The sequence below is a fragment of the Gossypium raimondii genome, chromosome 4 (assembly GCF_025698545.1).
Source record: "Gossypium raimondii isolate GPD5lz chromosome 4, ASM2569854v1, whole genome shotgun sequence".
NCBI lineage: Eukaryota > Viridiplantae > Streptophyta > Magnoliopsida > Malvales > Malvaceae > Gossypium > Gossypium raimondii.
Genome location: NC_068568.1, coordinates 6686120 through 6758208, shown reverse-complemented (window position 1 = coordinate 6758208; position 72089 = coordinate 6686120). Strand labels below are relative to the sequence as shown.

The following is a 72089-nucleotide window of genomic DNA, read 5'->3' as shown; positions in this document are numbered from 1 at the left end:
AGAGAATTTTGTGTTTATGTTTTGAGGGTTCTTTGTTTTCGGGTTTTTCGGGGTTTAGTTTTTTATCTCCATCTTTTGTACTCTTCATTCTTTTGTCATTATTGTAAAATTATTTTTCCCGTGGTTTTTTATCCTCTTTGGAGGGGTTTTTCCAGGTTAAATTTGTGTGTTAAATTTCTCAATTTATTCCGTTATTTTTTGTTACTTGTTGCTTAATCGGGTCGATCTTAAAAAGTGGCATCAGAGCTAGTTTAATTTTCATAGATCAGTCTGTTTAGAGATGGCAGTAACAAGGTTTAAAATTGAGAAGTTCGATGGTGAGACAAATTTCAATCTGCAACAAGTTCAGATGATGACAATTCTAGTTCAAACCGGCTTGAAAAAGGTTGTTATCGGGAAAAAGCCTGAGAATCTAAATCAAACAGAATTGGAAGAGCTTGATGAAAATGCCTTGTCTGCAATCTAGTTGTGCCTCGTGAATACGGTATTGCAGGAGGTATTGATGGAGAAGACCTCATCTGCCTTATGGAAAATGTTAGAAACTCTGTATGCGACTAAGTCTTTGGCTAACCGTTTAGTATTGAAACAACGTCTATTTACGTTTCGCATGAACGAAGGTGAGCTTCCTAGATATCACATCAGTCAATTCATTACTCTTTTAAATGATTTAAAGAACGTTAAGGTTCATATTGACGATGAAGATCAGACTATGCTATTATTGTGCTCTTTACTCCATTCATACAAGTCTCTCAACGAGACCCTGATTTATAGCAGAGACAAACTCTTGTTCGAAGATGTGAATGGTCATTTGTTGAGTAGAGACAAACTCGACAATGAGTTTGGTTTGGATAGCAAGACAGATAGGCAAGCTTCCGTTTTGGTAGCATCAAAGAAACGAGACAAAATGTGTCGCTATTGTAAAAAGTTAGGTTACGTCAAAGCAGATTGCTATAAACTGCGAAATAAAAGAGCTACTGAGAGTAACGAGGAAGATGTAGCTGGTGCTAATTTGGCCGATGAAAGCGGTGATGATTTCTTATTAGTGTCAACGAGCGATAACTCCAAGCTCACATCCGAGTGGTTCCTGGATTCAGGATGTACTTTCCATATGTGTCCCAATAGAGAATGGTTATGCACATACAATTCGGTTGACAATGGAGTTGTGTGTAACACCCCTACCCGAGACCATTGCCGAAGTCGAGCACGAGGCGTTACCTAACTTAACTTACTAGTTCGGAGCATAAAAAAATTGCTTTTAAAATTAATTCACTCACATTCAATCAATATGTCCCTAAAAGAACTCTCAAGACCCTAAAACATGCAACGGAAATGGTTCGGGTCCCAACCGGGAACATTAAAATTTTTTTGATTACTTAAACAAATAAAAATAATTTATTTCACTATTCACAATAAAACTGTCCACCTGCACAGTAGTCACTAAATTAATTATAAATCAAGCTAAGAAACTCGAAATTTATATCTGTAAATTTTCCCTGAAACTAGACTCATATATCTTTTTACCATAAATTTTTCATAATTTTGGTTCTGCCAATTAGTACAGTTTATTAGTTAAAATCTCCCCTATTTCACTGTACAACAGTCCTGACCTCTCATAACTAAAAATTAATTATCTCATTTTATAGACTTCATATGGTGCTACCACTTGTTTCTACTGAAAATAGACTCAATAAGGAATAAAATCATATAAATTATAACTTCTAATTCTTTCTGTATAATTTTTAATGACTTTCCAAATTTAGAATAAGGGATTCCGAAAACCACTTTTGACCTTGTCTAACTAAAATGCAAATATCTCGAATACATAATTCCTTTGTCTACACTATTATTTTCCATGAAAATATATTCAATAAGATTTAATTATATGTCTCACTCCCCTCTAATTCATTTTCTACTATCCTTGGTGATTTTTCAAATTCACGTCACTATTGTTGTCTCAAAACTGATTCACTGCCAATTTTTACTTTTTCATGATTTCTATACATAATTTATCACCTAGACTTTTATAACAACAAACACCTTCATACTTAGCCATTTTAATAACTATTCATCATCAAATATTTACATATCATCTTTTGGTCATAATTTAAGAATATACAATTGAAATGACTAAGTCCCTATACATGCCATAGCTCGAAACATTTATCGTCTTAGAATACCGAGTTGTGGTAGCTGATAGTGTGAACGCTCTCCGATGTCTTGAAAGATCCCTACTATGCTTGATAATACTATATGAAAGAAAAAGAAATAAAAGAAGTAAGCATAAAGCTTAGTAAGTTTACAAGTAAATAAATAACAACATTTAACACAAATAATGATATGCAAGTATCATGTTCTTAAGTTTCCTCTTTACTTACTCTCATTTACTTGTTTATTTACTTACCTATTTAGATAACTTAAGATTACAACTTACTCTTCTCTTGCTGAAATATTGGTTCTCACTGATATCATAACATATTCTTGACTCTTATAACTCACCTGAAGTTGCTAATTATACTTTTACTTGAACTTCCATAGAACATAATCTGTTTTCTAGCCCGTTGAGCCACATTGGAATAATAAGGATACTTGGGTCTCATATCTGATAATAACATGCCAAAGCCATGTCCCAGACATGGTCTTACATGGGATGTTTCATGTACTGCCAATGCCATATCTCAGATATGGTCTTACATGAGAGTTTTCATATCGGTGCCCATGCCATGTCCCAGACATGGTCTTACGGGGGACCTCTCATCTCGGTGCCAACGACATGTCCCAGACATGGTCTTACATGGGGGCTCTCATAATCTCAATGATGCCAATGCCATGTTCCAAACATGGTCTTACATGGGATCTCATCACCCAAATGTCATGACATTTGTATCCGATACATTACAAAAGTTTCAACGGGACTTTTTAATACTAATTCTCTATCGTCTCATACTTGAGTCAACATCAAATAAATTCATGAAATAAATATATAATTGCTGGAAAATAACATCATTAATAATAATTATTGAAATATTGCATTTATTTACCGTAAACTTACCTCGGTACAAAATTTGACCAAATCCACCCACTTAGTCTTCAACCTTATTCTTTCCTTTGTCTAACCTCAGATTCCATTCTTCTTGATCTATAATAGCAAATTTAGTTTATTTAATACTCACATTTACCAAAACAGCCCTTGACTCTAACTTTGGTAAAATTACAATTTTACCCCTAAACTTTTACATAATTACACTTTTGCCCCAAAGCTCGAAAATTAAACTTCATCTCTTATTCTTATGTTTTATAACATGCTGATCATTTTTACCTTCTATGACAACATCAAATTCTTACTTTAACACTTACTTATGAACATTAGGTATTTTACCGATTTTGTCAATTTACTAGTTTTCACTTAAAATCGACTAGCAAAAGTTGTTTAACATAATTTCTAGCTTCATATTCTATCATAAAACATCAAAATAAACATATTTCACCTATGGGTATTTTTCCAAATATAAACCCTAGGTTAAATTATTGCTAAAATAAGCTAAATCAAGTTACTAGGACTCCGAAAACGTAAATAACATTAAAAACGGGGCTTGGAATCACTTACTATGGAGCTTGGAAGCTTGAAAAACCTAAGTATGGCTTTCCCCTTGCTATTTTCGTTCACCATGGAGAAGATGAGCACATTTTGTCATCTTTTTCCCTTTTTAATTCTTTTTATTACCAAATTGTCCCTAACTTAAAAATTTTCTATTTCACTTATCTCATGTCCATTTTTGTCTACCAACTTAACCAATGGTCTAATTTCCATATAAGGACCTCCAATTTAAAGTTTCATAACAATTGGACACATCTAACATGTAGAACTCAACTTTTGTACTTTTTACAATTTAGTCCTTTTGACTAAATTGAGTGCCCAAACGTCGAAATTTTCGAACGAAATTTTCAAAAAATCATTCCATGAAATCGTATACAATAAAAATATAAGAAAAAATAAATTTTTCCTCATCAGATTTGTGGTCCCGAAACCACTGTTTCGACTAAGCCCAAAATCGGGATGTTACATTGTGCGAATGAGAAATGATTCATATAGTAAGGTAATTGTTATTGGTACTATTAAAATTAGGATACACAATGAGACAATTAGGGCACTCTTAGATGTCAGGTATGTACCTGATTTACGAAAGAATCTCATCTCCTTGAGTATTTTAAACTTGAAAGGATGCAGAATCAACATCGAGTCGAGCGACATTAAAGTATCTCGTGGAGCTTTCATTTTGTTAAAAGGTAAAAAAACCAACAGTCTTTATATTCTGGAAGGTTCTAAAGTGACCGGTGAAATCGAATGTCCCTTGTCCGTTACGGAGTCGAAGTCAACTCGTTTGGAGCATATACAACTTGGTCATAGGAGGGAAAAAGGTATGACCATTTCGTTGAAGAGAGGTTCTCTTTTGGATGCAGGTTTTGAAAAGTTAGGGCACTGTGTTCGTGAAAATCAGACCCGGGTTGTTTTGATTTGGCAGTGCACAAGTCAAAGGCTAGAAGTCTTCTAGCTTCTAAGCATAGATTCGACTCAGTTAATTCCCTACATAGTTCAAGATAGGCCCGTGGCGGGCTTTGGCAAAGATTGCCTTGTAAGAATTCGTGTCAATGTGGAGATTGTTAGAGTTGTGTGACCCAAATTCTAAGAGATGTTTTGCAAGTCAAGTTAAACAAAATATATTTTCTTTCTAGAAGATTTAGCATTTATTAGTATAATATATTTAGCATTTATTAGCATAGTTTGTTTGACCTACTAATTTAGCCTATAAATAGGTTCTTTTACAACCTTAAAAAAAACACCCATTAGAGATTAGAACTCATAACACATTTAGAGAATTTTGTGTTTACGTTTTGAGGGTTCTTTATTTTCGAGTTTTTTGGGGTTTAGTTTTTTATCTCCATCTTTTGTACTCTTCGTTCTTTTGTCATTATAGTAAAATTATCTTTGTTCGTGGTTTTTTATCCTCTTTGGAGGGGTTTTTTCACGTTAAATTTGTGTGTTCAATTTCTAAATTTATTTCACTTTTTTTGTTACTTGTTGCTTAATCGGGTCGATCCTAACATAACTAAACAACTTGGAATGTATTATAATGTTGTTCGAATTTGCATGATTAAATCATTGATAAAAATGTATATTATATGGATACTCGAAATTGCATGGTTAGAAAAATCTGATTTAGTGCGTTAAAATGTTGATTGGATTGCATGCTTGGTTGCTGCTGATTTCGTGTTTAATGGATGGTCGAATGTGCATTATTTAAATACCTATATTGTTGATGTAATATTGATGTATTGCTGGTTAAATAATTTGTTTTAAATGTTGAATGATGAGGTATAGATGGATGCAAATTCATGCTACTCGAAATCAGCTAGCTGACATGTTTATATGGTAAAATTAATGAGGTTTGTAGGCTAAAATATTTAAGGGGTTGAAAGTTGCAATTACTAAGGTTTGAAGACTAAATTTTTAATGTGTCCAATGTTTTTAAACTAATTCGATTTGGAGTTTACATGTTAGAAAACTAAAATGAATATGTGACAACAAGTCAATATGACTACAAATGCAATATAAAAGGACTATGTTCTTATAATATAATTTAACATATTAAACTGTTTATGAACCTTTGATTTTAATTTATGTCCTCACATAATTTATATTATGTTCTAATATTAGTTATAGAAATGCCACTGAGTTAATTACTCAGCGTTCAATTTTTTTTCCGTGCGCATGTTAGATTCAATCGTGTGTACTAGTTGATATCAGCATCTAGCAGAAAATCCCGCACTCATCGAGTTGGTGAAACTTTTTCTATTTTGGTTGGCATGTACCTATAGGATTTTATGTTATATTAAGCTTAGTTGGAGAATTATTTCATACTTTGAGATGTTATATAAATAGACATATATGATAGTTGGTAATGGGTTGTACTATCTATATGTATGGTGTTGATTTTGCCATACAAGTATTTAGATGAGGTTATAATGCTTTGGATGTGAGTTGGTATATATATAGATGGAATAGAGAAAGCATGAAATGCATTGAATAAATAGGTTAATATTTAAGATATTGGTATATTAATCATGACATGGTTATGTGTCTAAATGTATGATTTGAATTTTTTTTATGGAACGAATGATGTTAGTTGCTCTATCTTTATGCTTATATGAACTTGAGTATCAAATTAGTATTTATTGAATTTAATTAATAGTGTTATTATATATTCATAAGTAAGTTATTTGAATTATGATGTGTATTTGTATCTAAATTAATTGTAGTTGCCCTAACAACGAATGTGACATACTGTAGCTCGAATCCGGTGATTAGGTCGAGCATTGGGTGTTACAATAAGGAATCCCCGAAATCGCGACGTCAACCTGTGATTTTGAAAACATTACAAATTAGTTTTAATTCGACCTCATGTAACATCTTGATTTTGGGCCTAGTCGGAACAGTGGTTTCGGGACCATAAATTCGACAAGGAAAAAATTTATTTTATTATATTTTTATGGTCTACGGTTTCATGGAATGATCTTGTGAAAATTTAGTTCGAAAATTTCAACGTTTGGGCACTCAATTTAGTAAAAAGGACTAAATTGTAAAAAGTACAAAAGTTGAGTTATACATGTTAAAAGTGTCCAATTGTTATGAAATTTTAAATTATAGATCCTTAAATGGAAATTAGACCATTGGTTAACTTGTTGGACAAAAATGGACATGAGATAAGTGAAATAGGATATTTTTAAGTTGGGGGCATTTTGGTCATTTAGTAATTAAAAGAATTAGAAAAAGCCCAAAATAGCCAAAAATTTGTCCATCTTCAAGACTTGACCGAATTTTACAAGGGGGGGAGCCATAGTTAGGGTTTTCAAGCTTCCAAGCTCCATAATAAGTGATTCCAAGCCCCGTTTTTAATGTTCTTTACGTTTTTGGAATCCAGGTAACTTGATTTAGCTTATTCTAGCAATAATTTAACCTAGAGTTTATATTTGGAAAAATACCCATATGTGAAATGTTTATTTTGATGTTTTATGGTAGAATATGAAGCTAGAAATTATGTTAAACAACTTTTGCTAAGCGATTTTAAGTGAAAAGGAGTAAAACGACATAATCGGTAAAAATACCTAATGTTCATAAGTGTTAGAGTGGGAATTCGATGTTTCCATAGAAGGGAAAAATGTTTAGCATGTCATAATACATAAGAATAAGAGATGAAATTTAATTTACGAGCTTTGGGGCAAAAGGGGAGCAAAATTGTAATTTTGCCAAAGTTTGAGTCAATGACTGTTTTGATAAATGTGAGTATTAAATAAGTCAAATATGTTATTATAGATCAAGAAAGAAGTGGAATCGACCTTGATCGGAGAAAAGAAAAGATTAAAGACTAAATTGCTAAATTTTTATATTGTTGCACCAAAGTAAGTTACGTGTAAATAATAGAAATATATTTTTATAAATTGTGAATTATTTTTGATATGTGAATTATATTTGAATGTGGAAGAAAAATTGTTCATGAATTATTCAAGTGATAAAGTGTTTAAAATAAAGTGTTAAGTGTAAATTCCTGGTTGAACTTAGGAATAGAAGTGGATACAAGTGACATGTCACTAAAGACCAGTGTTACAGTGTTACAGTGAGTCCCGAGTGCTGGGTGATCTAGCATGCGTTGCAAATACCTGACAGCTTGTATGAGCAGGCCCCTGGACATTTCTAGTGTTATTGATCAGTGGTAGCTTCGGCTACATTTCAGTGGTAGCTACAGCTACGTATCAGTGGTAGCTTTGGCTACATATCAGTGTGGCACTTATGTGCTAATTCTCTACGTATCCGTGTATATTCCGAGTGTTCAACGGGAAATTGACTAAGTGAAAATACATGAGATCATGTAACGATTAAGTGTAATTGAATGATGAATATATGTGTGGAATTGAATTGAATAGTGATCGAAAGTGAAAAAGTGAAATTATGAAATAGTAGAATTAGCAACAAAATAGTTTTGGACAGAAATAGTTGTGTGAATTTGAAAAATCACCAAAAATGGTGGAAATCGAATTAGAGAGTGAATAAGATATTAAATGAAAGCTTAATGAGTCTATTTTTACATAAAAGAAACAGCGCAAGCAAAAGACTTATATATTTCGAGATACTTTAAGTTTAGTGAGACAGGGTCAGAATGAGTTTGGAATCCCTTGTTCTGACTTTGGAAAATTGTTAAAAATTGTAAAAAAAAATAATTACAGGCTAAACTTTATATGTTTAGAACCCTGAATGAGTCTATTTTCAAGTGAAATAAACGTAAGTACCATCCGAATTCTGTAAGTGAGATAATTAATTTTTAGTGAAGAGAGGTCAGAACTGTCAAGCACTGAAACAGGGGAATTTAAAGAATAAACTGTACTTATTGGCTAAGCCAAAAATTTTGAAAATTTTATGGTAAGAATATATGTGAATCTAGTTTCAGGGAAATTAACGGATCTTAATTTGGAGCTCTGTAGCTCTGGATAAAAATAATTTAGTGACTCTGACTCGGATAGACAGCTTTGAATTTACATGTGAGTGAATAGTAAAATTATAGAAAATGTTATTTATAAGAGTGTTATGTACATTAAGGATGTGGAATGGAGAGGAGGAGGAGGAAAAACAAAATATATGAATGATTTGTATATAAATTGGTCATATGCCGATTATATTTGATAAATGTTGAATTAGAAATGACATAATGTTTCATTTCAATTAGTTATTATGGATTGAATTGTAAATTCATATGGATGAAACCAAACATTTATTTGTTAGTATTATGCATGACATAGTGTATTATTCTATATATATATATTCATGGTTGAATTATGATTGTTGAGAAAAATAGATAAATTAGAAAGAAAGTTCAAATTGAGTAGAACACAGGGTTGAGTACTTTCGTTCAGTGATAAAGACGAATTGACGGAAAATACCATGGATGGACCATGGCAATAAGTGATATGTAATTCCGTGTAAGACCATAGCTGGGCTATGGCATCGGTATATGTTATGTGATTATGTGTAAGACCATAGTTGGACTATGGCATCGAGAAAATAAAGTACTCAATTCCATAAGACGTTCACTAATTTGACAAAGTTGGTAAGTGTTACATGGACTCACACTCAAGTGATAGATTTACTGTGATTATTGAAGTTGAATCCAATTAATCCAATTAAGTGATTTCACCAATTGGATATTGTATATGGCAAGATGTGTTAGAGAGTTACATATCTATGAAATGATATTTGAAGTTCAAGAAGTGATATATGAAATTAATATGAAAAGATTTATGATTGTTATTAGTATTGTTTCGACATAATGTGGATTCTTCAATGCTGAAATGATTTAACGGATTTATTGAGTATATGAATGAGTATGAGACTCATACGAGTTAGTATAGATATGCACATGTGTCTTATAAGCTTTGAAATGATAAGACTTGTGAATTGTGATAATCTGTGTGAAAGTATATGGGATAGATTAGCCAATCTTTACAAGATATTGAATATTTAATATATTACCATGGTTTAATAGGAAAAATATGACGATACGAGAATATGAAATGATACAGATCAATTCAAGTACTCGCGAGAAGCAAGTAATAATTGATAAATCCATATGACGAGAAGGATTATAAGTTCATATATAGATATGAAATGAACAAATGGTGATAGCTATAAGGCTTGGATCGAATGAGTATATATATATTGGGCCTTGTAAGCCCTAATTAGCGATTCGAAGATAATAATTTGAAAGTTTTAATCTGTATGAAATTTTATAACTCGGTTTAATACGTTTATAAATGTATGTGTTTTGGTAATGCCTCGTACCTTATTCCGGCGTCGAATACGGGTAAGGGGTGTTACAATGTGACATCGCCGGATTCGACTATAACGTTTAGGCCTGGTTTGGGGTGTTACACCTCAGGTTAGCAATATAGCTTTTGTAAGCTCGTGTAAGACCCGAGAATAATTGTACATTGTATTATATACTTATATTACTCGTAATTAAATGTTTAATGGTATAAATTGAATGTAATTGATCGTAATTGTTTCGACAAAAAATATGACATTCTATAGCTCGAACTTGACGGTCGAGTCGAGTATAGAATCTTACACGATATTTTTTGTTTATATATTTCCTGGTATGAAAACACAATTGTAGGTAGGTAGTATTTTAATCCAAGCGGCAATGCGTTATTGAAAAATAAACGAATACATGTCTATAAACGAAGCCGTTTTTTCGAAAGTAGTTAGTTGTAAAAATCTACCCAATTTTCTTATTAAACTATCCTACTTGAGTCTCACGTAATATATTTATAATAATGGTTTCATGCAGATAAATCCATTTAATATACACATCGTTGAAAAGTAATTAATATTTATAAAAATATGTTATAAAGTTTATAAAATTATTAATATTTGTATACTATTCTTATTATTATATAGCTGTGAATCTATGTTAAGGAGCGAAATGAGAAAAATTTTAGGAGAGCGAAATGAAATTTTAATTTTTAACAGTCTATATATTTATAAATTTTAAAATATTAAATTAAATTTTCATAATTTTAGAGGACCAAAGTGAAATTTTACTTTTATTAATTTAAAATTTTAAAATTTTCTAAAAGGCCAAAACAATAATTTTTTATTTTAAGGAGGGTCGGCACTGCCAATCCCCTAGATTCGCCTTTGCCTATGTTTATTCTTATTGTAGAGGTGAACCTAATAAGATATAGGTTAGGTTGGACGTGGACATATTTTATAAACTATATTCTTATACATTTTAATAGTATTAAAATTTAAAAAAATTATTACTGGAAGGTTGAGTATTTTTTATTGATAAGATATTTATAGGTTGACCGTAAATATTTATTGTATTAATGTATATCAAATTCTAAATGATATATTAAAATTATTAACTAAAGTTTTTAATTAATTTTAAATGAATAAAAGTAAATATTATACTTAAATTTTAAAAATTTTTAAATGGATGGATGATTATTTAAATGCTTTTTAGTATATTAAAATAATGGATATATCTTTCGCTCAGCTCAATTTTTATTAATTCTTATTATTAGGTTCACCCGTGCAACTAATAAAAATATATTATAAAGTTTATAAAATTATTTATATTTATTATAAAAATTGATGCAAGTCGTTTGCTTAATATTTATATTAAAATTTTAAAAATTTCAACCATAATATATAGTGCGGTGGTTGCTAATCTTATCCCTTAATTATGAGGTTAAGAGTTTGATCTTTACCTATGAGAGTAGAATACATTTCATGATCAACCGTTTGCTTTTTTTCATCCCTTATCTATGAGGTCAGGGATTCGATTTTAAAAATTGGCATAATAGTAACTTTAACTCTTAACATTTATACATTGTGCCAATTAGTCTTGATTTTAAAATTTTAACCCTCAACATTTACTTATTGTGTAATTTGATTTTTCTTTTGTAGTTTTACTTTTCTTTGTGACGTTGAGGATTAATTTTAAAAGAGGAGAAAACAAAAAATTATTATTTTAGATTAATTTTAAAAGAGTGAGAAAACAAAAAATTATTATTTTAGATTTTTAGTGTTTCCATTGTTGGTAATTTTCGATAAATTTAGTTGATAAATTTGTTTATGTAGCTTTTAGGTGAAAGGACCGCAAAAAATAATTGTAAAAAATAAAATTACACAATGTGTAAGTGTTGAAGGTTATATTTTTTAGAATCAAAACTAAATTGACACAATGTATAAATGTTGAGGGTTAAAGTTACTATTATACCAATCTTAAAAGCAACCATTTCATCTTCTTGTTAGCCATAATGACGAGTGACCAAAAAAGACAAATTAAATAGTTGAGTAATCATTTTGTAATTTTTCTTAGTTGGGTGACCAAAAAAGTTTTTTACCAATAATTGGGTGACTACCAATGTAGTTTACCATTGTTAATGCTTATTGCTATGTTGATAATATTCTCCACTCAAGCTTTGCTTGGGCCAAAGTTTTTGCTTCAGTATTTTCAGGGAATCGAAGTTGCGATTTCAATATGGGGTCTGCTCTTTGTAAGTCACTGGATCTTGGATGGATTAAGCTAAATTGCGATGGTTTGGTACAAAGACCATTATGGGAAGCAGTTGGCGGTGGCTTGTTGCGGAATGATGAAGGTGACAGGATTAATAGTTCGGAAATATTAAACCAAGAATTAAGTACACATAATTTAGAACAAGATTCAAGTATTTATTGCATAAAATAGAAATCAAAAGATAGAATTTATCATAGGGTTTATCTCTCTTAAGTATTTAGAAAATTAGTTCATAATCACAAATAAAAACATCTCAAAGACAATATAACCACCAGAAATAAATAAACTCATAATAAATTTTAAAGAAATCAAAGGAGATCTTCAATCTTAATGGAGATCTGCTTCAGAGTCAGCTTCAATGGTGTTTTTCGAGTCGTTTTCTTGAGTATTCTATGATGGTTTACTCCCATCTTCTTAGATCTGGTATATAAAGGTATTAGAATGCTTGAAAAACCTAAAAAAATATGTTTTTTGCGTGTTTTGAGTGCAATTCGCGATTTCCCCACAGTCTAGCACATGGTCGTGTGGAAGCCCGTGTGGAATGACCCAGCTCATGTGGCTCTTGAAACTCGCTTCGATTTTCTTATTTTTCTATTTTCGCTCATTTTCCACTCCTTCCGCTCACAAATGCTCTCTTAAGTATAGAAACATGAATTTAAAGGATTAGCAACATAAAATTCACCATTTTAAATCGAATAATCATCCAAAAACGAAATGAGGCTAAAACATGTTACTTTTGGCACTTATCAATATTTGAGTTCATTTTAAGTTAAAATGGTGAAGTTTTTGAAAGAAAATTTAGATAAAAATCAATATCAAATTTTTACAATCAGGGTTTCATGTGAAGGAAACTTGATTTCAAATGGGAAGTTCTTAGGAAAAGGCCACTTTAGTATTTACTTTTTTTTGGTGAATTACAATAACAGGGTAAAGCCCGAACAATCAACACGACTAGCGTGACTTGAACCCAGGCCACACTTAGGGCGATGAACACCCTTGACCATCAGGCCATCACATAAGGTTCTCAACTTTAGTATTTACTTTAACAGAGGAGATGACATTTTTTCTTATGTAAGTTTAATACTTACTTCTTTTTTATTAACCATATGTGGTTAGTTATTATTTTTATCTTATTGTTTTATTTAAATTTCCATATAGTGTTATATTATCTGTAGAATTGATGATTTGAAAAAAAAGTTCTTAAATAAATTTTCATTGGTTGGTTTAATATTCACTAACAGCTTTTAACTTTAGGTATTATAATTGATAGTTTAGGCATCACATTGGACATTTTAAAATATAAGTACTACATTGGACATTTTATAAAAGTAGAGATATCAAATGTAACGTTGTCTCAATTTAGAAATATATCATTTCATTCGTTGTTAGTTTATATGTAATACCCAATTTTTGCCCGGCCCATATACCTTACAAAAACCAAATAAATAAATAAAACAAATAGAAAAAATGTCTCAGTCCAATAAAATAGTCCATTTACAGATAAAATAAAAGCCTAATTTGGTCCAAATTACGTGGCCTAATTACAAATAATAGCCCAAGTCTAGCCTAACCCTAAGCCTATTACACCAAAATATAGAGCCAAACCCTATACAAAATATGTGAAAAATCGTGAGTACCCAGATCGGGCAACGGAGAATGATAAGAGAACATTGAGAAGAATAGCCATTGACTATATCCTAGGTGGGGAGATCCTATACAAAAAAAAGGGAAGGATTAGGTACTGTTAAGATGTGTGGACGCAGTGGAGGCTAGAAAAATTCTAGAGGAAGTCCATGAGGGTATCTGCGGAACGCATGCAAATGGTTTCACAATGGCCAGGCAAATCATGAGATTTGGGTACTATTGGTCCACTATGGAAGGAGATTGCATCAATTATGCTAAGAAGTGCCATAAATTCCAAATTTATGGTGATAAAAATGCATGCACCTCCTTCACTTCTTCATGTTATGACTTCTCCATGGCCTTTCTCCATGTGGGGTATGGATGTCATTGGGCCAATACCACCGAAGGCTTCTAATGGGTATTGTTTCATCTTTGTGGTTATTGACTACTTTACCAAGTAGGTGGAAGCCGCTTCATATGCAAATGTCACGAAGTCAACTGTTAGCAAATTCTTAAAAAAAGAGATCATATGTCGATATGGAATGCCTGAGAGGATCATATCCGATAATGCGCTGAATTTGAACAATAGCACAATAGCGGAGGTCTGCAGCCAATTGAAGATCAGACATCATAACTCGTCGCCATATCGCCCAAAGATGAATGGTGTGGTAGAAGCAGCTAATAAAAATATCAAGAAAATTGTGGGAAAAATGACTCAGACTTACAAAGACTGGCATGAAAAATTATTATTCTCCCTCTTTGCTTATAGAACGTCTATCAGGACTTCGAACGGGGCAACACCTTTCGCTCTGGTTTATGGGATGGAAGTAGTTTTACTCATTGAGGTTGAAATCCCTTCTCTCCGGGTCTTGGCTGAGTTGAAATTGGATGAAACAGAATGAGTCCAATCTCATTGCGATTAGTTGAACCTAATAGAAGGAAAAAGACTAAAAGCTATTCAACACGATCAGATGTATCAAAGGCGAATGATGCGAGCCTACAACAAAAATGTTCGACTAGAGAATTCCACGATGGGGACCTAGTGTTGAAAAAGATCCTTCCTATACAAAAGGATTTTAGAAGGAAGTGGGTGTCAAATTGGAAAGGTTCATATGTTGTAAAGAAGACCTTTTCCGGAGGAGCTTTGATCTTCAGCAAAATGGATGGTAAAAATTTACCAAACCCTGTAAACTCAGATTCAGTTAAAAAGTACTTTTCCTAAAAAAAAGGAGAGGCCAATGTGAAAACCCGCAAAGTGGGCCTTGAGACCAAAGGGGATTTGAGTTGAAAATCTAAAAAAGAGTAGCTCAAATGTTGATCAAAATGGGGTATGCGGTGATCTTGCTATACTTGAATCAGTAGGAAAGGGTACGCGACATTTTGGGGCATCGACAGAGTATTGTAGATCTTCTAAGCACCTGTCAAACTCAGAATGGTCTTCAGAAAGTTTGCATAGAGAAGTTCAAGCTGCGATATCTCGGTCGCCTGGCCTTTATATTATTTATATTAAATTTTTTGTTCTTGGAATACTTCATTCTTTTTCAAGATACATGTTTTTAATTAATTCCTCTTTTATTCTTACTACCCGCGATAATTTATTTTCGAGCTATGCTTTTAAATCAATTCTATTTTTTCCATCGTTATGTTCTTTTTGTAAGCGTGTTGCATTAGAATAATGATTAATGGACTAATAAAACTTTCACAAAGGAAGGTTTCGCATATTACTCTAGAGGTTTCTAAATAATACAGGAATCTGAAACAGGACTATTGTTTAGAACGCACTAAGTTTAAAGATTAGAAATCTGAAAAGGAAGAGTCCAAATTAAGACTATCTCTTTGGATTTATGTTATCAAAAACATTGATTGAACAAAACGACATGATGGTGTGTCGATGATAAGGCTTCAATGATCGCCAAACAATAAAAAGAGGTTTTCTCATAGAAGAAACTTTTTCACTTGTGCATGAGCATTTGGTATGACACCCTGGGAATGGTGTAAAAGACCAAAGAGCTTCATATTCTGTATCCTTGATTTACGATAGGAGAGGATTAAGGAAAAGCCAGATTGTTCTATCCTGGGGTTACAGCGGGTAAATGATGGTGCAAATTTTGGTGTCCCAATGGATTTTGACGTTTAAATAGGGGCAATCTGACTAAGTGTTTCTTTGGAGATACTAGCCGAACAAGAACACGTCAATGATTGAGCCTTAATAAACAACAAGCAATGATAACTCAAACATTAAAAGATCATTTTCATGACATTTCTGCATTCATGCAAATATCATTCATACACATCTAGTTAGGAGCATTTGATTCATTCTAATCATGACATCCTAATCACTAGGCATAATCAGGTTCATAAGATGGATTCTACAGATCATGTTCCCCAGAGAACGAATTAGTGAAACCACAAATCCTATCTCCTTGAAGTTGTAGTGGAATGGATTGAAGATGGCGAATCTTATCTCCCTGAAGTTGTAGTGGAGCAGATTGAAGCCAATAATCCTATCTCCCTGAAGTTACAGTGGAGCAGATTAAAACCACATATCTTATCTCTCTGAAGTTGTAGAGAGCAGATCGCATCCAGTCTTATCTCCTTGAAGTTGCAGTGGGCAGACTGAAGATGGCGAATCTTATTTCCCTAAAGTTGCAGAGGAGCAGATTAAAGCCAATAATCCTATCTCCCTGAAGTTGCAACGGAGCGGGTTAAAATAATAGATCTTATCTCTCTGAAGTTGCAGAGAGCAGATCGCATCTAGTCTTATCTCCCTGAAGTTGCAGCGGAGCAAACTAAGAAAGCAAGTCTTATCCCCCTGAAGTTGTAGTGGGGCAGACTGAAGATGGCGAATCTTATTTCCCTAAAGTTACAGTGGAGCAAACTGAATAAATCAATCTTATCTCTCTGAAGTTGCATTGGGGCAGATTGAAATTACAAATCTTATTTCCTTGGCGTTGCAGTGGAATGGATTAAAGCTTAAGTGGAGTGCATCGACATGTCGATTCCTATACCTCTGAAGATGCAGAGAATGAGGCTACTTGAAGAAGAAGCGCACCAAAGTCCAGCACGATCGGGCAAAATTGGTCATCTTTAAAGTCTTTGCTCTGTCCTCGTTACACGATAAACGAGCAAAAAGGGGCAGCTGTAATACCCAAATTTTTCCCGGCCCATATACCTTACAAAAACCAAATAAATAAAAAACAAATAGAAAAAATGTCCTAGTCCAATAAAACAGTCCATTTACAGATAAAATAAAAGCCTAATTTGGTCCAAATTACGTGGCCCAATTACAAATAACAGCCCAAGTCTAGCCTAACCTTAAGCCTATTACACCAAAAAAATAGAGTCAAACCCTAACAGCATTCAGCCCCAGCCAACGCCACAACCACCAGGCCTTTCCGCGTGTGTGTACCAGCGGTTATCGCCCTCCACGCACACTGCGTACGTCTTCCTTCCAATATGTATCTGCAACAAACCACAAACCGCAAGAGAAGGCACTAGAATAACAGAGAAAATAGCAAAAATATAAAAGAAAAATAAATAATTTCTGTAATATTCGGCTATATAAAGCCGATTGTAGCATTTGTAATGGGTTTTTTTTTTCACGAATCAAATAGAAAAATAGAAAAATATTTGAAGCAGAGATTTCAGAATACAAAAAAAGATAGATTGAAGGTAGATTTTCGTTTTTCTTTTTCTCTTTGTTTCGATTCAAAAAAACAGTAAATAAAGGGGTAAAAAAGAAGGCTTACCTTGTGATGCCTTGAAGATCCGCACGAGAGGGAGCCAAAAAGCCTTTTGTGGTGCGGCTTCGACCACCGTTCACGGTGGAATCGTGATGGAGGCGCGGCAGCAGAGGTTGGGTTCAAAACCCTAGCAGAGAAAAAGAAGCAGCAATTCTTTTGTTTTGGGGGCATATGCTACTTATGTTTTTTAAAAGAAATTTTTGCTTAAATAATAACACAATACGACGTCGTTTTGTGACAAAGGTACCAGCGCTTTTATAGCGTATCCAAATCAATACTTTTATTTCTTTTAATTTTTTCCTGACATTTTATTTTTGCTTCATTTTGGTTCGTGCAAAAGCGCAGCATTTTGAGGGAAGGGAATATTTCCCATTTGACCCTCATGTTATTCGCGCGTTATGCTCTGGCCCTTCATTTTGTTTTATTTTTGTTTTTTTCTCTTAAATTTTGTTTTGAGTTCAATTTAATCCCTGCTAATTTGATGTATTTGATTTTATTACTCTATTATTTAAAAAAAAAGTATAAATCTAGTATTATTTTATATTATGATTGTAAGTTTTATATGTATCATTATTTTAAATCTATCATGCATTATTGTTTTAATTTCATCATGTATTATGTTACATTTTCTACGTGAATACAATAAATTGTGTACGTTTTATGGTTTTACTTTATAATACCCTTTTTAATTTCCCTTTTATATATATTTTTAGGTTTTATAAATTTATAAGATAATATTTTTATTATGCTATTTTGTTTATATATAATTTATGTTTAATTATTTTTATTTCGCATATATACCTATATAATATACTAAGGATTTCAAATTTTATATTTTTACTTATTTGTACATATATACCTTATTACTTTTATGTATTTTGTTTTGCTTAACTTAACTTTTTGCATATATATCACTATTTATGTTGAGTTTTCTTTTCATCTAATATGTATTATTCTTCTAAGTTCACATATATTGTTTGATATATTGTATCTTTTTTATTTACACGCATATATGTATAGGTTATTTATTTTAAATTTATTTTAACGTGAGAATAGGATTTATTATTATTATTATTATTCTACACGCAGATTTAACAAATTATCATATATTTTTTAATATTTCATTAATATTGATTGTGAAGTTTAAAAATTCTAGTCTAATCTAAAATAATGTACCAAATATTTTCTCTTTAAAAATTAAAATTAAATAAATAAAATACATAGGAAAAATATAAAGATGCCAAACTATTATAAATAAAAATAATAGATAAGAATATGAGAATTTTTATTGTATTTTATATTTACAAGTAGTAAACTTTTGGGTTTTGAAGGAAGAAGAAAAGTTGAATGTTAAAGAAGATGAAAGATGAAATTGAACATCCACACACAAAATTGATAATTTTTCAATTACCAAAAATTGATTTACTAATCTAGCCACCGCCATTTCTCTTTCAAGTTTTTCTCTTCCTGCTTTTGTGCAAGAATAAAACCAAAAGCGTAGCGTGAGACAGAACAGAAGAGTATATTGAATAGAATAGAATAGAATCGAGTAGAATGTGTACGCTCCATTGCCCAGTCCAAATGCAATCCGATATCCGCACCGCCCTTCACGTAGCTTTCTCCAGCATCGGCTCTCTCAGTCCGTTTCGCAGGTCAACTCTCACCCTCCCACCTCGCTGTCTCCGCCCCGCTGCCTCATTGGGTCTGCTTTCAAGACCTTTCTCTACCGCCGCCAGCCTTCCCGACAAGCCTTCCATTTGTACCGCCGACGAGCTCCACTATGTCTCCCTTCCCAATTCTTATTGGCGCCTTGCCCTCTGGCGTTATCACCCTCCTCCTCAGGTTTTTCGTTTTCTTTGATTTTTCAAATTCGGCTATCGCTATCGCCATTTTTTTCTCCCTTTTTCTTATAGATGGATGAGATGAAATCATTATAACCATCACTACGTTGTAACAGGCGACCCCGAGAAATCACCCCCTTTTATTATTATCTGGGGTGGGGACTAATGCCATAGGGTACGATCTTTCTCCCGAGGTAAATTTTGTGGTTTTTGTTTTGAGATAGTTGAATATGGATTTTTTGGTTTCCCCAATAGTATGGAGAGAAAAAGTTGGGTTAAACTAACTTCGATTGGAGTTGGTGTTGACATTGTATATTAAAACGAGAATTCAGAAGTTCGGTCCAATTTGTTTAAGCCTTACCGTCCTGTAACTGTTAAGCATAAAATTGAAGTCTAATACGGTAGGTATATACATAAGCAAGAATTCCCAAGAATTTGCTTCTTTCTTTTTTCAAAGAGATGTAAATTGTTTCGGTATGCTCTTTTTGGCTTAAAATGCTGAATTATTCGCTTATAGGTTTTTATGCTGCATTATGGAGTAGCAGGGACTACTGAACATTTGATTTGGCCTTTAGCACATGATTACAACAACCAGAACTTGTTCAATTTGGGTTTCTTTTAATTTTTTTTTTAATAATCGGCTGGATGCTTCTCAGAAACCAGACTTTGATGAGCCTAAGAAGATGGTTTTGCACTATGTTGTAGATTATCAGCAGCCAGTATTATAACCACTTAGTATATCAGAGCTTTTGTTTATCCTGGTGATAGCCTCCGGGTTTGTTTCAAAATTTCTTAAAACCAAGGCTGATAGCCCTCAGGCAAATATTGTGAACCATGCTCATAAATGATAGTTCAATCCATATGGACCCTTTATGGCATCAAAAGTCACCACCTGTCAACTTCTATTAGAAAATGTTTGATGTATGTTGCCTTGGTTAGTCATGACTATCTCACGGTTAAAAGTGCCATTCATGTACCTTTTCTGCACACTTACATGAATACCTACAGTCGAGTTGAAGCAAATAATGATGTCTTTCAACTTTTACGTATAACTTTAAGATGCTGAATATTATTTCCTTCTCTTTTTTCTTATAAATATGATCCTTTTCCTGATAAATGTGATATGGATATGCAGTCTTCATTTGCAAGATACATGTCTGGCCAAGGATTTGACACATGGATTCTTGAAGTTCGTGGTGCTGGGCTAAGTGTGCAGGGATCAAATTTCAAAGAAATTAAGGAAAGTGCTAATGCAGTATCTGAGCAGATGGAAGCTGTTGCTAAGGGTGTTACAAATGGAGTGTCTCCTGTGCAGCAGCCAAATAATGTTTCTGATACTTTATCTGATTCTGAGATCTCTCATTTCGGACAAGATTCGACAGGGATTGCAACAGCATGGGATAAGTCAAAATTGGTGTCGAAGTTGACAGAAATCTTGATGCGTTTGTCTGAGAGACTTTCTGGCTTTCTCAGTGATGGCCAATCAATGCTTATCTCTGCTAAATTGTTTGATCAAATATCAAACCTTTTGGAAGGTTCTCAGTTATCTGATCGCTTTGAGGAGGTAAGGGCAAACCTTTCCAACTTATTGGAAAAACAACAAAACTCTGGTGTAACTAGCCAAATTAGAGATCTGAGTCAAAGACTTGTAAATATTATTGAAGAAGGCCAACGATCTGTTTCACCTCAGTTCATTGATATGCAAGAGCGGCTTTCGTCAACAATAGAAGATTTTCAGAAACAACTTGACTTGATTGTGAAGTATGATTGGGATTTTGATCACTATCTGGAGGAGGATGTTCCTGCTGCGGTGAGGTGACATTTTGCTATGCTGGAAGGCTATGCAAATGCTGAATTATTTTTAGTTTACTTTCTTATTTAGAATGTTATGAATTCCATTTGTTATTTTGCATTTTGTATGCTATCAATGTCTACTGTCTTTAGGCTGAATTGACGATTCGCATTTTCATTCATATAGATGGAGTACATAAGGGCACAGACAAAGCCAAAGGATGGAAAATTGCTTGCAGTTGGTCACTCAATGGGAGGCATATTGCTTTATGCTAAGCTGGCACGGTGTGGTAAGATACCATCATTTGCAATTTGTCACATGCTGATGATTTTCACTTTTCAATACTAATGCATAGGAGACAAAGTAAGATTCATCCCTCAATTAGTGGAACTACACTTTGAAAACCTTAAAATGAGCTCATATTTTGGGTGACCTCGTCTTATTCTAAGCTTTAAAATGAGCTCATATTGTGGGTGACCTCGTCTTAGATTTGCAATAATTAGTGGAGGAAACAAATTATATTTATTTAAGGTGTACACAAGCTTTATGCCCGTAGAGTAGCCACTTTAGGTCAAGTAGACTCAACTTTTAAAGTTGAATGTTATATATACATATACAAATATATATATATATATAGACGAGGGATCTATTTAGACCAGTGTAACACTTTCATGACTTTTTGCGTCATTAATATTTCAACAATTCAAACGACATATTCCATGTTCTATTCATATATAGATCATGCATGTCAAGTTTAGAGTAAATTACCTTAGTTTTATACTAGTGTAAGTGGATCCTCCCAATATATAATTAGTGTAAAAATTTGGCGTTTTCCTATATAACTAGTATATTGACACTAGTAAAATTTGTTCAACTTGTTAAGTGAAAAATTGTCTTTAATTTTATGTTCATTCACAAGTTTGGAAAAAATAATTTGCATGTGTTTCTTGTCGTCTTCTATTAATCACATGTTGAGCCTTGTTACACTTTTGTTTTGTTACTTGCTTCTTTTTTAAACTCTCTTTTTCACTTTGTTGTCATCTCATTTTCCAGCTATAATTTTCACCTTAATTAACTCTACGATGAATATTATATATGATTTTAATCCAATCTTTAATTGGTTGGTTTGTTGTACATGATGTAATAAATTGTAAAAAATTATTTGTTCACTTGAAGTTATTATATTTTGGGATATTTTATCCAATGTTTAATTTTGTCAATGTTGTACACTAAGCAAAAATCATTATATATAAAAAGATAAATATTATTATAATAACCCTACTGACTTAAGTTCTTGTTATGCCATTGCTTTATGTGTCATCACCTATTTAATAACAATTGAAAAAAGAGCTATTGAACTATCACAGAGTGCATATTGAGCAGCCAATGCTATAAAAAGAAGATTATTCTTAATGAGATCGCACTGTGGTTTCATTTAGCTGAGCCCTTTACTGTTATGTCCGATGTTTTTCTTCTCCTTATTGTTTGAATGAATGAGCCCTATCTATGTTCTTCTTCTTTTCTTCACCCCCCAACCTTTTGGTCCTAAGATATTTATATATATATCCTGCCCAAACTGGTGTTGCTGTTAGGATCAAGCATATTTATTATGGATACCTATCCATAACATTACCCAGTGGAGTGTAAAAACTCCACAAGCAAGGTTAGTGGGGTGACACCTGTCCATTTATTTATTTTATTTATTTTTAAGTATACTATAAGGGGCATGTGTTACCCCATTAACCTTGCTTGTGGAGTTTTTAAACTCCAGTGGCAGTGTATGAAATAATAAGCCTATTATTATTTGAAGAGTAGCGCTCCCCGCCCTAAGGGAGCCAATGGGTCAAATATATTTTTAGTATCATAGAATGTTGCTATTGTTAAATTTAACTTAGGGGGCATTTATTTAAAATTTGATTCTATTTGAATCAAAAGCATTTTCTAGTATTAGTTTTTAATGTGCTTCTCTTTATATTGTACTTTCTTTTTCCCGTTTTGATAAAAATAACCATTGGTTTTGTGTGTTATATATCTTCTTGGAAGGTTTTGAAGGAAGGGAACCTGAACTCAAGGCTGTTGTTACATTGGCGTCATCACTTGATTACACATCTTCAAATTCGACACTCAAATTACTCTTACCTCTTGTAAGTTGGTGAACCAGTGTTAATTGCCATTTAAGATGATGTGATTTTGTAACTACCTACTTAAAAGCTTGATACAAATTGGTTTGAGAAACTAATATCATGGCACTTGTTATGCAGGCAGATCCTGCACAGGCTCTTAATGTACCTGTTGTTCCATTAGGGGCAATGTTGGCAGCTGCATATCCTCTATCTTCTCGGCCTCCTTACATCTTGGCTCGGCTTAATAATCTAATATCAGCAGAGGACATGATGCATCCAGAGTTGCTTAAAAAGCTTGTCTTAAACAACTTCTGTAAGTATGGGTATATTTTCTTCACATGATGCGAAATGCCACAGCTTTTCTTATTTGAATCTAAAGCTTCCCTGTTTCTATGTAAATGACATCCGGGTATCCTATTATGAATTACACACAAAGTCAATAAGTGGATCCTTATACACAAAACCGGTTTTCTGATTTTATAGCTTGATATCTGTTACCGGTTTTCTGGCTTGGTGGGGTTGTCTATGATGTGATCCCTACTGCTCTACTCTGGGTTTATCAAGCTTTTTTCCTTATATGATTCTCAGGTACTATACCAGCTAAACTTCTTCTGCAGCTCACATCAGCTTTTCGAGAACGGGGATTATGTGATAGGAGTGGTAAATTTTTCTTCAAGGATCATCTACATAAAAGCAATGTACCTGTCCTGGCTATTGCAGGAGATCAAGATCTAATTTGCCCACCTGAAGCTGTAGAAGGTAAATAATGCACATAATTCTCTCATATTATATGGTTTTCCTACATATTTACATTTTTACTTGTTATCCTTTGGATCAGAAACCGTGAAGCTTCTTCCGCAGAACTTGGTCACCTATAAAATATTCGGAGAACATCAGGGTCCACATTATGCTCATTACGATCTTGTGGGAGGACGACTGGTAAGCATTGCTAACAGAAAAATGTACACTGAAACGCCCTTTGATCGCCATTCGTCTTCTGTTTCTAAAATTGTTCAAATACAGGCTGTGGAGCAAGTTTACCCATGTATAATCCAGTTTCTTAGTCAACATGACGATTGAACATCATGATATCTGGGCCAATAAACATCGCTACAAAAAGATATAGTAAAGAAACACAAGTTCATTTAGCCGAGAGGCAACCTAATGTATCCATTTGTTGGTAATGGTGGCAGCATGGAGTATGCTTATATTATTGCCATGCCCGACACAGGTAATCTGACTCATCACTTTTGGTGGAGATGCATTCAGAGTTGAAACAAAGGAAGTAGGAAGGACCTTCAAGTTTGGATGAATCGACATTTTCCTCTTTTCTTATTCTTTTTTTTTTTAAGGTACGAATTATAAATATTTTCCAAGATTTACTAGATAAATTACATAATATATAAATACAAAAGAAATATAGTGTAATATAAAATTAAAAAATGGGTCGGGTTGGATTCTGATCTTATTTTTATATATTGAATTTCAAGGGTTATGAGTTCATTATTTTGCTCAGAGTCATTTTCATGATTAAAACTATTATTCAAAATATTTTCATACATCTAGCTAACATTTAGACATATAATTTATATGTATAAAATTGTACACATGTATACTTAATCACAATCTAAAATGATAATTATGGTTTATTGTTTACAAGTTGGAAAGAATTATAAGTTGTGAAAGTTGAAATTTATAAATTTTAGTTCTGTTAAAAGTCACGGTTTTATCAAATTAATTTTTTTAAATTATGCAGCAACAGTAAAACTAGACTATGGTAAAAAAAAATGTAATAAATTTATAAAATCCAAAATGTAACTATAATTGAAATGGTAAAATTTAGGTAAGGAGTAGATCTTATCATAGATTGAGCTACCCGTTTCGTTTGAAAAGTGGAAGGATTTGAGAAAAAGTATAGGCTCGAAAAGTAAATTTGAAAAAAAAAAGTCTCGTTTTATAAATGAAGTAAGCTTCGGGTAAGATTTTTTTGTCTTGGCCAAACCTGATCTGAATTTGTTTATTTTTTTTCCTGCTGCTGTTTGGTGTTGTTTTTTTTTCTTTTGTCATTTTATTGTTATTATTTGAATATTGTATAGCTTTTGTTTTTATTGTTAATTGTGTTACTATTTTAGAGATATTTGCTTGTTAAGTTGTAACTATCTTATTCAAATATAAAGATTTTTTTTAATGAATTTTCAATTTGTTGGAAAATATTTATTAAAATATTGAGTGTATTTTATGTATTATAATTTTTAAATTTATTTTTATATAAAATATAAATATTAGAAAAAATTAATACGGGTGAGTGGGGTCGAGCTTGGGATTAATATTTTTTATCTGGATCAAGGTTAAGCAAAATTTTACACCCATTTTTAGGCCGGGCCTGAAAAATAACCCTAAAATTTTGCATTAACCCGACTCATGATAAATCTAGTAAAAAATTAGATGATTGTGGTTAATATTTACTTTGCTTTGTATTTTTTTTTTCAATTCGGGTTTGTATTTATGCTATGAGTTGAATGACAAGAACTAAACTCATGAAAATACTTAAAAACTTGAAGATTAAGATAAGGGTAATCATATGATATGCTGTGAAGTTTACAAAAAGATATTACTTCTGGAAAGAAAATATTCATTTTCTTAAATACCATTCGAAAAATATTAATTAAATTAACTATTCAAATTTAAAATTAAACTAATTATGTTGACTATACCAAATCAAGTTAAAATACAAAATTATATATAAAATATTATTTTTCATTCACGTTAATAAAACAAAGTGAAAGCAACATGAAACAATTTCGATTATAATTGAATAATTATAAGTATATTTTATATTTTTTTATATAGAGCAGAGGGGGACAATTTTCATTCCTTCCACTCAATTGCCATTTAAAATTGAAATTACCCTTGATCTGGTCCTTTGTCTCAAAGGACAAAGCACGCTAGGCTACTCTCCTTCTGAGTCACACTGACTGCATACTGCACTTCGGTAATGCTGCTGCCATATAGCAGCCTGCCAAAACCCCATCAACTGTCCCATTATCTGAACATTCTGATTTCCAAAATACCATCCAAAATTTCACAAAAAAGGACCATCCCAACTCTTCTCTTGGTGCTAAATTTTAATACATCAAAGAAAGGTCAGACTGAACCCCCCCCCAACACACACAAATTATGTCCGAGTCTTGAGTTGAGTTGATTGTAGGACTACGTGTATATAAGGCATAACATAAGTTCCCTCCACATTTCTATGTTGCTTTCACAATGGACCCTCAAACGTCTGTCTCTGAATTCATTTCCAATATTTCAGGCCACAAAGACGTGGGAGAGTCGTCTCAGAATCATGGGGATGAGGTGCTTCCTCATTCTTTAACCATTGCTGCGTTGGTAGGACAAGATGATTACTTTCAAAATGCTTTTGTAATGTCTTCGAGTTTCCAGACTCACACAATAAACCAGAACCCGCAAGGCATTGAATTCCCCGAGGAGATTTCACTTGAACCTGATTCAGGACAGTCCAACCAGAGGAAAAGAAAACTCTTTGAATTAGAAAACTCAAAATGTCTCCAACAAGTACGTTCATTTAAAGCTACTTTAACTGTTATATGTATAAATGTAGAGACTCATTTGTTTAAATTTGGTTTTAGGAGATTGCAGGGGTGTCTCAAGGACTTGAGGGGAACCAAAATGAGCAGCAGCAGCAGCAGCAGCCTAAACAAAAACGTCGTGGTAAATTGCATACAATTTCAGAGAGGGTGAGTTCAGTTCATACAAATAGTAGTATAATCTTAATTTACTTGTCTTGAAATGGGATTTTCCGTTGTCATGTCCGTCATTTCTTATTCTTATCTCTGAACAGCGGCGCAGGGAGCGTATTAGAGGAAAGATTCAAGCTTTGCAAGAATTGATGCCCAACTGTAACAAGGTCTTATTTTTTTCTTCTTTATTTTTCCTTATAATCTATCAATCTCTGACACTATATTAATCAAGTATAATACTTGTTAATGACATGAGTTTAACCCTGACTTGTAATTAACATAGAGTACGGTCCCAACACTGGAGTTCTTGAAATCCCTTCTTTCTTTGTTGCTGTATTCCTGCACCTTCTTTCTAATTCAGAAATTTTTTTGGTGTAGAGTCTTAAAATTTATTTTTAAAGATGATTACATGAACCGAATTTGAAATTGCTTAATTCGGAATTTAGATATGCATGCTCTATAGTCATAATAGAATCCATGGCAGTCAGGGATGCAATATGTTTTTAGCCGTTTTATAGCAAAATTTGTGTTTCCTATGTTGTGGATATTTCACATGGAAGTTCAGAACTCATGACAGTAGTCATTCACATGTGTGGCAGAAAAACGTACAAAAACTAGATTTTGTCATGGAATTGATAAAGCCAATGTGATGGCTTTGTAATTTAGTGCTGCCACTTGCATCATGGTTTTTTTTTTAAATGTCGAGGAAATGAAGTTAACTGTCAGAACAATCCCCCCACCCTACTTGTTTTACAGTACATAAAAGAAATTTCTAACCAATCTAACATTTTCCTTTGATTTATTTTTTAAAATCATCATCATCACCTCTGTTTTTTTGTGTATGCCAAATTTCAGTGGGACAAAGCTTCGATTCTGGATGATGCAATTAACTGTATTAAATCACTAAAAGTTCAAGTTGAAGTAATCTCTCTCCTCTTTCCCTTTCTACTTCAATTTTTTTGCCAATATTTATTTCTTACTGCATTGTGTTGATCTGTTTTCAGATGATGTCAATGGCAAGAGGAGCATTTTATCGAGTTCCATACATGTCACAAGCACTAATGCACATGAAAGCAGGGATGGTTGGCATGTGTTTTTCATCTCGTCTTCCTACAATGCCACCATTTTCAGAACCAGCAGGGCTGCCACTAATGCCTGGAACTGGAACCAGAAATCTTGGCCTCCCACTTCTTCAAATGCCATTTTTTCATTCACAGCTACCACTACCACCAGCTGCCACTCCAACAATGTTACCAAATTATCTTACACCTGCAGCATTATTCTACTATTCAAGCCAGGGCGAAGCTGTTGATACTCAAAACATTGTATCCACCACTTCCATTGATTGCCAACAAATCCCAATTACCATTCAGGTTTGTTTTACTTCAATACCCTGATAGTCATTTTACTAAGAACCAGATTGCATTTTATCTCATTTACTAAAAAATTAGGTAAATTAGTCTTTATACATTAGATCAAAGAATAAATTGGTCCATTTTGTAAATATTTCATCCATTTGTACTACTAAAATTAGTGTGGCCAATAGAATAACAAAATAGTTACACATGATGTGTCACATGTGCCTTATTTTTACGTATAGAGACCTATCTTTAATTATAGAAAAGGATGGAATTTTTAACAGATGGGCTAGTTTGCTCTTTGATTTAATGTACAATGATTAGAGGTGGAGCTAGAAAATTTTTTTAGGCGGAATTAAACTATATATTTTTATGTTGGTAAAAATATAATTTTACTATTTTAATAACCTATATTTTATCATTTTTAAAGGATTAAATCAACTTTTTTATCATCTTGGGGGAGAAAAGTGCAATTTTATCATTACTAATTTAAAATTTTATAAGTTGGAGCTAAATAGAAATTTTTCTATTTTAAGAAGATCGGGCAGAGCTCCTGCTAATCCCCTAAATTCACCACTAAAAATAATTAATTTACTCATTTTTTAAACAAAAAAAAATACAATCCAACTACCACTACAAAATTTTCATGGTAATTTTACCATTCCCTCTCTTCTTATCATATTAATAATCATTTATTTACTAATATTGCCTATCCCAGTCCCATGACAATAGTTTCCTCGGTGAAAATTATCTTGCCTCGTCATCGCCATCAAAGGTTCCTTCTAGTTATCAGTAATCAAGAGCTTGCATGGCATCACAGTGATGAATTGCTTTCCCTTGTTGATTGATTGAAGAACAAAAGAAGAGATCCTGCAATGGAGCAGACTGAGTCACCACAATTCGTTTCTGGACATTGATTTGAGGGTCTATAATTTCTTGTATGGATATTAAATAAAAAATGTTTGAGTTTGGATTTGGTAAATTTAGCAATTAAATTTATGCGACTCATATTATTTATTTATCTAATTTAATAATTCTAATTTAAATATAATTAGCATATGATATAAAGTTTAAATTTTAAAATCAATAGAAATAAATATACAATCTTTTTCTATTTTAATATTTTTGTCGTAATCTATACGTAAATTATTTAAAATAGGAATATTCTACTATTTTATGATAAAATTCTGATCACTCGTTAAAATTTAATAGGTAAAATTTTGAGATTAGTTATAGTTATTGAATTTTGATGGAAATCATTTGACAAAAGACTAAAAAATACTTCGAAAAATAAAACTAATTTTGAGCAAATAAAAGAGAGACTAAAATAATATATTTTGATAAATATAGGGACTATTTTCATAATTTAATCAAACTAATTATTAGATGACATGGTAATGCCAAATACATGTTCGAAAACATGTGATATTGTCGTGTCATCCAAATGCTATTACAAATTTTAAATTAAAAGAACAATTATAATTTTGATGAATTAACTTTTGAGAAGTTATATTTTATTTATCAAAATTTGAGTATTATAATGGCATAATGCTAAATTACCCCTAATGTTTGGCTGATTTTTCATTTTAGCCTTTTCTCTTTCAAATTCGTAACGGCGCAATGTGTAAATACTCCATATCAAAATGATTTAAGCCCAAAATAATCCTAGCTAAAAATGACACAAACTCAAGTATCCAATTTAAATGAAAGAATTTGAAATGGCCAATTTGAAAAACTTGACTAACAAACACGAATGACGTGAACCTAAAATAACTAGAGAAAAATGATTAAATCAAACTGATACGAGAGTTTGTACGCTTAAGCATGTTGCAACAACATGCATTGCATGCATTGAAGCTTTAACATGTTGTGATCTTTGAGTACCATTGATGCCTTATCTTGAAAATACAATAATCAATCACATTTTAGAAATATGACTTTGATGCATAGGATACTATAAGAAATTTTTGGGCTCAATTATGCAATTAGTCCATGTACTTTATAAATATTGTAGATTCAGTCCTTATACTTTAATTTGATTAATCTTAGTCCTTGTATTTTTCGAGTTGGTCAATTTTAGTCCTTTTTATTTTTCGAGTTTTGAAATTTTAGTCTTGATCCAAATGGTAGCAGCTAAATTCATTCAATTACTAGTTTTGTACTATGCATACGGTTGTAAATTTAGTATATATTCTCCAATTAGATCATTCTAAGATTTCTAAGCTCCGATACTCTTCAAAATTTGAAATTTCAGTCTTGACGCAAAAGATTGTCGTTAATCCATATGACATTACGCATATGATAATATCTTTGCCTCATTAAAATTTGGATGAATCTAACTATTATTATTTGGCGAGGACTGGAATTTTAAAATTTAAAAAGCGTAAGGATTAAAAATGATCAAATTAAAGTATAAAGACTAGATCCACAATTTTTACAAAATACAAGGAGTGATAGCAAAATTTAACCGATAATTTTGATTTATCAATGCTGAAATTTGTTAGAAAATGTTGAAAGATTATTGTGAAAATTTTGTTACAACAACATAAAGTCGTGGTTAGATCATTATGTATACATCCTCTGTTAAAAGCACACCCAACGACTTCGAGAATTGAAAAATCATTTTTAATTATATATTGAAACTCACTTTTGCTAGTTATTAAATATAGCGGTTTTTGGTAATCACTTAATTTAATTGTATAAAAGCGAGCTATGTCTAAATTAAATTTGGAGATGGAAGCCTTATTTCGTTTCTCGACAGTGAAGTAAGATCAAGCCCATAAGCTTATTATCCTAGGTCGGAACAAGTTGACAGGATCCCCTTTTACGCCCTCGGGTCCGTCCTATGTGGCGGCATGGGGCTTAAAAAGGAAAGAGAGGGATGGGGTTTCTCTTGCTTTTGGCATAACGGGCCCCGAGCGGGAGGCCCACATGACAGGTTATTAGCTCAGTGATAGAGCGTTACAGGTTCTGATCATATTTGTTTTCTTTTGATATAATGCCTAGAACTACCCATAACCCCTCCTCCCCAACCCATAAATAGGAAGAAAAAACACGAACAAAAGTAGAATAATTTATATTTAATTTGTTAGACAAAACACGTTAGCAAACAAAATAAATTAAATATAAATAAACACATAAAATAAAAGTAGAATAATTTATATTTAATTTATCAAATACGAAAAAAAATCATAATACCCGAGACCGTTGCCGGAGTCGAGCATGAGGCGTTACTTGACTTAACTTAAAAGTTCGGGGCATAAAAATTTACTTTTAAAAGTTATTTCATTGTTCATAATAAGACTGTCCATCTGCGCAGTAGTCACTAAATTAATTATAAATCAAGCTACGAAACTTGAAATTTAGATCTGTAAATTTTCCCTGAAACTAGACTCATATATATTTTTATCATAAATTTTTCATAATTTTTGGTTCATCCAATTAGTACAGTTTATTAGTTAAAGTCTCCCCTATTTCACTGATTGACTATCCTGACCTCTCATCACTAAAATTCAATTATCTTATTTTACAGACTTCATATGGTGCTTCCACTTATTTCTACTTAAAATAGACTTTAGGAATCTATACATATAAATTATAACTCATAATTCCTTCTGTACAATTTTAATGAATTTCTAAAGTCGAAACAGGGGACTTCAAAACCATTCTTATCATGTCTCACTAAAATTCAAATATCTAAAATATATAACTCTTTTGCTTACTCTATTTATTTAATGTGAAAGTAGACTCATTCAGCTTTAATTTCATATCTCACTCAGCTTCTAATTCAATTTACACTATTTTTGGTGATTTTTAAAGTTACATCAATGCTGCTGTCCAAAACTGTTCTATTGCAATTTTATTTTATTTTTTAAAAAATTCAATATAACCCTTTATAATTATCTAACTTTCCTGCAAATTTCAATTCACAACTAATTTCAGTATTTCAACTATTTCATTTAAAAACTAATAAAGTTCAACCAATCAACCATTTCAAGCTAAAAACATGTATATTTCAATGTCTAATACAACCATCACATTCAGATTTACCTTGCCTACTTAGTCATTCATTCTATTATTTTTTACTTCAATTCCCTATACATGCCATATAAATCAAAAAGTTGTTTAAAAAAATCTACCCGAGTAAATCTAGATAGTGTGATCGTTGATGTAGATCCGATCCTCCGAACATATATATATATCAATCTACAAGAAATAATAAACACACACAAGTAAGCTTGCAGAAAGCTTAGTAAGTTCATAGGCTCATAATAAAATCTTACCAAAATTTCACTAACAACATTAATAAACAAATAAAAATTCAACATTTCCTGCCAACCACAATCTCAAACAATGAATCTATCCAATCGAGCTCAATATCAAATGTCAACTTCAATTCTGACATTTAGCTTCAATTGCACTTAAAAATACCTGTCAAATTAAGGATCGTCTTACGAATTTGAGTACATCGTTTGCCCGGTGCCACGATTTGCTTGAATATTTCACATTGCTATAACTCAGTATGGTTTTCTTCACGAAAATACCATACCTACTTTTCACAACTCAATATGGTTTTCTTCACTGAAACACCATACCTACTTTTCACAACTCAATATGGTTTTCTTCACTGAAACATCATACCTACTTTTCACAACTCAGTATGGTTTTCTTTACTGAAATACCATACCTACGTTTCACACTTTGCCATGGATCCACCATGGACTTATCCGTCAATTCATCACTGGTTACCAAACGTATGTACTCAATCCTGCGTATCCCTTAATTTGAACTAACAATCTCATTTTATTCTCATTTTTACCATAATCATAAGTCAACAACAATATACAGATTGATACATTATATCATTCCCACATTAACAATTAATCATAAAAGTTCAGCCGTATGAACTTACCTGGGCCAATTCGTAGAAGTTGTAAAAATTTAGAAACTAGTTCGATACTTTCTCTTTTCCGCATTTATCTTCGAATTCCCGATCTATAATATAAATTTTTCCATTTATTAGCATATAATTCAATACTAATTTACTTCACAATTTATGCCTTTCAATTTTCAAAATTACACTTTTACCCCCAAAATTAATAATTTTTATAATTTGGTCCCTACTCAATTAACCCTTCAATTGATCTAATTTTTCTCAATTAACACCTTATCCAACAATTTTAGACTACTAGAAATCCTTTTATATTCATAATTTCAGTACAAAACCCCAATTCCTAACTTTTTCACAATTAGGTCCTAAAAATCATTTTCTACTAAAATCACTTAATAAGACCATAATATAATGAAATTAAAACTTAAAATCTATAATAATTCATCATAAAATTCCATAAATTATTCATGGTAACTTACAAAATCACCCATGGAATCAAAAACTAATGAATTCAATAGTTGGACCTAGTTGTAAAAGTCACAAAACATAAAAATTTCAAGGAAAAAGCAAGAATTGAACTCACATGGTATAAAAATATGAGAAACCAGATTGTTTCAGACCTCCTATGGCGTTTTTGCTGATAAATTATGAAGAGATCTCTAGATTTTTCACTTTTATCTTTGTTTTATATATTTAATTTGTAAAATTTCCAATTTTGCCCTTGTTTCTCCTTACTTTCTTGCTGTTTTTTCTTGCCCAACCGTCCAGCCCATATAATTTGGGCCTAATTGCTTTTTAAATTTCTCCTTATTAGTCAATTAAGCTATTTAATCACAATTTAACAAATTTTGCACTATTTTCAATTTAGTCTTTTTTAATTAATTGACTATCCAAACGTTAAAATTTTCTAACGAAACTTTTATACTAACTCAATGAAACTCCATAAATATTTATAAAAATATTTATGGCTTGGTTTATGAACTCGAGGTCTCGATACCTCATTTTAGACCCAATTTACCTATTAAATTTTTTTAAATCACAAAATTCAATAAATCACAAAATTCACTAATTCAAAAATTATTCTAAATTCACACTTGACCCATAATTATTAGTTTATTAAATTTAACTCATTGGTCGGATTTAGTGATCTTGAATCACTGTTTCCGACACCACTGAAAATTAGGCTGTTACAGAATAAAAGTTTTAATTAGAAAGAATAATAGAGATTTTAAGAAACGTTGAGGCCTATGAAACACAGCTTCCTTAAGACAGATTCGACCGCTCCTACGGTACTTGGAGAAACGTTGGCCGAATGTCTCCCGGGATACAACAACAACAGTGATCAAAGTAGTAGCACTTCTACAACGATCAATGAACAAACTTTACCTTTTTCTATCACCGGAATGTTGTAAAAATATGGAGAGGCAAAAGAAGAATTTTGAAATCAACAGAATTTCGGTATAAGAAAATATTAGAATGTAAGTTTAATCCTACAGAAAACACAGCCTTTTATAGGCATGTAGGATGGTGAAAATTTTGGAAATAACCACAAAATCTACCATTAAGGAGCCAAAAAATCAATTTGATTTAAAAAATTAAATCAATTTGATTTGAATAAGATACTGTCCATATATAAGCAGATTATGTCTGCTGAGGAAAAATAAATTCATGTTGGGCTAAAATATCCATAGGCTGGGCCCAACATTTTGGGTCGCCCGATCGTGGGGATGCACCCCCCAACCCTGTCGAGTTAGAACCTACACCCCTTCCTATGCGCGAGACAAAATTACAAACTTAGTCATTCAATAACATTTCAAGAGAGTTCATATATATAAACACATCTTACACTTGATATTTAATCAATGTGAGATCTAAGCCTTTACTTTTCCTCAACAATATTTCCAAGTAGCTTACTTTGAGCATCAATTTCTCATTCATCACTCAACCATTTTGAGCATATGACATACCGTTGTAAAGGTCTCATGGAGTAGAATATGAAACCATAATTATATGATTCAACTCTCCACCTTTACCTATTGAGAATATGCCTCAAAGTTTCCATAAAATGTAATTTTTCCAACAGGTAACAATGTTCATACCAATCGAATTAAGACTCAATCGGCAATTGTCTAAGTATATTATTAAAAAAAATTTAACTATAATTTATAAATATAATTGACTTAAAACGTGAAAATGTGAAATTTAGAAAAACATGAAATAAAAAAGTGGAAAAGAGTTAAATTTGATAAAAATCTAAATCCTTAAAAGCCCAGATAAATGAACATATTGTATGGTTTAAGTACGGAAAATCTATTGGTTACAAAATGAAATAATGAGCTTACACTAATACATGTACCCAGGAAGATTATTTATTGAAATACATGACCTTGGGTGCAAATCTCAACAACCTAATCAAAGAATCAGTGGAGAACTTTCTGGCAAACAAATAACAGATATTACTGCTCTGCCCATTATACTCACATTGGCTTCCATGTCTCAAAGCCTTCAAAAATTCAACGGTTACCAATGGTCTTAAGTAGGTTACAGGGTGAATGCCAGCTCTGGACCAATCAACCCAAGTCAAAGTTCTATTGGAATTCTTGGGCGTAAACTTCATGGTCACAAAGGTTGGCAAGTAATGTTCATCAGAATAGCAGGCGTTGGCGCAGTAGCTTTGGAAGAGTGGAAAATAGAATTGGTCAGAAACAACTTCCAAGGCCAGTTCCCTATCCATCTCGAACCATTGGGAGCCTTTTCTCCATTGATCAATTGTGATATGAGGGCTCATTTTCTCGTTGTATCGCCCACGCCCAACCGGGGAGTCTTTATCATATGCTTCTATGTAACTCTGGGTAGAGTTCATGAGGTAAGCGTAGATTGTGGAGAAGTTAAACAGTGGAATGCATGCTTCTGACAGAAGAACAAATCTTTGGTTTGAGAAATCCATCAGCGCATTGGCTAGAAGCCGACGCTCCGCTTCTATCATACTTACATGTCCCCATCTCACTTGCTGCATCATCAAATAAGTAGCCTTTCGGACTTGTTTAAATTTTATTAAACTTCAACAATCTTAGAATATGGCACTTTATAAATAAATAAAAATACTTTACTAATTATTAAAATAAAATAATAACTATCAAATATGCAAATAATTCAAATCACCAAGTGATTTAAGAGGTGTTGGCATATTCATGCTATTTATATTCTTAATAATCTGACATAATAATACGTTTAACTTTCACTGTTTATATTTTTTTTATTAATTTAACCTTTATTCTCTTTTTAGTTAAATTTGGCCATTAATCTTTCAAAAAAGAATAAAATTATTTTTTAATGAAAATGCTCACTAAAATAGTATTTTTTTAATGTAATTGGTGTGGCATGGCAGTCCACGTATACTTCATGTTGGCATGACACTATTTGTCTTATATGTCACGTTAACAAATAATTTAAAAATAATTATAAAAAATTCATAAAATTAAAAAAAAAACATGAAGTACACATGAATTGTCATGCAACGGCCAAGTTTAAAGGTTTAACATTTTAGTCGATATTTACATTAAAAAATCATTTAGACTCTTTTTCAAAAGGTTGATGATCAAATTTGACTAAAAAAGAAGAAGATAATGATCAAATTTATTTTCTTCAAAAAGATATTATTTGATTTATTATATTATATAGAGTTCAAATCTTTAAATTAATTTTAATTTGATTTAAATCTTACTAAATAAAATTATATTTATTTGCTTAAATTTCTGTATAGTAGTAAAGATTATTTGTTATTAATTTTTTTCTTACCAATCTAATAGTGATTTAAGTTGTGTGAATATAAAATTCATATACAATAAAAACATTAAAATTTCAAATTTAATATTTTGATATTTTTCATTTGAGAGGGTTTATTCCTTCCTACGGGGTGTTTAGTTTAAGAAATCTCACATTAAGATTTAAGAATGAATTTCGTAAGATTACTTTGAATTAACAATCTTACATTTCCAATCATGTCACATAAAACTTAACCAAATTATTACCTAATGTAAGATTCCCGAAAATATTACTTTTCTATAAATTTTATCCTTCATTTTTTTATCATTTTACCCTTACAACTAATATATGCAACGTAATTATTTTTAAGTATACATTTAGACCATGGCGAATTTTGGGATTAAGTTTTGAGGGTTAAAGTAAAAATTTTAGGAGTTTAATAAGAGTTTTAAGAAAAAAATTGGGTTTAATTAAATTTTGTGAAATTAATGAGAATTTTCAAATATTTTAAGTGAATTTAATTAAAATTTTCAAAAAGAAATAAAAGGTATAATGAGAATTTTCAAAATTTGAAAGTGTCTAATTAAAATTTTCTAAAAATTTCAAAGAAAAAATTATAATTTCTCAAAATTTTTAAGCCCCTAGGCCCGATCTAAAAAATGGGCCTAAAATTTTATCCAAACCCAGCCCGGATAAAATGCTAAAACTCAAGCTCGCTCTGGTCTGCCCGTATTAATTTTTTATATAATTTTTTAAGATATATATAATACATTAAAAATACTAAAAACATTAAAATAAATGTTTCTCAACAAATTGAAAATAAATTAAGAAAAATATGTATACTTAAATAACACTAAGATAGATGCAACTCAACAACTAAACGCCTCTAAAATAGTAATAAAATTAACAATAAAACAAGAGTTAGACAATATCTAAATAATAACAACAAAATAATAGCAACATAATAGTGAAATAGTAACAAAATAGTGAAAACAAAAACAAGAAAAAATAACAAGAAAATAGTAAAAAAATAGTTTTTTTGTATATTTGGGCCAGGCTTAGGCCAAAAAAGCCTTATTTAAGACTCGGTCTATTTTCTAAATGGGCCTTGTTTTTTTTACCCAAGTCCATTTTTAGGGTTTATATTTTACCAAAATCCTCCCATTTTTCAAGTAGGCCTTCAAGTTGGACCAAGTCTACTTTAAATGATCCACCTCTGAGTTTATATTTAGATTAAATTATTTGTAACTCATTTCCTTATTTGTCAAATGTAATTCATTACTTATTCTCAATTTTTTCCCTTTTTTAATTTTTTACCAAATGAAAATTTAATAACTAATTTATTTGCATCATAGGATGTTATGTGCAATTTCTTAAATATTTTGCTTTGATTATAAAATACAATTTTATTTTGATATTTATTGACCAATATGAATTATAGTAGAAAAAGAAAAATCAAGGCAAAGTTAGAATTTATTTGTATTTAAGATATTAAACTTATTATCTTTACGACATAATCTCTGGCAATCTTTTATTATTATTATTGAAAGCACCTTTATTATTATTAAGAAAAATTAATATATGTATGTTATATTATATTATATTATATTAATTATTATAAGAGAGTTTTTCATTATTAATTATTTATTAGTTAAAAAATTATCATTATCATTTTTATATTTTAATAGTTAACTTTCATTCTCAATATAGTTTAATAATTTTTATCTTTATTTATAATTAAAGGTAATTTAGTACAATATGTTTTTAGGTAATTTTACAATCTGCCAATCAAGTAATAAAATCTTACCTTGTAGTCAAATGAACCAAATAGGGTAATCTAACATACCAAGTAACGTGACAAGTAATCTTACATTCCAATAATTCTACTATAAAAAATCATCTTTGAATCATACACTTCAGGGGGAGTTTGGTTCACCGAATATAGCATTGCAACCCGTAATATTACATTCCGAAATGAGATTACGGGTGAGTTTGTATGGGCGGTGCGTTTATCTGCAGTTAATGTAAAAACAGCGGTGGCGGTGAGATTAGATACTGTAGCGATACTGTAGCGTGAGATAAAAAGTAAACTAAACGCACCACACCGCACCGCACCCAATCACCCATCCAAACCCACCCTACGGTTGGATTTCAACATTTCAACCATCTAATAATCTCACACTATGACCATCCCGTAATATAGGGTGTAATCTCATTACGACCCATTCCTTGAGTAATCTTAGATTACGAGTGTAATCATAAATTTTGGACCAATTTACCTTTTATTTTTATTATTCTAATTAATTTAGGTATTTTTCTTAAATAAAATTTAAGACTATAAAAACAAAAAATATATTATTTTTCTTAATAATGAGTCAACAAATATCATACATTACAATTATAATCAATATATTTTATTTAATGGTTTATTTATTAATATATTAATTATGGTTATATCTATAATTATTATTGGTGTTGCAATCACTCTTCATGAATTATTATAACTATGATTTATAAATTTATTTCAACACAATATATTTTCTTATTAACATATAAATTGTAATAAAAAGTAAGAATTGTAATAATTTATTGTTATGAGTATTTGTTGTATAGCTAAAGTCAGTTAAAGTAGTTAGTTTGTTGTTAGCGATAAGCAGTTAGCTGTTAACATTAGTTAGCAGTTATCTTTGTATATTAAATAGTCTGCAAATGACTTTTAGAATATAAAAAGTGAACTGAGATATTTTATATGTACTTTGTAAGTCTTGACATGGTATCAAGAGCTAGGTTCTTGGTGTAATTTTTTTTTGGGCCATGGCTACAGAAGCTGTTCCAACAGTTGATACTCCTAGGCATTCCTTTAATAATGGTGAAGCAGTTTACTCACATGGTTCTGGTAATTCTTCTTCGCATACTGTTTAGTATTTTTCTAAGCATGATACTATCAAACTCTGGGAACATAATTTCCTATTATGGAAACATCAACTTCTGTTAATTCTTGAAGGATATGATCTTGAGGGATTTGTTCTAGGTACTGTTTCCATTCTCTCACCCTTCATTTCTGGGAATAAGGGTCAACTCGTTGATAATCCCGCATTTCTTGTTCACAAGAGGAAGGATAAGTTTTTAGCTTCTTGGTTGTTATCTACGGTTACAAATGATATCTTGGTTCATCTCATAATGGCCAAGACCAGTCTTGAAATCTGGACTGCAATTGAAAGACGATTTGGGAAAAAGTCAAACATCAAGATCTCCAATATGTGTCATTCCCTCTACTCAATCAAGAAAGGTAGCCTTACTGTTAAAGAGTATCTGTTCAAGGTTAAACAGCTGAGTGATGGTTTAACTGCAGCAGGCAACCTAGTTACTGAATAAGAACAAGTTAGTATCATACTAACTGGTTTTCCCATAGAGTATGAATCTATTCGTGTTCTTGCCTCAGCAACCCCTGTCTCTCTTGACTTTCTAATCGAAATGCTTATTGACTGTGAAGCACGACAGATGGTCTCACTAACTGATACTCTTTTGCAAGCCAACCTGGCTTCTCACTCTCAACAAGATAGTACAGACAACTTGGGTCAGTCTGTAGCCTCCATTCGTTTTTTTAAGAATCTAAGCAAGGACAAAAGGGACAAGGCCGAGGTTAGTCTCGTGGACGAGCTCGTAGCAGTGGACGGAGCTAGCCACGGTCTAGACCACAGTGTCAACTATGTGGAAAGGTGAGTCATATGGTTCAGACTTGCTACCATAGGTTCAATGAGAATTTTTTTAGGGTAGGACCTAGACATTCGGTGCAAGTTAATTGTCATCAACTTCATGGTCAAGGGGTTTATTCTTCTTCTTCTACATATCCCTCTGTGGCTCACTATTGTGGAACGTTCTCCCCTAGTACTGTTATCTCAAGTCAGTCTACTTCTCGAGGTTCCCTCTTCACCCCACTCGAACAGACATGGTACCCAAACTCAGGGGTAACGAATAATATCACCCCTGACCTGTTCAATCTCACAGCTACTTCTCCCTATACTGGTACGACTCAAGTTTCTATGGGAAATGGTTAACTGGTTCCTATAAGAAGTGTAGGTTCCTTTACCTTATTGGCTGGTTCTAGGCTCTTACATCTCCGAAGTATTCTCCATGTTCCCAATGTCTGTAAGAATTTGCTTTCAGTAGGGCAATTTGCAAGGGATAATGTTGTGTACTTTGAGTTTCACCCATTTTTGTGTTTTGTAAAGGACATACAGACAGGGACAACTCTACTAGTGGGCCACATGCATAACAGCCTCTACAGGTTCGATGTTTCTCATGCTGCCTCTTTCAAAGCTCCTACAAAGCCCATTGGTGCTCAGAAATTTAGCTCCGCTCTTCTCAACAGTACACAGCTTACTTCTTCACCTATGTTGTGGCATGCCAGGCTGGGCCACCCATGTAATAACATCTTGAGTTATGTGCTACGTACCTGTAATGTCCCTTTTAAACACAATAGTTTACCTCATGTGTGTTCCTCTTGTCAACTAGGAAAAGCACACAAGCTTCCTTTCAATCATTCAAAAATGATGTACTCATCACCCTTTGAACTTGTTGTTTCTGATGTTTGGGGACCAGCACATGTGAAATCAAATAGATTTTCCTATTATGTGTCATTTGTTGATATGCACAATAGATATACATGGCTTTACTTTCTCAAGACAAAATCTGAAGTTCTCCAGTGTTTTACTCATTTCCATCGAATGGTCAATATACAGTTTGGATGTTCCATTAAGATGCTTTAAGTGACTGAGGAGGAGAGTATCGAGCCCTTTCGAGTGAGCTCTCTCGACTTGGTATTCAACACAGGGTCACTTGTCCTCACACCCAGAACAAAATGAGGTTGCTGAAAGAAAACACAGGCAGGTTGTTGACATGGGCCTTACTCTCTTAGCTCAAGCATCCATGCCTTTGAAGTTTTGGTCATATGACTTAGCTCATACAGTTCACTTAGCCAACAGACTACCCACCCCCATACTCCAACAATGCAATCCTTATGGGAACCTCTACAACTTGCAACCCATTTACTCTCAATTTAAAGTATTTGGATGTGTTTGTTTTCCTTATTTGAGACCATTTCAACAACATAAGCTACAGTTTCGGTCAAAGAGATGTGTTTTTCTTGGTATTGGTACTAATCAGAAGGGATACAAGTGTCTCGATGAAGGTGGTCGCATTTTTGTTTCGAGACATGTAGTGTTTGATGAGTCTCAGTATCCTCTTGCAAATGGATTCTCTCCATAGTCACCTTTGGCCTCTATTCGGTCAGATCATCAAAAATCCCATCTCCCTGTGGTTTTACCTACTGACCATAATGTTCCTATGGTATCTCCTTCCTCAGGGTCAAGTAGTTGTCCTCCTCAGGCTGATTTGCCCACTGGTTCCTTTGACTTGCGTTCACCTTCTTTTTCAGTTCAACATGGAGATCTCTCAGCAATAGCTTGTGTTCCTTCCTTAGTTAATTAGTCTGATGCTCCTTCGCGGAAACCCATCAATGTTAACCTTCATCCTATGCAGACTAAGTCAAAGAGTGGCATCTACAAGCCTAAGATCTTCTCCTCCTTTCTGACTGAGAAAGAATCTACATCTATTTTAGAGGCATTTTAAAGCCCTGATTGGACAACAGTAGCTCAGGCAGAATACAATGCATTACTCTCTAATCATACTTGAGACCTTGTTCCTCTTCCTGAAGGACGTAGGGCGATTGGATGTAAGTGGATATTCAAAGTAAAAAGGTATGCTGATGGTTCGGTTGTAAGATATAAAGGACGATTAGTAGTTAAGGGATATCTGTAAGAAGTAGGTGTTGACTTTCAAGAAACCTTCAGTCCTATAGTCAAGCCAATAACAATACGAGTGGTCCTTGCACTAGCTATTTCTTTTGGATGGGCTCTCAGGCAAGTCGACATTAACAACGCATTTCTAAACGGTGATTTACATGAAGAAATTTATATGGTGCAACCACCAGGATTCGAACAACAAGGTTTATCTGGTCAGCAGTTGGTGTGTAGGTTGCGAAAAGCTTTGTATGGCCTTAAACAAGCACCTCGAGCCTGGTTTCACAAACTAAAGGAGTTTTTGCTCGCTACCAAATTTGAAGCCTCGATGGCTAACAATTCCCTCTTTGTTCGTCACTCGGGGTCAAAATTGGTCTATGTTCTCATCTACGTGGATGATATCATTGTCATTGGGAATGATAGTCCAACCATCGACCATTTTGTGCAAGGTCTAAATGCTCGATTTTCTTTGAAGGACTTAGGCCAGCTGAATTATTTTCTTGGCATAGAGGTCACTTACAATAAGGATGGTGTTTTTCTAAGTCAGAAGAAGTATATATTAGAGCTTCTTCAAAGGGCCTCCATGGATTGATCAAAGGGCATCCCTACACCAATGACTACCACCTGCAAGTTGTCAGCTAATGGGGGGAGTCATGTTGAAGATGAGCACCTTTACAAGAGCATTGTTGGGGCATTACAATATGTTGTAATCACATGGCCAGAAATTGCCTTCTTAGTAAATAAAATATGTCAGTTCATGCACAAGCCGTTGGATTTCCATTTTAAAGCGGTTAAAAGAATCTTGAGGTATCTTCAAGGGACGTTGGACTATGGTTTACAGTTCACTCGTTCCTCAAAGTTTTTACTTGAGGGGTTTTCTGATGCCAACTGGGGATCCGATACGGATGATCGTAAGTCTACCTCTGGTTTTTGTATTTTTCTTGGAGGTAATACTGCGTCCTGGAGCTCGAGAAAGCAACAGGTGGTATCCAGGTCTACAGCAGAAGCAGAGTACAGAAATCTTGCACACGTTACTGCAGAAATGGTCTGAATTCAATCCCTACTGTCTAAACTTTCTGCTCCAAAGACTAAAGCCTTGGTATGGTGTGATAGTACAGTTGTTGTTGTAGTTGCAGGGAATCTAATCATGCATTCCAAGTTCAAACACATCGAGTTGGACTTATTCTTTATGAGGGAAAAAGTTACAAGAGGGGTGCTCCAAGTAGGTCATGTATCTAGCCAAGATCAAATTGTAGATGTTAACAAAAACCATTGTCTGAAGGGATGTTCAACAAATTTAGGACTCAGTTTCGAGTGATCAATAATGCTTGGAAAGCTCAAGGAGAAAGGAAAGCTTAATAAAAATCGAGGCATGTTATGAGTATCTGTTGTATAGCTAAAGTCAGTTAAAGTAGTTAGTTTGTTGTTAGCAATAGGCAGTTAGCTGTTAACGTTAGTTAACAGTTATCTTTGTATATAAAATAGCTTGCAAATGACTCTTAGAATATAAAAAGTGAACTGAGATATTTTGTATGTACTTTGTAAGTCTTGACATTTATCATAATTTTATGAAAATTGAGACTAAAAATATTAAAAGAACTAAACTTATTAAAAAATTTCTATAACAAAGACAATTGAGTAAAATGTACTTCTAAGTAACCTTACATTCCATCAATCAAACATTTGAATCCTACATTCTAACCAAATGAACCAAATAAGGTAATCTCACAATCTACCTGTAATGTTACATTCACGTAATCTTATTACCAAATGCTCCATTAATTATTTTTACTTTATTGTATTATTTACTGATTTTATGAAAATATTATTTGTATAGCTATAAAAATTATAACAAAAAAATACCATAACTTCGTTTAATTCAATAAATCTAAGTTATGTAAATATACATATTAGGCAAAGCTCCGACCACACATTTTGAGAATCAATTACCCAATCATTTTTCCCCTAAAAGCAATTTTATTAGACCTACTTATATGGTTGAAAATCTTCTTCTGCAAATTTTGTGTAAGACAATTTATTATTAAAAATATAAAAGTAGTGTTGTATGATAAATTATGAATTTATACTCTAATTTTCTTTAAACTTAATTTATTTTTATTCTAAATAAATTTTGGAAAATATAAATATATATTTTAAAATTTATTATATTTAAGTAGTATGCACAAGTTTAAAACTAATTTACAGATTGCTTTTAAATGATTCTAAAATTTGAACATATATTGTTGGGGATCGACCCGATTAAGCAACGAACAAATAAAAATAATGGAAGAAATTAAGAAATTGAATACACAAATTTAACGTGAAAAATCCTCTAAAGAGAATAAAAAATCACAGGCAAAGATAATTTTATTATAATGGCGAAAGATTGAAGAGTACAAAAGATGAAGATAAAAATTAAACCCTGAAAACCCAAAAACAAATAACCATCAAAACGTAAATACAAAATTTTCTAAAAGTGTTATGAGTTCTAATCTCTAATGGGTGTGTTTTCTAAGGTTGTAAAATAGTCTATTTATAGGCTAAATTTATAGGTCAAATAATAATGAAATAATTTACACCAATCAGAATTTGATTGAAACAAATAAACAGAGTTTAACTGGAAGATTATTTCTTAAATTTGACTAAAATAGGAGTCATACTCAACAAATCTCCACCTTGACTCATATTTCCACAACACCATTTTTGCCAAAGCCCGCCACAGGCCTATCTTAATCTATGCAAGGAATTAACTGAGTTGAATCTGTGCTTAGAAACTGGAAGACTTCTAGCCTTCGACTTGCACACTTACAAATTAAAACTAACCCGAGTCTGATTTTCACGAATATATTGCCCTAACTTTTCAAAACCTGCATCCAAAAGAGAACCGCTCTTCAACGAAACGGTCATACCTTTTTCACTCCTATGACCAAGTTGTTTCCGCTCCAAACGAGTTGACTTCGACTCCGTAACGGACAAGGGACGTTTAATTTCACCGGTCACTGTAGAACCTTCAGAATATAAAGACTGACAATCTTTTTATCTTTTAATAAAATGAGAGCTACATGAGATACCTTAATGTCGCTCGACCCGATGTTGATTCTGCATCCTTTCAAGTCTAAAATACTCAAGGAGATGAGATTCTTTCGTAAATCAGGTACATACCTGACATCTGAGAGTGTCCTAATCGTCCCATCGTGCATCCTAATTTTAACAATACCAATACCAATTACCTTACTGGATGAATTGTTTCTCATGCATACAACTCCATCTTCAATTGAACTGTATGTGGAGAACCATTCTCTATTGGGACACATGTGAAAAAAAATCCCGAATCTAGGATCCACTCGGACGTAATCTTGGAGTTATCGCTTGTTGACACTAACAAGAAATCATCATCGCTTTCATCGGCCAAATTAGCACCAACTACATCTTCCTCGTTACTCTCAACAGCTCTTTTATTTTACAGTTTATAACAATCTACTTTGATGTGACCTAACTTTTTAAAATAGCGACACATTCTGTCTCGCTTCTTTGATGCTACTAAAATAGAAGTTTGCCTATCTGCCTTACCATCCGAACTAAACTCATTGTCGAGTTTGTCTTTACTCAACATATGACCCTTCACATCTTTTAACGAGAGTTTGTCTCTACCATAAATCAGAGTCTCCTTGAAAAACTTGTATGAATGGGGTAAAGAGCACAATAATAGCATATCCTGATCTTCATCGTCAATTTGAACCTCAATGTTCTTTAAATCATTTAAAAGAGTAATGAATTGATTGATGTGATATCTAAGAAACTCACATTCGTTCATGCGAAACGTAAATAGACGTTGTTTCAACATTAAATGGTTAGCCATAAATTTAGTCGCATAAAGAGTTTTTAACCTTTTCCACAAGGCGGATGAGGTCTTCTCCGTCAATACCTCCTGCAATACCGTATTCGTAAGGCACAATTGGATTGCAGATAAGGCATTTTCATCAAGCTCTTCCCATTCTGTTTGATTTAGATTCTCAGGCTTTTTCCCGGTAATAACCTTTTTCAATCCTATTTGAACTAGAATTGCCATCATCCGAACTTGCCACAGATTGAAATCTGTGACATCGTCGAACTTCTCAATTTCAAACCTTATTGCTACTATCTCTTAACGGGCTAATCTAGAAAAATTGAACTAGCTCTTATACCACTTGTTGGGGATCGACCCGATTAAGCAACGAACAAGTAAAAATACCGAAGAATTGAAAAATTAAACACACAAATTTAACATGCAATAACCCCCTCCAAAGAGGATAAAAAAATTACGTTCAAAGATAATATTACTATAATGACAAAAGAACAAAAATTACAAAAGGTGGAGATAAAAATTAAACCTTGAAAATCCGAAAATAAAGAACCCTCAAAACATAAATACAAAATTCTCTAAAAGTGTAATGAGTCCTAATCTCTAATGAGTGTGATTTCTAAGGTTGTAAAGAGTCTATTTATAGGCTAAGTTTATAGGTCAAATAATAAAATAATCTAGACTAATCAGAGTTTGATTGAAACAAATAAACATAGTTTAAGTGGAAGATTATTTATCAAATTTAACTGAAACAGGAGTCATACTCAACATATATCATAGCTTGATGGTGAAGGATTTTACTTTACCGTTCAGGTGTGGCTTGAATTCGAGTCGCGCTTAATCGTATTATCTATTATCAAATTCAACAATTAAAAAGAAAAAGTGAGATGGAAAATTCAAACGGCTAACCTTGCTGGGAATTCTTCTGCCATGAAACACAGAACCTTGAGGCTCTGCTGCCTTTGACAGATTAAAAGAAGGATTGGAGTGGATGTAGATGGAATACATCCCTTTGTACCCTTTGAAGAATTTCTCCCACAATGGAGCCAATGAAACATGCCCTTTTGTCAAAAACAAGAAAGCCACTTTAGGAACTCGATTGAAAGGATATTGAGCAATTCGGGGAATCATTGAAGCCCTCCATAGAAGCTGTGCATCATCCATCCCATGCATTGCTTCTGGTGGCTCCAGAAAATCATTTAATCCATACTGAGCTCCATCATCTGATATTGTTTCAACAGGCGAATCAGATGGTTGCGGAGGTGCCATTGCCAACGACGGTGATGATGATCTAGAGGTCAAAGAAAGCTGGGTATGTAGATCCAGTGAAATGTTTTTGAGGTGAAAACTGAGAATGACACCAACAGTGAGCCCACAACCGAAGAGGAGGAAATAAGATATGAAATTGAAGACGTGCCATTTTGCATTAAATAGCTTGGACAAAGTGGTTGATTGATTGTTGTTGTTGGTGTCATCACCGGCGCCTTTCATTTTGTTTAAAGAGGGAGTTAGTTTGAGAAAGAGATCCAGGTACCTTCTTACGTTTGAGAAAACTCGAACCCTTGTGCCCATGAAAACTGAATCAGGTGCCTTCTTCTGTAGCTTCGCCGCATGGTCAGCCATAGCTAAGGTCCTTTGGTTGGCTTTTGATCTCAACCAACAGGAGAAGGAAGAAGAAAGAAATCAGAGAAAAGACAAAGAGAGAATGAATGTTGCAGGGAGAAGATGTGGCGGTTCGTAGAGTGATTGTCAGCCACTGTTTCTCGTATACTCATTGACTTTGAACTATTACAAATATGCCATTTAAGGCCTTAACTAATATTAGTTTCTCAATTTCTACACCTCAGGAAATAGCGATTGGAATTTCCAAACTCTCTATTATATATTATATTACAAGTTACAATACAATTTTATTTGGAGGTATAAAATTGTGATAATTGTTTGAAATATCATTATTATTAACTATTTTAGTATAAATTATATATATATATATATATGATATTATAAGATTTTATCTAAAATTAGAAATTTTAGCACTGTTGCTTCACAACTGATTTTGTTTTACATGGATATTAAATGAGTATTTTTTAATTTTAAAATGTCACACTAGTAAATTTAACGGAAGTTTAACGATGTTTATAAATGAACCTAATTTTTAAATTTAAAAAGTAAAGAGACTAAATTCTCAAAATTAAAAATATGAATATTAAATTCTAAATATCTGAAGAATACAATAACTTTGAACAGATTGTAATATTTAAATTTTTACTCTATAATTTAATAAAAACAAATAATTAACAGAAGACGAAACATGTGTTGAACCATATTAGTATTTATGGTTTTGCTTATTCATATATATATATATATATATATATATATTATTAATGGAGTGAATACGTAAATAATATAAAATCAAAAACATAAATTTTGATTTACTTACAAACTATATCAAGAATAATATTCTACTCCTGAACACAAATAAAGAAACATGTGTTGCAACATCAATACATGGTCTCCACTTTTTAAGTTTGTGGTTTTTCAATCGGTTTGAATATTCATTATTGCTATTCTTTTAGTTATATCTAACAGGCCGATTGAAGTAGTTCTCAGGTATTCAGTGTTGCTATGTTACATATTTTTAAACAAAGAATATCCAGTGTTGATAGTTGTTTGACAATCACTACAAAAGACCAAGTTGTAGATGAAGATGAGCCAAGCTAAGTTGTCTAAGCAGATAAATGAACAACTAAAGCCAAGCTAAATCAGGTTTCAAAAACAAATAAAATTTCGCTTGGATTTAGAATTTCTCAATGGGATCTAAACAATATATTCTTTAATGCTGACAAATTGGTTGGGAGCTTATCAATTAAATTATACTTCAAAAATTGGTAGTTTGTTCCAGACATGAAAGCTTCAGCAGCAAATTCTTTAAGAATGTCTTTTATGACCATGGTTGCTGCATTCAACCTTTTCATAAAGCCCCTTAAAAGTTCATCCTCACGCTGCTTGATGGACATGAAGTAGGCAGGAGATCACTTCAATGTCTTATTCGCCAAGAACCTGATTATAAACAGGTCAGCTAATTGCTCGAAACTCATGATAGAAAACTGTGGCAATTGCAAATATCACACCTAAGTTGAGTCCTTTAATGTTATTGAAAATGCCATGCACTTAACTTCATTTGAAGCCCAGATGATTGGCATAATGTACTAAATAATCTTGGGGATTTCCTCAACCATCATACATCATTTTGAGAAATTTAAACGTGGGGAAAACACGATGTTGCAATATTATCTTAGCTTAGGGCTTATTTTTATACTTCTTCACTAATCCAAAGGAGTCTAACTTTTGAAAATCCTTAAATGTTTTTCTAACTTCTCTATTTTTTGCTCCAAGGTATTTTGATTAAGAAAACTATAACTATCATCATAGTACTCATCATAACTATCATCTTTATCATCCATATCAACGTACTCATCTACTAAATTTCATTACCTTGGCATGCATATTGCTCTTCATATCTCAGTTTTTGAAAAGACATTTGCTTCTCACAACTCTTATTTTCTCTTGCATGTATAGATATTGTTGATTACCTGACTGATGATGCTGAGACCCTTAATCTGTGGGTAATGCTTCAGCATAGTGCTAGCTAGTTCTGGGGTTATAATACCATGGGGTATTGGTAAAACTAGTGGTATGGATTTTGTTGGTTTTTATTTTGTGGGTTAGTTTGGTTTTGCGAGGGATGTTGCTGACTAGCATGCAATAGATCGTAGTTCAATTTTTATTGTCTAATTTATGTTTGCTCTGATGTTATGACCAACGGGGTCTATAACTTGATCATTGGCATGATCAAACTTAGTACTTTGAGGATCATTATAGTATCTGAGTGTGCTATGTATGTCCACGATCACCATATCAATTGTTAACCAGTGAGTTGAACAAGGGAAAAAGATGAATAGAAGATAAGGGAGAGAAGAATGAAAGATGGAAAGAGACTGTTGGCGTGAAAGTCTAATTTGATACTATTGACAGTGACAGTGATGTGACGTCCTAAGATGAGACATGTTAGGGCGACTAGCAATCAATTACTCTGGGCGTCCACGTGCCCTCACATAATCTTAGCGAAGCTATCCCTTTCCAAAGTTTACCAAGTTGGAGTTTGCAAATTGATTCACGAACTAGCCTAGGTTCACATGTGTTCAATTCTCTATGGATACACGATCAAATTCTCAAGATACATTGTAAGGTTCGCAAAACCCATTACACAAGGTATAACAATTACACATGCAAAAACACACGTGAGCGTATTTTTTATAACACGTATATGCTATTGATGTGTTGAAAAAAGAATAGAAGCAAAAAGCAAACGTAAGACGCGAATATGTTTTTAAATAGAAAAATAAATGTATGGAGAGCTAGAGGGGACCAATTAATAGAGCTGGGATTGGGCTAAGTTTTCAGGCCTAACCTCCTAATAAGGAATGGGCTTTGTTAAGCTCATATTCATCTGATTGTAAAAATACTAAACGAAATGTTGAGAGTGGGATTTGAACCCACGCCCTTTCGGACCAGAACCTTAATCTGGCGCCTTAGACCAACTCGGCCATCTCAACCTTTTGTTGCTGTTTATACAATTAAAATACTTAACTATAAAATTTTCTGAAAAACTGAGACGAAGCAAACATTTAAGTTATGGAGATTCATCCTTCTAAATAAATATGCATATATTAATATAAATGCTTCAAATACAATGAGAAGAAAGTTACAAATAATTTATTAAAATATTTTTATATGATATCAATATATATTACAAATTATCAAAACTAAAACCTTCTATATTTGCTTAACTGCACCCAACAAATGTAAAGTTATAAAAATCTTATTATTTAATTTCTTCACATACTAATATATGGGCCAAACACAAGGTTCGGAAGGCTTAAAAGTCCAAAATAATATCGGAAGGCTCAAAGACCAATCATATGATAATTGTAATAACATAGTTTTTACCTAGTTTATTAATAAAAGCAATGTTAAAATAAATTACATAATGAAAAGTTCAAATAATGATATAATCATTCTTAAATATCTTTAGTTAAGTAACAATAATGCATTGAGATTAATATGTGTTTGATTAATAACAAGTGTTGTTATGGATATATGATATCAAATCGACACATAATTATATATTAAAGAACAATATGCTAGACTGACTTGCCATGAGAATGCTTATTGGATTATTATATAATAGTCACAACATTTTTCATAGTCATAATTATATGTATGATCCTTAGATTTAAGATTATCATAGTCTCAACATCATGAGTCATATGCTTTGACATAGTTAAACGTCTTCCACAAATAGTTGTAATATAAAGACTGATGTTAGGTATGCCACAATCTGTGTTGTGGGAGGTGAGTGACCAAGATATGATTTGTCCCTCTTACATAATGGGAGAAATATCTTAGGCCTCTTTATCGAGTGAGACTATAAATGCATGGATATGCTCAAATGAACTAATATGAGATATCACACTCATTTATTTATCGTAGTCTACTCGGAAAATCAAGAAACAAGAGATTGGACCATACAAGTGTGACTGTTCTATGACTTTTGTTCAATCTATATATCAAGGACAAAGAGATGTACTACATGATCGCATTATCACAGAAAGATTATGTCGAACCAAAACTTCTTGTAACTTGGGTAACAATGATGCATTGCCAAATGACACTTACTGTCTATAACATTAGAAATATTCTAATATTACTGCTAATGTTGCAAGATCCTACAGGGTCACACCCTATAATTAAAACGATTGGAATACGTAGAAAGATAGGGTTATATTTAACTTGATGCTCAAATTATATTTGTGATACCCAATTGTTGCCCGGGGCCCAAAACCATTTGCACAGCCCAAATCAAATACTAAAATTAAATACAATTGATCCCAATAAAACTTGGGCCAAGCTAAACCCAATTCCAGGGCCCAATTGACCTAAAACAGCAGAAACCCTAGCAGCAACTAGTAGCACCACATGCCCCACGTTCGGCAGCCTCCACATCGTCCCACGTTCAGCACTCCGCGCATGCCATACGCTCGTACCTGCAACAACCACGAACTGTAAAGGGTGGAAAAGAGGTTTTCGGAGGTTTTTCTTTTGGTTATTTTGGCTATTTAAAGTCAAATCGAATCTGTAAGAGGGGTTAGCAAACTTTTGTTAGAAAAATTTTGTATTGAAAAATATCAAAGAAAATACAAAAGAGAAAGAAACAAAAAATATTTTTGAAGGTATCTCGTTTTGTTTTTTTTTTTTTTTAGAATCTGTGGGATTATTGTTCTTTTTCTTTTTTTTATTTTCTGTTATAAAACAAAAACAAAAGGGAAAGCAAAGGAGAGCGTCCTCGTTTCGTCGTCATCTGGTCGGACATGGGAGGGGACCGGAACGGCGGAGGAGAACTGCTGCGGCGCGATTTTGAATGGCAGAGGAGTTCTCTTTTAGGGGTTTGAAATGGGTTTTATTGGCTGCAAATGAAATGAGATTCTATTTATGGGTTATTTATGTTTTTAATCCTTTCATTTTATCCTATCATTTCAAAACCTTTTTTTTTTGTTTTCAAATTTTTCCATGAAATATCGAATCTGTTATTTTAGCCCAGTGCTGTGCAGTATTTTTGGGTAATTTTCTCCTTCGGCCCTTCCCCTGTTACGCGTGTTTCAAATTACTCCCTTTCTTGTTTTGATTTTCAAATTCAGATCTCAAATTCTGTTTGTTTTCTTAACTTAATCCTTAATTTGTTATTTTTAGTTTTTTATTATTATATTGTTTATATTGTTTATTAGTATAATTATTACTATATTATTATTGTACGTATATGTGCGCATATATATATATATATGTTAATATATATATGTATATTCTAAATGTTTTAAATACCTTAATTACTCACAATTTCAGCTAAATCACTTAATCAAATTTCAATTCATCAATATACTAACTCCGTAAGTATTTGTATCTAATATTTATGGACTCAAATTACGAAAACAGGGTCCTAAAACCATATTTTTCGACACCATTGAATTTTGAGTTATTACATGTTTGACGAACGAATGTAATTAATTCTAGTATTATGTGAAAGTAGTGCTTTATAGAAAAGGGAAAACATTGATGCAAATTAAAGTGAAAATTTTAGAACTCATTATATTTTGGAGAAGTTGAAAACAAATGAAATGATGAATTAATATTGAAGTAAAAAGAATGGGTACGATGTAGAAAAAAGTTGAATTCAAATTTGGCAAATACAACACATTTTGAATACCTTAATCTAGAATTTGGAAATCCTTTTTTACCATAATCAACATGACTCTTGTTATTTAAGCAAAACTTTGCATATATGATGTATATAAGTAGGGATTTCCCTAGTGCAAATCTAAATTTTCTTTAACAAATTGATGGATGGATTTAGTAATATAATTATAATCTTAAAGTAATTTGATATTTGCGTAGGTATAATTCATACAATTAATTATTCAGGTTATTCAAATGACTAAACTAAGGGATATAATCAACATACTTGCAAGTATTGCACCATGTGAGCTATATAACCCAAGCAATACCATATGTGCAAGTAAGTTGCATGTATGTCTTAGGCTGGTGGTTCAAATCTCTCCCTCTGCATATTAGGTTTTTTTTTATTTTTTATATACAATACTTAAAATTACTCATAACTTTATCCTAACATCTTAAATAGGACAATAGAAGGGAGGGGACAGAGGTGGGGTTATTTTATTTTATATTAACTATTTTTATTTAATATTAATATAAATATTATTATAAAATTTTAGCAATAATTATTTATAATACATTTTATATTTTCAAATAATTTTAATTTCTTTTTAATATTTTTAAAACTTTTTAGAATAATTATTTTGAAAATATTTGAAATATCAAAATAATATTTTATTTATATTTCAAGGATCAAATTGATTATTAACCCTTTAAATTAACGTGTCACGTCATAATTTTAACGAGAGATAATGGATGAGTGACAAAATGTAACAATTCAATAACATTAATTGTTATTACGTAAGTTTTAAAAGTTTAATAGCGAAATATAATTTGACCAAAATTCAGTAACAACACATATAATTTACCATAAATAATATAAAATTTTGCAATAATGAAGTAAAAAGACCTAACATGCTTTTCATATTTTTATTATTAAAACAAATTTTATCTTTATTTATCAAATATTTCTTTTAATTTTCAATTATTAGAATATGAAATTTATTTATTTTAAATAAAAAAATAAAAAATAAAATAAAAATACAAAATCAAATTCGCATATAAAATTCGTGAAACTCATTACACAAAATATAACAATTACACATGCAAAAACGCACATTTAGATATTTTTTATAACACATGTATGTATTATATTTAGTGGTTTCGAGGTATGTGTTATATTTTTACGTACAAAAATAAAAATAAAAGCATTATGTATGGAGAGCAATTAGTAGAGCTGGGATTGGGCTGAGTTTGCAGGCCTAAGCCCCTAATAAGGAATGGGCTTTCTTAAGCTCATATTCGTCTGATTGTAAAAATACAAAACCAATTGTTGAGAGTGGGATTTGAACCCACGCCCTTTCGGACCAGAACCTTAATCTGGCGCCTTAGACCAACTCGGCCATCTCAACTTTCCGATACCTTTTATACAATAAATTCATTTATCTATAAAACCGACTGAAAAATTAACCATTTAGGTTATGCAGATTTATCCTTCTAACTAAATATGCATATATTAATATAAATGCTTCAAACACAATTAGGAGTAGGATCTTTTCCTATAAATACAATGAGAAGAAAGTTACAAATAATTAATTAAAATGTTTTTATATGATATCAATATATATTATAAAACTTCCCATATTTGCTTAACTATACCCAACAAATGTATAGTTATAAAAATCTTACTATTCAATTTCTTGGCATACTAATATATGGATCCAATTCTTTATCTTATTCAGTTCCACTTATGCTTTATACAAAATTTTCCAAGTCAAACTTGATTAACAAAACATTGTACAGAGACTTGAAAATTTGGATTTAACCCACTGCATTCTTTAAGGCTAAAGCTTCACCCACCTTTATTGTTGATAAGCACAACAACAATTGATCCATCACAATCCCTATTCCCTAGTAATTGGAATCATGTTAACCACCATTTGTGATGTACATCGAAATTAATTGGATCACATAATCCCAGCTATCTAACTTATAGTAGTCTCTAACTGCTTGTTTGATTTCTCAGCATGCATGCTTTTTCCTAAAACATTTTGATGTTCTAGATCAAATTGGACCAAAATTTTACCCTCAAACAAGCTTGAATTTTGAGCTTTTCAATTAAGTTGACAAATCTCTCTTGCTCACCTTTCAAATGATGATGAATAGTTGAATACCTAGACACATTGGAACGGTAGCTAAAAGCTTATGCTCCGCAAAAGGGCACAAGAAAAGGAAAAATACGTGCTCCATTGGTATCCTCCTCAACCAGCATTTTTGGCTCTGAGAAGGGTTGCTTATCTTTTAACAATAGTAATTACTTGCATTAATCATAAAACATTAAAATATTTTTATTAAAAATAAAATTGTTTTTGAATACATATTAGAGCTCTCTTTGCTAAGAAACAAAATTACAGTTGTTTATAAATTGCATGACTAACACGACCTAATCTAGATTGAGTTTGAACAAAAAGAATTTATCCATAAACTTTAATTATAAAAATATATAAATATTAATATAAAATATATTTTAACATTTTAAACAGAATAAAATTTTCTGAATAGGTCTAATCAAGTTTGAGCTTAAATTTTTCTTTTAAATCAAGTTCAACTAAATTCAACTAACTTAATCTATAAATACCTCTACCTTGTAATTCAATCAAACCCATATTAAAACTCCAAATATTGGCCAGGGATGAATAATTCTTAAAAATAAAAAAAAAGTTAGATTTTACAAGAAAGTCATTATATGTGATCACAAATTCCTAATTTCATTGTCATGCACGTTTTTGTTTCGGTGTTTATGGGGAGGCGCCTTAACGAACCAAACACGTGTTACGTTTAGAATTTTTTAGGATTTTAGGAATTGGTCTTGCCTGTTATTGGAGCTGTGGGCCCAGCCCATATTCAAAAAATATTTTATGTCCCCACTCAAATTTAATTTGCTATATTTTATTGTTATAAAATGTTAAAATAATTATTTTATATTAAATAAAATTATTTAATTCGAAATTTAAGTCAGCCAATTCAAACCCACAAAATCTTGTCTTGGATGCTTTTAGTATTTATTTTGCTAAATTATATTTAAAATGTTTTCGGAATATGAGGGAGTTGTTTATTCTTTATTTTGAAGAAGAAATCATTAAAAATAGGCACAATGACTTATTTGGTCCTTTAACTTTATAGAAAAAATTATTTAATAATTTTTCACCTCTTTTATTTTAAACTTGCATTGTTTATCAAGTCACCCAAAAATAAATGGAAAAGTGTTAACTTTGGCTAATGTATAATATGTTTATATAACCCTATTAATGTATTAATTTTTTTATTAAATTGGCTTATTTATCTTTTCTCCAACTGAATTATGTGTCTAGTTAACTCGTAACACTATTCCAATAAGGATTTTTAATACAGTATAGATAAAAAAATTAATTGATACACTTTTAAAACAAAAGATTAGTTCATACATATTAATATAAAGTAAAAGTAAAAAAAATATTAAGACTAAAATTTAAAGTTAATTTAAATGCAAGTTAAAAGAAAAAAAGTAATTAAATTAGAGTAAAATCGACTTATGAAGATTTATCAATATTGGGATTGAGAAGTGTTAATGATGGACATTAGGGCCTCAACATTTAAAATCTTCTTCAGGCTTGTGTGTCGCCAAAGACTTTTAACTAATGGACAAAGATTGAGGAGGCACCTCACCAACTACCTTTATCATGTTTTTTATGATAATTTTATTGAAGATACAAGTCATGTCTTGCATGAATGCTTTGCGGCAAGAACCTTTTAGGTGATGCTTGTGAAGGATTGATTAAGAGAATTTTTAACTATAGAAATTGATAGATGAGTGTTTGTAAACTTTGGGAACCCTTATTATTTTGCTAAGGAGGAAGAAGACTGGGATTTGCTCTTTGGTGTCATCTATGGATCAGGAGGAATCATATAATTTTTAATGAAAACTATGTGGATACAAAGGGGATACTAGAAAAAAGTAAGAGATTAAGAGATGAGGTTAAAAGAGCCTTGGTAGGTGCCAATAGCAACCATGCTCTAACAAGTTGTTATGTATGCAGAGCAATTAAATGGGAAAGGCTGCCAATAGGTTGGTGCAAGCTTAACAGAAATGGGTTCAATTATACACTCTATTGGTTATGTAGATGGCTCAAACTGTAAGGTGTTGTTAAGGTCTATAGCCCAAGAAAGTGCAAAGCTTAGATCTAAAGGCCAACTTATTACTTTGAAAAGGCTTAAGATAAGGAAAAGACTTGCATCCAAATACCTTCATAAAAGTATAGTTTGGTTGCCTATGATAAAGTGTCTTGTATGGAGAGATGCCACTAATTACATGAGTGGGCAATATATTAATAAAATAAACTACACTAACAAAAGCATCAAACCAAAACTTAAGTGGCATGGAAGCTTGAGCTAAAAGTGTCAATCCAACGTCAACCAAATGTCCGTGTTTACACTCAACAACCTTATTTGTTGAAATATGTAAGGGCATGATAATCCATGCTTGGTGCCATGTAAAGCAAGCATTGATGAAATAGTCTGGTATTCACCTCCCCGGTCACATTGCAACTCCTTAAGCAACCAAATTGAAATTGAGCAAGTTTATGAAATAAAGAAGAAACTATAAGAGCTTCAAACTTGGCTTTCAACAAGTATGACAATGTATAACATGTGCATGCATCAACAAAAGAAATGTAGTAATTATAACCATTAGACGAAACATGTGTAGCGCCCCACAAATTTATATATACAATATCAAAATTATATGAATAAATTGTGCTAGAAGGAGAAAATAGAAGTTGATGGCTCTTTCCCATTTGACAAGAAACATAAATAGATTATTTTCATTAGAATGAAGCTTTGGATAGTAAATTTTCATTACTTTGGACAAAGAATCATAAGCTAGATGTCCTAGCTTCCTATACTAAAGATAATACAAATTGACATTATTAGAATGTGCACTATCATCAAGTAAATTCACCATAGTAGAGCCCCTTTGTGAACAGTCAAACGACTCACAATTAGTGCTCAGGTCGAACTAATAAAGCCCTTCCTTCTCGACTCCCTCAAGCAAAATTTGACTAATCTACTCATCTTTACCAAGCAACAATTTGCATGAAATTCAAAGAATGCTCAATTATCTTTAGCAAACTTGGAGATATTAATTAGATTTTTAGGCATATGTAGAACATGGAGGAGATCATTAAGTTGAAAAAATTTGGTGGAAGAGACTAATAAAGCATGCTAATATGATTTATATATAATTGACTACTATTATCAATAGTGACCATACCAATTCCTGTGTATTCTTTACTAGGCACAAGATGCTTTCAGTCATTTGTAATATGATGAGTAGCACAAGAATCAACAAACTAAAAATTAGAAGAAATTATTAGGCCTAACATAAAAGCATTTACTTCGTGTGTTGGTGAGTAGAGAAATTGTCCCTTCAATATTGGGGACACTTGGAGAGAATGTATTGGAAGAAGTATCACCATTCACAACAAATTTATATAAGGATGAACTATAAAAAAAATTGTTGAAAAGTAACCTAACTTTCATAAGGAGTAAAAGGGCACATGTTGACAAAAGAACGCTCAAGGCAAGGTAATGAAAGCTTGTAGCTAGTTGTTGTGACACCAGGAAAAGACTAAATCATAGCGATGAAAACAATGATCAACAAGATGCCCAATATTGCTATATAATTGGCATTACATTTACGAAATTGCCTTAAAGTAAAACCAACAATATAATTGCTCGATCCTGAAGCATTAACATTCCTTGACTTAGACACATGGAGATGTGTTGCATTTGCATTGATAGTTAAATGAATGGCATTCTACTGCATCAATTTTGCATCAAGAAGCACCGCTACCACGCTATCAAGAAAGAATGACTCATGATTGACAATTATAACCACCACAAAGGGTTCATACTCTATCGATAACCTATCAAAGTCATAACTATATGCTCCACCTCTAGAAATCTAATTACCACAAGCTGCCAAAGTGTTGCATACCTCTTTGATTTGTGAGATGTGCTTTATCATGTTCAAATCACCATTTATAAGGCACGCAACTTGTAATGCAAGTGCATTACTTTTGTAATGGAATGAGTAACAAACAGTTTTATCAGAGTGCTCTATATAGCTGAGGAGGTTTCTGATCCAACTAATTGAGGTAGTAAGTGAGGACTCACCATTGAAAGCAACCATGAAGCTAATGCACAATCTTGTTGAACATACACGACATGAGCTTTGTTTTTCACTTATTGATCGGAAATGTTGACCATCATTTTTTAGGGCACCACCATAGGTCCATTAAGAAGCTTCCTTAAGCGATGGCTTTTAATTATCAACAAGGTTTGTTGTTTCCAAAGAAGAAAGTTCTTCTCATCTAACATAACATTCACCTTTTTTATTAGTGAATATTTAAGCAAGTCTGAACATTGCATCAATCCCATTGTAGCCATTTGTTCTGTCACTAGAGTAATAGATTCCATCATCCTCGTTTGAAAGAGAGAACGCCGATCACCAAAAAAGCTCTGATACCATGTTAAAGTTTTTACTTGAAACTAGAAAAGAAAGAGAAGAAATACAAAGAATTGAAACAAGAACCAATAAGAAGAAGACAAGAGAATAAAAAACCTCTACTTTTAAGAAATTGTCGAAAATTACTAATTACATCATTGACTATGTCTATTTACAATCAAAGGGTAATATTGTAACGGACTAAACTAATTAGTTAACTAATACAACTAATTAGTAACCATTTAACAATTTCTCAATAAACTAGTAACCAATAACAACATGTGATGTAATAAGCTACAACAATTACGTTAGTTGCTTAGAGGTAAAGAAATAGTTGTTTCCTTATTTCTAAATAACTTAAGTTTTTTTTTTTTGATACAATACCTAATTGTCCATAACCTCTATCTAACCCTTAAATAGAAGGATAAATACAGTTCAGCGTGCTCGAACCTACATTCTTCTACATTGACAATAATATTGATGCCAATTGAGATAACACTTATTCGACCCAAATAACTTAAGTTTATATATAAGATATTATGCTTTGTATATATTATTACTTAAGAAGTAATAAAATTTACTCATTTGTTAGCTTTTCTATTTCCTACAAAATTCAAATCTTCTTTTTTTATGGTGGCAACAACTCAAATCTTTAAAATTTTTGATGTTGTTTTCTTTTACAGTACCTCAACTTAGGTTTCGTTTACCATTGGGATTTAAAAGTATTTTTCAACTTCAAACCATGATTTTAAATCAAAAGAAATAGTAGATAACTAAACCATGTTAAATTAAACTTTTAACCCAAATCAAAAAGTTAAAATTTTGAGGTTTTGGATAAAATTACTTTCTATTATATCTAAAATAAACCATTTTATCCATTTAAAATTACTCTTGGAAAGCAATGAACATTATCAAAATTTTGAAGTTGAAGTCATTAGGCGCTGACAAAGGAAAGAACATTGATGATGAACTCAACGCTTCAAAGTTGACCAAAACAATCTTTTCAGCCTCATCCTGACTGCTAACTATTTTTGTATATAATTAGACTTTGACATGCCCAACTTTTGCTGACATGATTAAGCCTTAACGGGAAGAGACCATAAAAAACAAACAAAATCTGATTAAATTCTACTTTACCGTTGGAGAAAAATGGAGTAAGGGTTTAAAATTTAGAAATTAAGGACAATTTTTTTTATTAGTTTTATAAAAATTTAAAAAAAAATGGACACGCCTTGAGTTGAGTATTCCTAAGAGAAAACGATTCCAAGAACAAGAGTCGAATAAAAATTCTAAACCACACCTTCCTTGGAAATTAATGCAAAATGCCAGGCTTCGGTTTGGTGGTGATTGGTGTGGGGTCCAGAAGCTGACGTCAGCATGCCTCTCAGCACGGTCAGAGACCACTCGCCTTGAATCCCTAAATCTCCCTGATTTATCCACGTGCCATCATTTTCTCTCCCGCGTCGTACATCTATCCGTTAACCCTAAACTCTCTCCCCCCCCTCTCTCTCTCTCCTCCCTGTAACTCTTCTCCTCGAAGAAGAAGAGAAAGAGAAGGAAAAGAAAAAGCTTAGATAGATATTCAAAAGAAAGGAGGAAAAACTGTTATAAACAAGGGTAGGAAGGAAAGTCAACATTTGTAAAATGGGGAAACTTCTCTGCGATCCAACCGCCGTTGCGGAGACATTTCAAACGTCTTCTCCGACGGTCACTTGGAGGGAGCCTAAGGCCGCCACTCTTGAAGCCGTTGATCTAGTTGACCAGACCCTCACGGCGGCAGCCGGAACTACCTGGGACGACGTGATTGGCCTAGAGGACCAACAGAGACGGCATCTCTCGAAGCTTCACGCTAAGGGGGTCCTTTGGAAGCACCCTAGCGAGCACGGGTCCTCGGTGGTGTTCAGGCTGTCGCATGGAGGCGATGTGTCCACGGACGGGAACTGTCTGTTCACAGCCTCGCAAAAGGCCATGGCGCGTGAGGTCGACGCGCGTGATTTGAGGAAGCGGACGGTGAAGCGGTTCTTGGAGGATCTTGGATCTGCTAAAGAAGAAGAGAGGCAGATGATAAATGAGGTGATTAAGAATATGTACTCTCCAGATCTGAGAAACGGGTGGGGGGTTCATGTGGTTCAAGAAGTTAAGTTGTTAGCCAAAAAGGATGAGCGCGTTGCCTTGGACTCTGCCATTGAAGAGCTCGTTCAGCTCGGAATGCAAAGGTGTTTTTTTTCTTTTCTAATCTTGGATCTATTTGTCTGATTCTAGTTTCTGGTTGAGATCTATTTACATTTTTTTCCCAAGAAAAATGTAGGAAAAGTTAGAACGAGATTTTTTTTTTATTTTTTAAATTTAATCTTTTCATAGTGAAAGTTTAATGTTGATCATAGGCTAGGCGATTTATGTTAATATATATTATTTATATCTGTCTATGAACGAAAAAGCAAAAAAAAAAAAATCTCATAACTAGCTGCAGTTTATATTTTACCAGCGCTAAATTTACCTTGGAAATGTTTATTTGAAATTATTTTATCAATGCTTTGTTTGATATGTTTTCTTGTCTGATTGAAGAGAATTGGTAGCCGAATCTATTTACAAAGAGAGATGTATTCCTGTGAATGATGACTCGAGCTGGGCCAAATACATGTCGATATCTGGTTCACCTGATGATGAATATGATATCATCACTTTGCAATATACTGAGGAGGGTTTATTATCTGTAGATGAGAATAGAGAAGGTTGTGCTGCTGCATTCGGGGATGACATTGCCATCGAATGTCTTGCAACAGAGTTCAATCGAGAGATATATGTAGTAAGTTTGAAGCTTGGTTTATACAAGTATATGGTTGTTTGGATTTTTCTGATTTGCTACTTTTAGGATGTGCTTGGTTGGGTGGAAAAGTGGAAGCATGGGAAGAAAGAAAGGAAAAGTGGGAAGAAAATAAAGTTGGATTGTGCTTGGTTGGGAAGAAAAATGAGAGGAAAGAAAATAAGAAAGATGACCATTTTCCATCCTAATTCATAAAAATCAATCATATTTGGAATGATGAGAGGAGAGAAAATGAGAGAGATTGTATGTTAGGTCAAAATTATGCAGTTTTCAAATGCTTTATTTTCTTTCCTTCCATTTTTCGCTTCTACCAAACAATGGATGGAAAGAATTTTTTTTTCCCATTTTTCATCTATCCCACCAAGCACACCTATGGAAAGAAAAATTATGTTTTTCATCCTAGTTTTCTATCTCTTCAATTTTCCGTCCTTTCAATTTTTTTCCACTCTACCAAGCAGAGCCTTAATGTCTTCAAAGCATTATATTGTTTGGTTGGTACTTTCATAGCCTTTTGTATCATCACATTGGCTGTGTGTTGCATTTAATCCAGCAGTGTCCTATGAATTTTGAGACTAAGATGCTAATGGGGTATCAACTCTCAGTTTAGATTGAAGCTCATTCATTATATCAACTCATTCATTACAGGTGCAAGCACATGGATCAGATGCTATGGTTGATGAAGACAATTGTGTTTTCTTCCTTCCGCATCGTCCAAGGAGTGAAATATGCGAACCTCCCTTCTTTTTGTTTATGAAAGGAACAGGTATTGGATTTTTTCTTACTTGCTTGCCAAATGAAAGACTTTTTCTCATCAGCTTGCAAGTTTGTGTTCCTAAATTTTGCCTAATGTGTCAGGTTGGTGTGGTGCTGGCGCTGATCATTACGAACCATTAATTGCCCATGCTTCTTCACTTGTTTCCTCCGAGAAGGTTGCTCTCATACTGGGGCAATGAGTTGAGTCCTACAGTTTTGCGGCGGCGTAGAGATTTAAAGTAGAAGTAGTTCATTATTTTCCCCATTATTCGGCGTGCAATGTAATGTAGTTCTCGCAATCCTTTTGTAGGGGAATTTCATTGCATTGCATTGCGCACAGCATAGCATAGCATAGCAATCTCCTTTGTTTTTTTTTTTTTTGGGGTTAACATTATCTGGAACTGGGAATCCACTGACATTGTGTTTGCAGGTATGATTGAGGCCTGCAGTTTGAGAAAGTGTTAGTGGTTTTTGTAGTGATTCTGTTTTGAATATGCCGGCTTCTGTTGTGTTGTTGTGGTTGAGTTATGTAGTAGTTGGCGGCAGTTGGTGCTATTTTGTCCAAGCTGGAATAGTACCTGCCAGCCTTGTTGTATCCTACACCTGGACTTTGTTGGATTTTGCCCCCTCAATCCTCCAATTCCAAATGACCTTATTTTCGTTCAATTTTCGAATTGATCATTTTTTTTTACTTAGATTAAATGAAGTCAACGAGGTATTTTGCATAGAAGTACATCAAGTTTTGCCAAAAATAGAGCGTTTTGATCGAAGAATGTTTATTCCCTCTGCTAATAGAATTATTCTCTATTTAGATTAGTCATCATATATAATTGGTATTGTTAAGTCTTTTTGTCTGCTAATAGATATTTATTTGGTTGAAATAGTATATTATCAGTAATGCTTTTTACTAATGATCAAGGATGACAAAAAGACTTAAATTTTGCTGATTCAGCTCTAGCTTTGTTGGCACCGATGATCATAGACAATGTCGTCGAACTTTTGTAACTAATAAATAAGTAAAGGGTAAACTACCTCCAAGGAAATTTGAGTAAGTTTTACTCAAAAAGTTGCAAAACGAAAAGTTTTTATTTTGGTTATTAGGTTGTTAAGTATTTTTTCAAATGTTCAGTTGATGAACTCCAAGCGATGAGTGATGGCTTAACAATCGGTATGGTGAAATAGTATTTATCGACGAGTAGAATATACATTAGAAGATCCAAGTTGATTTGGCGTCAAATTGACGTTAAAGATCGGAGAAGAAGAAAGGATTTTAATTTGCAGATTTGTGGTATTTAAAGTCGTTTCATGAAAAAATTAAATTGTAGAAGAGAAGTAGGAAAAGAAAGCTTTCAATTGGTGTCAATATTGTGAATGGAGAAGGCCATACGACAACGATTGGTTACCATAAGGAGAGGTTAGGGTTTAAAACAAAGTGGTTGTTATTTGGCCAAAAACTCCTTAAAAGCCCTAAAACAAAGTAATTTAGGTTAAACCAATTGATTAAAGGATAAAAAAACCTAAATCATTTTTCCTAGTGACTTAAATGGAACTTTCAATTAGTTCAACGATCATTTTGTAACTTTTTGAAGTTAAGTGACCAAGATATAAACTTACTAATAGTTCAACAACCTTGAAGGTAGTTTACTAATTAAATAACGAAAAATTTGCTTCCATAAAAAATTTATGTTTTACTTGATATTTTTCATAAAAAATACATTAAAATTATAAAAAAAAAATTTCATTGTTTTTAATTTCGAAGAGTTTCCTTTCATAATATTTGCATGTATCAAGGGGTGGCAGGTGCATAGTTTTCGCTGGTTAGCGACCTTTTACTGACGATTTATTCACCACATCAGTAAGATCATGGCTCTCATTACCAACCTTTTGAAGAAGGAAGTTCCAATGCAATGAAGATGCAAAAAGAATTGTCAACCTCATTAAGGAGAAGCTGACTAGCGCCCTAGTCTTAGCTTTGCCTAGTTTTGAACAAGTTCTTAAATTTGAGTAGGAATTGGATCAGTGCTTTCACGGAAAAAGTGACCAAATAGCTTTCTTTAATGAAAAGTTGACCCATGCTCATTAGAAGCGATCTACTTATCACAAGGAGTTTTATGCAGTTATAAGAGCTTTAAAGCATTGGGTTGGGAATATTTTGTAATTGGTAAAGAGTTTGTTCTAGATGGATCACTTTTTTTTGGAAAAGTTGAGAGTGGAGAACAAAGTATCAAAATATGTTGGCAAATTGGATGCTATACATGCCAGATTGAGAAGGGCTAGACTCAGAATACTGGTCTTTGCACTCCTTTCCAGTCCCTGAGCATATCTCTGAAGATTTGTCTATGGACTATCATGAACTTGTGAGTTATGGATTTAGTTTTTGTTGTGGTGGATCGTTTTTTGAAGATATCACATTTCAGTCCTTGTAAGAAAACTACAGATGCATCTAATGTTGCTCACCTATTTTCCAAAGAGATTATTAGATTGCATAGAGTCCCTAAGTTAATTACTTTAGATAGGGATACATGATTCCTTAATTACTTTTAGATGTCTCTTTAGAAATCTTTGATTCATCTTTGAAGTGTAGCAGCATTGCTCATCCACATACTAATGGGCAAACTGAAGTTGTGAATCATACATTAGGCAATCTTATTTGTAGCATATGTGGAGATAAGCCTAAACAATGGGATTTTGCTTTGTTCCAAGCTGAGTTTACCTACAATAGTACTGTTCGCAGAGCAACCGAGAAATTCACTTTTTTCCATTGTCTATGTCTAATGCCCTCAACATGCTTTGGACTTAATACAACCTCCACACGTCCTAGAATCAAGCATAGTTGCAATCCATATGAGCGAAACAAGTACATGATATACAATAAGAGGTCAAACAAAGACTTGAAAAGACCAATGCTAAATAATGTTGTTGCTGATAAGCATAAACGTTTGCAAACTTTTTTGAAGAAGGAAATTGTTGATATAATGTACAGCAAGGGACAAGTATGGAAGAAAGAAGGGTGGTTGCTATGGAGGTCGATTCACTCGATCGGGGCAGAGAGTCGGAGGTTATGGATAGTGGTGGAGAAGAGAACGTAAAAGCTTAGGACTAAAAAAGTGTTGGCAGATTGTAGGCTTAGTATTCTTGAAGGGTGGATCCTTTCTTCATCGCTCTTGGAGGTATTTGTAGGTAGAGATCCCGTGTAAGATGATGTTAACGTGTTGGACTTTCCATCTAACCATCATTACATAGCGCGTGGGGGATCCCTTCTAATTTTACTCTACAATTTCTAGTAAAGAAAAACTTTTCAACATGACATAATGAAATTTACTACATTCAATTAACTAAAGAAACAAATCTTTAAAATCATATAGTGATAATTAAGGTGATTTGCATCATTAGTGCTCAAGAAATTAATTCCAAAAATATTAATAACATATTACGTACTAGTATATATTAAAATATTAATAACAAAAAACACATTTTTAACAAATAATCATCTAGAAAATTTTTTGATATTTTTATCCCTAACAAATATTACTACTTCGATTTAGGAATCTCAATAATTTTTACTTTAACAAAAAAATTATATGAACTCTAACAAAATTTTTAATTCCTAGATTTGAGTTCTCCCATTGCTTATGCTTAAATTAGTGCTGATTGTAACATCCAAACCAGACCTAGATGTTAAGGTCGAATTATGAAGGTTACAACGTTCATAAAAATATTATCAATTAACTTATGTGAAGACTTTGTTATATTTCCAGAGCAATAAAGTTATTTAATTTATCAAAACACAAGTATTCAGAAGATCGCGTGTAAGCACTTTAACGAAAACCTTGTTTTATTAATTTTATAAAAATAATCCCGAATGTATAACCAATTGAGTTGTGTAATGATTAAATGCTGAAGTTATCTATTTTATGTAATTGAATTGGTCAATTTATGATAATGCACTACTGTTTTTTTCATGTTTATATTGAATTTTATACAGGGGTGCAATTTGGGGATAAATAGAAGAAAAAGGAAACAATTGGACTAGATTGAAGGAAGAAGCAAAGAAGGGGGTCGAAATGGAATTTCGAAAAGATGCAATTGGCTGAAATTTTCTGATTGACATAGTAAGAGATTTTATAGGGATTTATTTTGATCATGGGGATATTTTTCCTTGATTTTATGCACTTTCTATGTATAGTGGCATTAAATTAGGAAAGTTGGCTCAAAGCCACTAGTATAAATAGGTGGTATTATGTTCATTTCATGATCAAGCTTTCATCTTCTGAAATATAATCTCTCATTCCTTCTCGCAAATTTATTTGCTGTCATTGGTTCCTTATTTTTTTATTTTTTATTTCCAACTTTGGAAACATTGCACTAGTAGCCAAACCCCCGCGTCACCAACCTACACCACCACTTATGTTTTTTTTTTTCGAATCCCCTTTTCATTTCAGATATATCAAACTCCAACATGCCCTAAACTTTAGTCAACTAAACCCTTTTCAGCTTTAGGACGGTGTTAACCCCGTCAAAGATCCGTGAGTTACGAATCCGAGCAATTTAACTTCTAATTTTCAGTATTTATTATTTCTCCGGATTAAGAATATGACTTCATCAACTGACAAAGTCAAATCAACACTAAGTAAAAAAGGACGTCGTTTGAGTTAGGGCTAGTTTGGCAATGCTTTTGAAAAGTGCTGTGAAAAAGTGCTTTTGAGAAGTGTTTTTGAAAAGTTTGGTTTAAAATTTGAGTGTTTAGCATTGCTGTCAAAAAGTTCTTTTGAGAAATAAAATGTCCATTTTAGATATGTTATTATCAAGTAACAAATATGCATTTAAATAATATTTAAATTAGTTAATATTATTATATTTTAGCAAGAATATAAAAATTATTATAACTTGTTAATATTTTAATATATGAAATATAAATTTTAAATATTTTAAGCAATAAATATTAATTATTTATACAATTCAATTAGAATATATAAACTATATTTTAAATATTTAAATATAACTATTAAATATTTGTAATTAGTATTTTAAAAAATATTTTTTTATTTTTAATTAATGATTTTAACACATTTGTAATTAAGCACAAAAAAAAGTACTATATTATTGGAGGTGTGAAAAAGTAATTAAGCATCGAAAGTGCTTTTGGAAGAGGAAAAACTAAAATTTTTAGCTTCTCCTTTTCAGAAGTGCTTTTGAAAAGTACTTTTGAAAAGCTAAAAATTTCATCCAAAAGCAGCTTGTTCTGCACAGCTTTTCTTCCAAATGTGCTTTTGGAGTCAGAAGTACTTTTCTTAAGCAATGAAGAACTGGCCCTTAGTGTGGTTAGAGTACAGTTGGAATTCCGAAAGGATCGATTGTCTAATCGGTTTTCTGTGAACACATTGGCATGCCAAGTGGGGATTGCTGTTTAGTTCCGTCAAGAAAAGTAGTAACCGGATTTAAATGTCCCACGTGGTTGAGGGCATTGGTTCGAGCTAGGCTTTTCTAGAACGCAAAGCTGCCGGAGTTCTAAATCACGAACGTTTCGTAGGTTGTTCGACCGGTAAGGGTTAATTATAGGACGTTTCATAACTAATTTACACAAGGAAGAGTTGGTGTCTGAGGCGTCCTTGGTAGCTATAACTAGCTTATTAGAAAAGAGGAGTTCATCCAATTTCGAGGATCGGTTCAAAGACGGAAAAACCCGTGCTTGAAGCTGAGCTAAATTTAATTGATTTTTATTCAAATCTACTTAACTGCTTTTCTTATTTAATTGTCTTTAGCTTTTACTTTTTACACATTTTTTTCCTCTATTTATTTCAGGATTCATATTTTATCCCCCCAAACTTCTTGGGCACGACAACTGCCCAAACATAAATCTGGTCGAGAGGGGAACAATTTTCAGTAAACCCAGTCTCTGAGGGATCGACCCTACTCCCTATACTACTCAAATTTTCAAATTAGGTGTAGGGTTATATTGGTGGAATCGACAACTATTAGTTTTGGCGCTATTGCCGGGGACTGGCAACACTTGCAATTGTTTAAATCATCTTCATGACCAGATCTTCATCCGGAGATCTCGAATACGACCTAGAGATCGAGAAGTTGGCATGAGCATGATGAAAAGAGACGGAAGATCTTAAACGTACAAGTAAAGTAGAAGTTGAGCAAAGACAAGGGATCTTAGAATCCGACATCGAAAAGTTGAGCGAAGCAATTTGAGTAGAGGCAATTCGACGTGGGAAACAAGTCGAAGTGGTTGAACCTGAGACCGAACCACTTTTTGAAACAAAAGAAGTAAAAGACAACCTCGGTGAACCATAAAGGATGGCAAACCGAACCATTCATCAACTAGTCGCTGCTCCCAATGAGCAAACCTCGTTATGCATCAACTATCCTACTCCCTATACTACTCAAATTCCCACTTTTCGAGGCTTGAAGAATGAAAATCCACACACTCACTTGAGAAAATTCCACATGGTCTGCTCAAGCATGAAACCTCAGGGAGTAACCGAAAATGAAATTAAACTTCGGGACTTTTCTTTTTCTTTAGTTGATACAGCAAGAGAATGGTTATTTTACTTACCCCCCGGTTTTATTACAACGTGGGATGACTTATCTCGTGTATTTCTTGACAGATTCTTTCCAGCATCGCGAGCAGCTGAACTTAGGAGAGACATGGTGGAAATTCGCCAATTGGAGAGTGAATCGCTCTATGATTATTGAGAGCGGTACAAAAAACTGTGTGCAAGTTATCCTCAACACGGTTTGACCAAACAAATTTTTTTTCAATATTTTTACAAGGGTTTGCTCCCTATGGAAATGAAGATGATTGACGCTGCTAGTGGAGGGGCTCTTGTCCATATGACTCTTCAAAGGGTAAGAGAACTGATATCCACCATGACGGTAAATTCTCAACAGTATCGGCTGAATTCAGAACCCTTAAACGGGTTAATGGGGTAAACGTCTCATCCTTAAAAGATAAATTGGATATGCTTACTAATATTGTTCAATCTTTGCTTACAGAAAAGAAGAATCTGACCCAATTGTGTGGAATTTGTACTACCTCTGAACATCCGACGAATTTATGCCCAATCCTTAACGACAATTCAACGGCACATGTTGATTCTATCAGAGGTTTTCCAGGACCTCTGCAAAGACGCTATGATCCTTTCTCTAACACCTACAATCCCAGATGGAAGGATTATCCTAACTTGAATTACGGAGCTAATCCCCGATATAACCCATCATACCAACCGAGACCTCCACAATCGCCACAACAACAACCCAAGCCAAGCACATCTCTAGAAGCTGTTGTGGAAAGATTTTCCATCAATATTGTAAAATATCAACAGAGGACAGATGCATCAATACAAGAGTTAACTAATCAAGTTAGTAAACTCTTGATGGCAGTTAATCGTTTGGAGTCTCAAGGTAAATTACCTTTCCAGACGGAGTCAAATCCTCGGCAGAATGCAAGTGCAATAACTCTTTATAACGAAAAGGTTTTGGAAATAGTTCCAGACAAAAGTCATGGGCAAGGCAAGGAACAGGAAAAGTAGATCTCTGATCCAAAAGCCAGACCGAAATAAAAAATTTAGAAACCAGTTGTGATGCCACCTCCTTCTCCCGGGAGGCTCGCAAAGGATAAGAAAGAGAATGAGGAAAAAGAAATTCTCGAAACATTCAGAAAGGTGGAGGTAAATATCCCTTTGCTCGACGCTATCAAACAAATCCCTTGCAATGCAAAATTCCTTAAGGAATTGTGTACTAGCAAGAGGAGGTTAATAGGGAAAAAAAGAGTAAATGTAGGAGAAAATATTTCCGCAGTACTGCAAAAGAAAGTTCCGCCCAAATACAAGGACCAAGGTATGTTTGCTATTTCCTGTGAGATAGGTAATGTAGGCATTAAGAAAGCCATGTGTGATTTAGGGGCTTCCATTAATGTTATGCCTTATTCTATTTATAAGTTGATTAACGCGGGTCCTTTAAAAGAGACAGAAGTAATAATCCAGTTGGCGGACTGGTCAGT

The 72089-nt window shown here is 32.7% G+C and overlaps 4 protein-coding genes and 2 non-coding genes across 7 annotated transcripts; 3 read left to right on the top strand and 3 right to left on the bottom strand.

The window, feature by feature from the left end:
- The first annotated feature begins 18843 nt into the window (after positions 1 to 18843).
- LOC105780303 (uncharacterized) lies at positions 18844 to 24759 on the top strand. Of its 2 annotated transcripts, XM_012604545.2 has the most exons (9): positions 18850 to 19339; positions 19455 to 19532; positions 20474 to 21148; positions 21317 to 21419; positions 23174 to 23274; positions 23392 to 23566; positions 23842 to 24012; positions 24092 to 24192; positions 24277 to 24759. In XM_012604545.2, exons 1-9 carry the CDS (start codon positions 19052 to 19054, stop codon positions 24331 to 24333), a joined length of 1749 nt encoding a protein of 582 aa, XP_012459999.1. In that variant the 5' UTR covers positions 18850 to 19051; the 3' UTR covers positions 24334 to 24759. The 2 variants fall into 2 exon arrangements, with proteins under 2 accessions (XP_012460001.1, XP_012459999.1); XM_012604547.2 differs by lacking the exons at positions 24092 to 24192; positions 24277 to 24759 and having other exon boundaries at positions 18844 to 19339; positions 23392 to 23576; positions 23842 to 24001.
- A 1741-nt stretch (positions 24760 to 26500) lies between these two features.
- On the top strand, positions 26501 to 29386 carry LOC105778782 (transcription factor PHYTOCHROME INTERACTING FACTOR-LIKE 13). The gene is made up of 6 exons (XM_012602542.2): positions 26501 to 26829; positions 26904 to 27011; positions 27116 to 27181; positions 27870 to 27935; positions 28019 to 28387; positions 29091 to 29386. The coding sequence occupies exons 1-6, from the start codon at positions 26521 to 26523 to the stop codon at positions 29166 to 29168; spliced, it is 996 nt and encodes a 331-aa protein (XP_012457996.2). The 5' UTR covers positions 26501 to 26520; the 3' UTR covers positions 29169 to 29386.
- A 6145-nt stretch (positions 29387 to 35531) lies between these two features.
- LOC105780218 (glycosyltransferase BC10) lies at positions 35532 to 48430 on the bottom strand. Its single transcript, XM_012604418.2, has 2 exons — positions 47580 to 48430; positions 35532 to 36273 (listed from the first exon to the last, which is right to left on the bottom strand). The coding sequence occupies exons 1-2, from the start codon at positions 48291 to 48293 to the stop codon at positions 35629 to 35631; spliced, it is 1359 nt and encodes a 452-aa protein (XP_012459872.1). The 5' UTR covers positions 48294 to 48430; the 3' UTR covers positions 35532 to 35628.
- Positions 48431 to 51205: 2775 nt separating this feature from the next.
- TRNAL-AAG (transfer RNA leucine (anticodon AAG)) lies at positions 51206 to 51286 on the bottom strand. Its single transcript has one exon. It is a non-coding gene; the product is annotated as a tRNA-Leu (tRNA).
- Positions 51287 to 55288: 4002 nt separating this feature from the next.
- Positions 55289 to 55369, bottom strand: TRNAL-AAG (transfer RNA leucine (anticodon AAG)). The gene has a single exon. It is a non-coding gene; the product is annotated as a tRNA-Leu (tRNA).
- Positions 55370 to 61944: 6575 nt separating this feature from the next.
- On the top strand, positions 61945 to 64744 carry LOC105780219 (uncharacterized). The gene is made up of 4 exons (XM_012604419.2): positions 61945 to 62717; positions 63067 to 63307; positions 63971 to 64088; positions 64181 to 64744. Exons 1-4 carry the CDS (start codon positions 62146 to 62148, stop codon positions 64276 to 64278), a joined length of 1029 nt encoding a protein of 342 aa, XP_012459873.1. The 5' UTR covers positions 61945 to 62145; the 3' UTR covers positions 64279 to 64744.
- The last annotated feature ends 7345 nt before the right edge of the window (positions 64745 to 72089 follow it).

Excerpts from the sequence above, each read along its gene's own strand:
- LOC105780303 (XM_012604545.2), top strand. The coding sequence starts at position 19,052 with ATGTGTACGCTCCATTGCCCAGTCCAAATGCAATCCGATATCCGCACC. Across the intron at positions 21,149-21,316 it reads AGGAGGATGTTCCTGCTGCG|ATGGAGTACATAAGGGCACA; the intron begins GTGAGGTGACAT and ends TCATTCATATAG. Across the intron at positions 21,420-23,173 it reads TGCTAAGCTGGCACGGTGTG|GTTTTGAAGGAAGGGAACCT; the intron begins GTAAGATACCAT and ends TCTTCTTGGAAG.
- LOC105778782 (XM_012602542.2), top strand. The coding sequence starts at position 26,521 with ATGGACCCTCAAACGTCTGTCTCTGAATTCATTTCCAATATTTCAGGC. Across the intron at positions 27,182-27,869 it reads TGATGCCCAACTGTAACAAG|TGGGACAAAGCTTCGATTCT; the intron begins GTCTTATTTTTT and ends GCCAAATTTCAG. Across the intron at positions 27,936-28,018 it reads CACTAAAAGTTCAAGTTGAA|ATGATGTCAATGGCAAGAGG; the intron begins GTAATCTCTCTC and ends ATCTGTTTTCAG.
- LOC105780218 (XM_012604418.2), bottom strand. The coding sequence starts at position 48,293 with ATGGCTGACCATGCGGCGAAGCTACAGAAGAAGGCACCTGATTCAGTT. Across the intron at positions 36,274-47,579 it reads GCAGAAGAATTCCCAGCAAG|CAAGTGAGATGGGGACATGT; the intron begins GTTAGCCGTTTG and ends TTGATGATGCAG.
- LOC105780219 (XM_012604419.2), top strand. The coding sequence starts at position 62,146 with ATGGGGAAACTTCTCTGCGATCCAACCGCCGTTGCGGAGACATTTCAA. Across the intron at positions 62,718-63,066 it reads GTTCAGCTCGGAATGCAAAG|AGAATTGGTAGCCGAATCTA; the intron begins GTGTTTTTTTTC and ends GTCTGATTGAAG. Across the intron at positions 63,308-63,970 it reads TCAATCGAGAGATATATGTA|GTGCAAGCACATGGATCAGA; the intron begins GTAAGTTTGAAG and ends CATTCATTACAG.